Source organism: Melopsittacus undulatus, chromosome 1 (assembly GCF_012275295.1).
Source record: "Melopsittacus undulatus isolate bMelUnd1 chromosome 1, bMelUnd1.mat.Z, whole genome shotgun sequence".
NCBI lineage: Eukaryota > Metazoa > Chordata > Aves > Psittaciformes > Psittaculidae > Melopsittacus > Melopsittacus undulatus.
The window spans coordinates 84,728,187-84,800,275 of NC_047527.1; the positions used below are offsets into that span (position 1 = coordinate 84,728,187).

The following is a 72,089-nucleotide window of genomic DNA, read 5'->3' on the forward strand; positions in this document are numbered from 1 at the left end:
TCTTTGTATTTCTTCATCAAGATGATCCATACCAATTTACTTTTTGTTCATTTGTAGAGTATAGTTGACTTGAGATGAGAAGTTCTGGTTTTATTCTTTCTTTAATTCTGTTTTTATTTTTCTAACGAGCATAAAAAATGTTCAACAACTCAGACTTATGCCAGAGAGAATCCTGTTCCCAGTCGTGACATTTCTTCTTTGTCCAATGTTGTGTTTTTGAGAGAAATGAAGGTCTTTTGCAAAAACAAAGCCTAAACTGACTGACTGAGTGATGAATACTAACCACTGTTTTTGAGATGTTTACTGGCAGGCAAACAAAGCAAAGAATTGAGTCTCTCCATCAAACTTTGTATTTGTGAATTTGTATGACCAGATACATACAGATAATAGTAAAACATAGAGCTTCTTCATTTGTGGCAAATTAGTACAGTCTCAATAAATACAGAAATAAATTAATATATATGCTATGAAGAGAATTGCTTGTGTATGAAAAGCTAGCTGTGTGGTCACTGAAATACAGGGTAGAGAAACGGGCTCTTCGTTTTTCGAATATCTTCATTCCAGTTTCTCCTTCTTTTACTTTCTTTACTGTATTTGTTTTTTAACAACTCTATTGACTTCTTTCCTGACATAAGAGGCTTTTCCAGCAACAAAGGTTTTAATCTGAAAAGCTCACCATAAGACAGTAATTTCAAGAAGTTGCATTTTAGGTCCTTGTAAGGACCCTTATTCTCTTCAGAGTAGGTATCGCATTACATACTCATACTGCTTTTGAAAACCAACAACACCACTGCCAAAGCATCTACCCTTAGAGACTTCTCATGTATCGTGTAGCCTTTTTGCTATCAAATTCCATTGGAGTGCAAATAGTTCAGTCCCTGCTAGGGTTGAAGTCACTGAACTGAGTGCATTTAGGTTATGCATATATTCACTTTATTTGGAAACTGACATATATATATATTCAAAATTCTATATAGATATATATGTATATACAAAAAAAAGGATCAAAGGCATTTTTCTTCCTAAATAATTTGGGTGTCTTTTTCTCTGTTTTACTCAAATATATAAGAGTAGTTTATAAATTGGTTTAGCTGGAGTTGCCAAACTTGGCTGTATATCTGAGCAGTCTGGATGGGAAGCCTTTGCAACTGATATTGTCCTCAAGCAGCTGATCATCAGAGCATTTCCTTCCCCTACCCAATCCAGCAAAATGAGCACATCCAGCAGGCAGAGCTCTTCTACGTCTATGGTCAACGACTTGGCCAAAATACTTAATCCAAATGCTTTGCAAAACCAAGGGCCTGATAATGGAATGGAACCTCCCCAGATTCTTCATGTTGAAAGCAGTGATGTCAGCACATCTGAAAGTTTTAACATCATGGATATGAAGTTTGCCTCCCTTGAACAGAAAATAGATAAGCTGTTGATCGTGCAAGACAATGTTCTTAAGAAGCTTAACAGCGTTTCCCAAGAAATCTGTTGCATTGAAAAAGACATTGAGAGTGTAAAGGCGGAAACAACTGAACCTAAATCAAGAATGGAAAGAAACAAAAGTCTGAGAAGTAATGACATGAAGAGGCTTTGCCTTAAAATGAAAAAATCTCTTTCTGATATGAACAGGAATGCAGAGCAGCAGGTTAAAAGACTAGATGGACTGGAGCAAAGTGTTTGTGGATTACAGAAGCTTGTAGGGCCTCTGGTGGAGAAGGTTAAAACATTAGTAATTCGTAATTCAAGTGTAAAACACCATGTTCAAAAACGTAAACTTTGCAAGGCAGGTGATTATACAAAAGGACCTGGACATGGTTTTAGGATGCACATTTTCTCAGAGAAAACAGCTGATGACCTGCTCAAGAAGAAAAGTGAAAAGGTGAGCCCAGGTTTGTGTTTCATCCTGTTAGGAATCATTGCAAGCTACAGATATGTTCTCCTATATGCTTAGCTTTTTTGTTTCACTAACACATAAGAGGAAACAACCAATAACCTCTAAAAATGAAAAGTAGTGGAAAAAACTGGGGAAGTTTCACTGGAAAAGATATAGATAATCTCCTGAGTGATACTTTCTTTTTTTTTCCAATTAATTCTTTAGAGTTGTCAAACATAACTATGGATCACTGACGTGGGTAACAGAGATGGACACACAGCTCAGGAGGCTGGGGTTCTGGCCATACATTTTACTATAATCTTTTCTGGATTTATAATTATCTGGGAGAATCAAGTTGCAGCATGTTATTTGCAGTGGGGTCTAGAGCGTTGTGAAGCTGCTAAAAATCCTTTTTGGGTCAGGGCATGTACATATGAGTGTTGTTTATTTCAAAGAACATCTTAAGTGTGCTGTTCTGATCTGGTATTTCTGTGGCCATTAGTGGGGAGGGGGGGACTTCTAAATTAGGATCTGAGGTAGGGTTACTGTAACTGGAGCTGCAGCTTGTGTAAACTTCCTCAGGGGAAAAAATGCCTGTGTCACCATAACAGAAATTTCATCGTGTTCTTTACAGGTCAGATTCAAAGTCCACAAAAATCCCTTGAAAGGCTCCATTGATTATAATAGGCACGTATAAGGTAGTTTGACTATTCTTTGTTTTGTAAAGAAGCCAAATAGCATTTGAAATTTAAGGGATTTCTTCTGACAAAGTATGTTAATATTTAATTAACTTACAGTGAGCCAAAAAGGTTGTCTTTCATGTTTTCTTCCTCTTTGCTTTACCTTCGTTTCCCCGTGCCCCCAAAAAAGAAGTCACAAACAGGCTTTCCTCTTTGATTAATTTAAAGAATAATTGTTGAGTTTGTTTTTCTAAAGTTTTTGATCAGGAAAACATCATGTGAAAGTATTATTGGAAATGGCATTCCTTGAACAAAGAAGCACCCAAATTACTTAGACTGCTCAGGTCATCAAGCCAGATGCTTTTCAGCTTGATTGCTCTTAGTCAGCCCATTTCTCAGGTAGACCAGAATCATTTGAGCCATTGTAGGCAACTACAAAAACGAGACAGTGCCGAGCAGCAGCAGAGTAACATCTTGTAAAGCTCTGTCAGCTGAACTGGCCAATCTACCACTATGTAAACATATAAAATGTGCAGACTTATTTCTAGAGCATCATTAACTGAAGGGGAAAGCTGCTGCTCTGCCAAAGGAGACTGACAACAAAAGTGGTTTCTACAGGCCCTTCTTGAACATCAGATTGGACTGGTTTCAGTAAAGAGAAGTTTTCTTGGTTTGTACCATTACTTTGGTGAGAAAAATTACATACTGTAAGCATCTGAGTTTAGGGCTTCTTTTACTTTTCAAAACATCAATGAAAACACTTCCATAAAATCCCCATCATAATGAGACCCACAGGTCACCTCTGTAGTGCTGTGATCACCGCAGTTTGTGGTAGAGCTCTGTCTCAGTGAAATTTCACATTCATCTAAACTGTTTATAAACTGAATCAGTCCTGGAATGCTAATGAAACGGCAGCTCCTGGAGGCCTGAGTAGGTGCAAGGCTCTCCTTGCTAGAAATTCAACATAAGATAAAGGAGGGGACTGTGCAGGATTTGACAGTGAGTTTGTGTGAGCCAGTGGGTGTAGTGGAAGAGGCAGGTCAGAGGAGGAGGCCATGCTCCTGGCAGGCCAAAGGGGAGCCAGTATGGCAGAGATGCAGTGCCAAGTGGAGAATTCAGAGCTACAAAGGGCCTGGAAGTAGAACATGATGGAAACAGAGGCAGCCTACTTACAAGGACCCAAAGAGGAGAGGGGCGAGCAGAGTCTTTGTTTTTTTCTAACAGCAGCTCCATTTGTAATCCCTTCACTGATTCGTTTTTGTTTAGGCAGACTCTTGGTGATGTTGAGTGGACTTCATAGAAGCTTGTCTAGCATGTAGGCTTAGCAAAGGCAGCACAAGCATGTCTGGAATCACGCTGGTGATATTATTAAGTTGTTAATATTTTGTTTGTTTTATGAGATAGCATACATATGTTAGCTTGTCATTACCTTCCTCTCTGTGCGTTTGATTTATTAGTAAAGGACCATCATAAAATTACCAAGCTATCTTGTGAACAACAGCTGGCTTTAGTAAACACTTAGTCATCTTGGATTTAAATAAAAACAGACTTGAAGTCAGCCCTGCATTAAGAATAATGCAGCATGGTATGATATTCTTCAGCAGAGACTGCTGAGCTTGGCTGACAGCTTAGTAGGAGCCCATATTTACTGGTGTTCAGGGAAAAGAATGCCTCTTTTGTGTGATGGAGTAGTAACAGCATCTCTGAGCACATCAATAAAAAAACTGGTCCATGAGACACTGTGAAGTTGGTTGTGTCCCTCTGCCTGCCACATATTCAAACTGGATTTACAACAAAGTGCTGAATTGTGAGAAAAGCAGAAAGAAAAGCCAAGTAATAGAGAAATAAGGATTTCACCCTTGCAGGGTTTTACACCTGAAATGTGCCACTGATATCTGGTGGCATAGCAATGAATGAATCTATTTGATTATGCAGAAGTCATTCCTTGCTTCTGTTAACACAATCCTTGTCACTGTTTCCGGTCCCCACCTGATGACAACTTTGACCCTGCAGAAGTGCAGGCTGCCTGGCAGTAAGATCAGTGTCTCTTTTATCCTAGGTGAACTCCTCATGGCAACACTGAGGAACCCTTCAATGACTTTAAACATACATAGTCCTATTCTGTGTCCTTTCAGCCCTGAACAAGGTGATCCATTCACTACAGTTAATTTGGAAGGACAGTGCCCACTTCAGTGCATTGCTGGATATGGTCAGATGTTTTGGATGATGTGTCTATTTGCCATCTGCCCTGCCCACAAGCAAATTGCATCTCTTAGTTCTACTAAGATGTCTGACAAAAACTTGGCTGTCCCAGCCCAGTTCTGCAAAATAATCCAATAATTCTTAATTACTAATAGATAGCGCAATAGGTGGCTATGGATACATCTGGATAAGGAAGTGGATTGTGCTTGCATACTATTTAATCATTTGCCTTCCCATCCTTTCCTCTCTAGAGAGGTGCTGCTTTTTGCTTTATTAATTGTAGGATTCAGTTTTCATTTTTCCTATCTGACTCGTTTTACAGAGCTGAATTAAGTAGAGGGCAGTGGAAAAGGCAGAATAGCAGGAAGGGAAGAGGAGGAATGGGAGAGAGGTAAAGAAGGAGTGATAAGCAGCTGGGGTGTGTAAACTCTCTTCTGGCTTCAGCAGCAGTGAGACAGTTTCCCAGTCATACGCTCCACAGGGACTTTTCGTGCTCTTGTAACATATAAGGATCACTCTCCTCTGAAGCAAAATTTCTGCTTTCCTGCCTTTTACTGCCGTCCTGAAATACCTCCACTGCCTTGTACAGGAGGTTAGTTTATTTCTGTCTTGGGTTGGAGTTACAATATTGTGTAGCCTGCAGACACTTCATGCTTTGTCAGTGCTGCCAAATGTCTCCAAGCGATTTTCCACTGAGTGCAGCGTGACCCTATCACCACATGGCTGAGGGAAGTAGCATGAATTACTTGTCATGTTAAGTTATTTTCTCACTACTACCACCCAGGGAAATCAGCAGTTCTACAGTAAGGATCTTTAAAAGTTTTGAGGTTTTCCTCAAATTCACTTTTGTAAGTAGTCTGTGATAATCCTGTTGCAAAATGACTCTATAACTCCATTTTCAGTCTTATTTCTTCCACTTACAAAGAAAGGGGGTAAAATAATAATATTTCACTTATTTCCTACAAATTAAACAATTTAGAGATTCTACACTATTAACCTGCAAATACTCACCTGGAGGGTCAGAAAGTCCCTCTTTTGCCATCATAAATTTCTGTTGAACTTTCTGTAATTGCCTGCGTGTTGCTGTAATTTTGATCTCCTGCCACTTCTACAGGCTTTGCCATATGATTAGTAACTGCTAGAGGTTTGGGGCTGTTTCCCACACTAAAACTACACAGCAGTAGGAGCTGTGTTTTCTGCTTGAACCCTCTGTTCCTCCCATATAGGTATCACACTTGAACTGTAACTCACTGTCTGCTTTAGTAGGAGTCTGTAATGAAACTGCTGTTTGCCACCTGTATTTTAAGATCCATTCAGTGTCGGTTCACAACTGTTCTTCTGGTTCTTTCACTTTGCCTACAAATACTAAAGAGTCCCACATGCATTCTTCAGATTCTCTCTAGATTTACTGTGGTCTGTGTATTTTTCATATTCCAGCCAAATAGTCAGTAATTTCATTTTCTGTTTTTATCTGTCTGCAAGAGTTGCTGCTGTCCTTGGTGTTTTTTGAGGATAGGGGCTTTCTGCAGAATCTCAGCAGATGGGCTCTCTGCTGCCTGAGCAAAGCATGCAGTCAACTTCTTTGGCTGTCATTATTCCTGGGAATGATCTTTTTCCCCTCAGGACTGATGCCTTTACCTAAATATTTTCTTGGTAGAATTATTCCAGTTTTGAGTGAGCTATAATGTGTTAGAGTTATAATTCTCTCTCTGGCTTTCTCTATCTATAAAACCAGTATGTTTTCTCCAGATGACATTTTCATCACATTTTGCCCTGTTCTCAGTGTAAGGGAACTGACAGCCATAGGAGGTTTTTCATGCCCTTCCAATTCATAATGCTGTTTAATTTTGCTTTCACTTTCCCTCAGAATTTGTTGTCTTCTCTACAGTGTTCTCAGGGTAGGATCCTGCCCTGGGCACTGTTGTTATGGTTTTGCTGTCTTTGTAACTCTGAGGAACATGTGGAATCAAAGCAGGCACATCCGATTTCTAAATACCTGCACGCCACCTTGGACAGGTTATGGGTGTGACATTAATGCCTGCGTGTTTAACAATTCATTACAATTCCTCTACAAAACTAGGGAGGCCTCATGATGAAGTTGATAACTGGCAAATGCAGGAGGGCAAGACAGGGCAGGTCATCAGAGAGCAGTCCTGTAAAAAGCAGATGGTTCCTTGAAGAGGTGAGACAGTGACAGGAAGGATTTGCCCACTAGAGGCATGTAAAATCCACCTTTTGACATCAGATATCATAGCCATTTAGTCAGTTTTCAGGTGAGAACTCCAATCAGCGCCTATCAGAAGTCAGCTATGTCTGGCAGTATTAAAGGTACCATGCTTGAATGCCTCCTCTGGTAGGAGAGTGTCTTACAGTTAAATGAAGGGTCTCCAACACACTTCCTTTTGATGGCAAGAGGCTGCCCTCAGGCACAATTAATTTGGTGCCATGCTCTGGCATCACTCTGTATTTTCTGCACATGTGCATCAGTGAGGAGGAGCAGTGATGGGTGGCTGGGAAGCATCCCCAGCAGAGCCTGGAAGGAGTCCCACCACATGGTTTATGCCTATAGTTAAAAAGATCTGACATTGATTTGGCTTTCAAGATGGACTTTTTAGTTCCTTTCTCAGACTGTGATAATAGTGGAGCCCACTTCAGAGGGTGAGCCATTTAATGGCAATAAGGAAAATGTGGAGAATTGCACACAGAAAATGTTATGGTACAGGTGCATATGAGGCAAGTACACCTGTGAAGCTCATGGGCAGGCATCGCACATGTGAGTACACTGAGCAGTATAGAGAAAGGGTAGATATGAGGATGTCCAATACTGACAATAAGACAAGCAGCCAAAGTGCCCAGAGATTGTGCTTGCCTGACATTGCCCCTGATTTGTTCAGGTGAGAAACCCAAAATTGACAGTAACGGGTTGATTTGTTTTCCCAGATGCAGTGAAAGGACATGTATCAAAGCCAGGTAATGCTGAATGCTTTGGTCTTAGGAGGTGGATTGGTAGCCTCAGATTTGTTGGTCATTATTACAGGCCTCTGTGTATTCCAGAAACATTAAAATTATACCAATTGATTTGAGTTAAAAAATATCTACCTGCAAAGCTCTTCTTATGCCTGATGCTGATTCTGTTAAAAGGCACTGACTAGACCTCAAGGCAAAAGTAAAGATGTTAAAAAGCAACCTGTTAGCACAATTTGCTGTGTCTGTCTTCACCATAGCAGATGGCACACTCAAGGCCATGGGCTCCATCATAAGCCTGGTTGCATGAAAGCCTTTTTGGCTCTTCGGTGTAAGATTCCCTGTTTTGAGAAGAATAGCCTGGCAGGAGTAAGCATCCATTCAAAACATGACAGGCACTGCTTCTCCAGTGAAGCAGGTGAGAAGTTGGCAAAGTGAAATGGGGAATGGACAAGGCTTCTGGCTTCATTGATCTTCAATTTCTTACCTAGGATGGTGTTATTCTGAGGGAGTTTTCAGGATTTAGTATGTGTCTTCATGCAGAGATTGTTACCTCATTATTGATATATTTTCAAGTCAGCAGGTCACATAAAGATTCTCTTGTATTTCCTATTGGGGGAATTACAGTTCTTATCTCAGATGTTACTTTTGTGTGTGTGTATGTGTGTGTGTGTGTGTTCAAAAGATACTTGTGACTTGAATTTGCAGAACTAACTTGGTTAATGCAGAAGAATGATTTCTTTATCTAGTTCAAGAAGCTCTATAAAGATTAAGGAAGAGTCAACATCTTTGCCTGAAGATGCCAGCAGTTTGTGTAATGTAGCAAATAACAGTGACACAAAAGCAGGTGAACTGCCTGACAGTATAAAGACAGAATTCCCATGCATACATTCTGTACCATTTACAGGTTTGAATCAAAAATACATTCAGTGAATATTTTACATAGCTAGTCGGAAAAAAGGGTGTGTGTTGAGGAGGAACACAAAAGGGAAGTCAGGGGGTGGATTCCAGCTTTGAGGGATAGCACAGGAGGCACCACCATGCATGCTCTTGTCCCCAGGTCTCTGTTGTATGTGATGTATTTTCCTGTGTACCAGTGTGGAGATAACTAAGAACAATCACAGTACCATGCTCAGGTGGCAAGGCCCATGGCTAATTCCTGTCTGTTAATGAAATGAATTCATTACAAAGTGCAAGTAACTTAATCATCTGGATAAATGGATGGTGATCAGGTCTTACACAAAACCAGGATGTCCTGCCATAACAAAGCTCCTCAAAGTATCTTAAGAACATGAGAAAAAGACACCAAGTAAGGAATGAGATTTAGGTATATGCAAAGTTTTGTGTCTCGGTATCGTCTGATTGAAGTAAAGAATAATGCCTTGACGTCAAATAAAATGCGATGGGGTGATAAAAGACCTCTAACTAAAAGGCTGGGGCTGCTTTGTGAGGCCATTCATTATAAAAATTTTTGCAGTAGGAAAAAAAAGTCAAAGTTTTATTAGGTGAATAAAAAAATATGAAAGTTAGCTAGCAAAACATTCCAAGGGTAGGACTGTTGCAGTATAAAGAAGGAATTTAACTAAGTACAGGTCATTAAAAAGGAGTCAGTTGTTCATAAAAAAACATTAATTTCATGCTGCATTTGAAATGTCTAAAAATTTATTATATTTTTATATATAATTACTTATTGCTTAATTTCTGCAGGTTTCTAAACTCAATTTAAATAATTTCTGAAAGGCTTTCTTTTTTTTTCCAATTTGTCTATACTGAAGTTTCAGTCTCTGGAGAATCTCTCATTCTGTTATCATCAAGTGGGCTTTTACTCTGTCTTTATTAGTTAGGGTCTAGCAATGCTCCATATAGAAGAATATGTTTAAGTCTGGAAAATGTATTTTTGAAGACACAATACCAACTGGTGTAGGCACAGACACCTTTTTGGTTTGGTATATTTTGCCGGGTCACAATGCAACCTTTCATATTTAACCTTTTGTGGAATTAAAATGAAAACTTGATTGAAAGCTTTTGGCTTCTACAAATAGAGAAAATGACTGCAGTGCCATTAACCTTATTGTGCATACTCAAGTCATTCAAGAAAAGGGAAAAATAAAGTGGAGGCATAATTTCCATTAAGAAATACTGATTTCCATAATTTTAGAAATTACAGACTAGAAAAAGTCATATCACCAAAATTCAGGGAGAATGATACATAAATAAATAAAATCCCAATAGGGATTAAATCAAAAAGACCCTTAAGAAGGCACTGCAATCAGACCGAAGAAGAGGGGTGTTATAATGAATAGTCAGATGGGATGGATGTCCTTAACAAACCGCTACACCTTGGGGATGAGATTCTCAGAAAAGCCCTATGGCCTTGGGTGCTTGTAACCTGTGGGCTGTAATTGCAGCTGGCCCAACTGCATAGGATCAGATGCCACAGGAGCACCTGACCCTGGAAGAGCACCAGGAGGGCTTTGTGCCTCTTATGGCCTGGCTGGGAGGGACATTTTAATTTCTGTCTGCTCCAGCCAACCTGGTTCAATCCTACCCTTCTTAGGAAACAAATAATGTGCAAAACTTCACGTTTTTATTGCTGGGTCGAGGTTTGGCAAGTTGACATCACATATTGCTACAAATAGCAAAACATGAAGAAAACTGGGATGGTCATGTATAGACTACGTGTTTCCACAAATAGTCCAATGTCTAGTCCTTGTATCTATAGTTCTTATTCTAGTACACTGTTGACACTGTATTTTTTTGCAGATAGCTACATTTATTGATTCTGATGGATACCCGTAAATTTTTTATTTTATTTTTTCTTTTTTAATTTAAATTAGCATGAGCTCCTGCTGCTTGTTAAAAAGTAAGAGATCAGAAACGATGCTTTAAGAAACACTGCAGTAATTTATGTAACACTAGGGCAATTTCAGTTCTTCAGCATTGCCCAGTGTTCCCTCCCCTAGACAGACTTTCAAAAGCTGGCTTCTGTATTTCACACCTGCAAAATACAGCAATATTTAGTAGGAAGTGCTGTGTGCCTGCAATTAATTCTGAATGCAGAAGTGAAATCTGGCCGCGTTCATCAAAGAGTCTAGAGGCCGTTTCTCTCTTTCTGGTTATTTGCTCAGCTGACTCTATTTGATCTGAGCTGATGTCCTCAGTGGTACGGTGAGGCTGAAATACTTACAGGAATCTGAGTGCATTACTAATTGAGGTCACACTGCAAAATGTACAAGTCTGAGGCTTTTTTGTACTACTTTTAGTGCTTTTCACTATTAAAAAAACAGAATGAGAATTATTTGATTCCCTGTGATCTATCTGGAACCGTTACATTTATATTTAAGTTCCTTGTGAACAGGGCTCCAATTTATATTTCAAGAGTACTTACTAAGTTGTATTTAGGCCTTTTCCATTTTGTGGCTTGCAACTTTCCTGGGACCAACAGCATCCCAAATAGTTGTCAGATGCAGTTTCTTTTTCCCTCGCAGATCAAGGTTTTCCAAAAAGTCCTGCTGAAATCCTTTCATACTGCTTCATCCAGTTTTTCTCTTTTTGCTTCTTTGCTTTCTTTCCCTTGAACTATTTGTAGCTGACACACATTGCTTTAATTTCATGCTTATTTTCCATATAGCCTGATGAAATTGAAACAAAAAAAAATAATAAAAAATGCAGAAAGCTTTCCATAGCAAATGTTTAGTAATAGGACTGTTTCATGCTCAGAATACAATATGAATAAGCTGTGGGACTGCTTGCATGGTTAAAACACTCAAAATTAAGTGCTTGGTTCTGTATATTTTGTTGAAGTACGTATAAAACTGCTTCAGCTGGTAGCTCAAAGACCAAAAGCAGTCTCTCTGGAAAATATTTGGAGGTATCTGCATTTTTCACACCATGTGGATCTATTACTAATAATGATAGGGCTAGTTTCATAGTACTATGAGAGGAAGAAGGCAGGTGGAAAGGGAGCACTGAGGATTAGCAGACACCATGGTTTACTGTGGTCACCATCCTACTACAAGTTTAGGAGCAGCCAATTTAAAAACACACTGAGCAAACAGCATAGGAATATGAGTAAATAGCCATAAAAGTAACAGTAACAGCAGTTTTTATGAGGTGCTGGCTTGGTATAAAGCACCTCTAGATGTCACTGTAGCATTGTAAAATGTAGGTAAGAGAGGCCTACAAAACTGATATCCTGGTTTGTATGCTCTAGTTACTGGTAACTGTTTCAGTCAGCCTGTAAGAAATTATTGGATCATTAAAATTGATGTAACCAGACGCTGATTAACAGCAAAACTTTTTGAAATCTATCAGTAAGACTGTTACTGAACATTTTACTAGAACACTAAATAGTCCTAGCTTTGGTTTAACTAACCTGACTTTCAACAGCAAAAGCCTAGTGCAGGGCAAAAGCTCACTTCTGGATGTTTTTTGCTTTAAGTATCTGAGACTCAATCCTGATTTTTTTCTATGCTTATGCCAATACTGATGTCGATTACAGCTGAGATTGTTTCTCTTGCTTTACATTGGTACCAATCTGATCAGCTTGGTAATGATTAAAATAAAGATCATAATTTATAAAAAGAACACAAATTAGAAGACAGAGTACTTGGATTTGACAACAAATAAATCTGTCTGCAATTTCATGAGGAACAGTGCAACATGAACACTGTATACTTGGACTAACATCAATTGCCTTCTCCACAGGTCATCAAAGAAAAATCACATGTTAACGAAACGGGAACAAAAGAGAAGAAGCCACCAGATTCAACAGGTTGGAATATTTTTTTTGTTTCTGATCAGTTCTTCGTGCCTAAGGGTACAACTGCACAGAAATAGCCATTACTCTTCTGAACAGCTCCAGTGAAGTTCTTTGGGTTATGTGTGTGCCCATCAGCATGAGTGAGAATTGTTCAAGCAGTATCAACCTACTTTTCACATGCCTGTGCACACAGTGGTAAACTGCTCAAAAAATGCTTTGCCTTAGGAGTTTATCAACCTTCACTTGGCCAACAATAAATGTGAGTGAGAAAAATGTTTTCCAATGCTGTGTCTAAAAGGAAGACTTTGTGACCCATGATATCCCTGTTTTAAAGAAATAGTATATTCTTGCTTAGGAGAACTTACACTGACCTTGAAAGTGGGAGAGAAAAGCAAGTGTGCCTGTTTCAAAATGCAACAGAAGTTATGCTAAGTATGCAACCCTACTTTGTTACTGACTATCAGAGAATTACTGACAGATTCCTTTGTAATCTGTTTGCTTACAGAGGGGGCCATCCAAGAGAGTCAGTCCTGCTCTCAGGAAGAAGTTTGTAAGCTCAACAAGGAAAATGCCAAGAGGGAAAGTTCTGTTCTGCTTCGAATGGATCCTTCCAAATGTCATAATGAAGGGCCAGAGGAGAAAGGAGAAAGTTTGGCCTTTGAAAGCTATTCCAAATGTAGGAGAAGCTCTGTTCAGAAATCATTCACTGAAGAAAAGCAGCAAGAAGAAGATGTTGTTGATGCTTGTGAAAGGATACCTGGGCAGGAGATAGAGAGTGAGCCCCCAGCAGATGGGGAGAGGAAGGAGGAACATCAGGTGTCTGAAGCTGAAAAACAAGAGAAGAAGGAGAAAGAAGGGGAGAAAAATGCTGATAAGAGTGAAAAAGATGCTGAAGAACCACCACCTCCTTCCCAAAATGAAGATGAGGCAGGACAAAGCGATGATGAAGAGGTACCAGAGGGAAGGTAAGGTCTGAAGCTCAGGCTACACATTTGTAAGAGACCCATGCTTTAGAAAGTGAAGTTCAAGTTTCAAGTCAAAGTGGCTGGTTAATATAAATACTAGTGAAAATCCAGCCCAATACAAAAGAGTAAAATGAGTTTATCTCTCTGGTCTGAGCTCTAAGGTGAAATTACACTCTTAAAACAGTCTACCATACATGGTGCTAGCAGTGTGCTTTGGTTGTTTGCTTGGGAAAAAGGTTAGGAACATGGGAATTGTATTGAACTAGTCTTCATTTCTGAGGAGAATTATCCATTGTTGTATTTGTATCCTGCAGCATCATACAACCAATGAGCAAAGCAAGGTTAGATCAGGCTGTGTATCAATTGGGAATTAAGTTACTACAAAATGCAGTTACTTAAATGATAACATAAAACCATGAAACTTTGCTCAGGCAATTAAACTGATAGTTTTTTTTTACTGTAATTCTTCACTGCATTGATATATAGCCCTTCAGTTTAAGCTCTCACAAACCTATATGAACAGAGTGAAATTCCAGTGCTCTCCCATTGCTTTAAATATGAGATTGATAGCGAAATGTTAAATTTAGAAGAGCTTAGGTGAGGATTTCAGTACTGGAGAAACACTTTGCTGTCATGATTAACTTAGGGGTAATTTTTATTACTCAAAGTGAGTATTAAAACTATTCATTTCACACCATGAAGGAAAATAACGTAATGTTATTTGAATGCAATATACTGTAGACATTTTTTATCTGTGTTTCTAAATTTGCTCTGATTTAAATGTACCCTGCATAAATGTACCCTGCACTAATACCATGTTTTGTCCTTGCAGGTGTAAAGGCTGCGAAAAAGGTACAGGAAATTATAGCTGAGTCACTGAGCAGACCTTCCAGTTTGAGTATAGTGGTAGCAGTAAGCATGGATTGAATGATGAAGGCCTAATCAAAGATGACCACGAAAAGAGCAGGGTAGATGCAGAAAGTGCTGATAGCACATGTAAAACTAAAAAAAAAAAAACCAAAACTCTTATACGAATTATTCTTAAAGGCAAAGCATTTGATTCCACTGTAATGATCAGAGAGACATCTGTAGAGGAGAATGATTTCATGATTGTAATTAGTAGGGGGAAAAGTTGTGCATGGTAGCTCTGACAGGAAGCAGTTGTTCATGGGCCCTATCCTAAGCTGATGGGAAATAACATGGTTCTGTTTGCTACCATCTTAGAGGCTTCAATTCTGGCACAAACTAGTCATGACTGATGTGCTTCTGCCACAACGACTTCACCAATACTATCTGCTTTCCCTCTTCTTTTAACAATAGAGCTAAAAGTCCTAAGTTTAGGTGGGAGAAATTTTGTCATCTGTGTCAAAATTGTTTGACCCCTGGAAGTGCTGAGAACATGTATTAACGCAGAATCTGCAATGTTCTGGGTGTAGCCTGCAAAGCAGCTTGCTCGTATTGTACTATTGCAATCTGAAGTGAGAACAACTACAACCTGTAAAATAAAGAAATGCATATTTTGTGTGGAAGCCCGACCGAAGCTGTTGAACAGTCAGAGAAATTTTGCTTGTGCACCAAACTCTGAAGCAGTACTCCCCAGCATAAGGCAGAGATTTCTATTATTAGACCTCCAGCTTGAGAATTTCCTTGTATGATGATGGTGATACATGAGAGGATGGCATGAAGGATTTGAAGTTGTATGTGTGTGCATGTGCATGCATAGGACTGAAAATTAATTGCTTTGCTTTGGGAATGGGGGGAGAGCAGGAAATGAAAACACTTATTTAATGTTTGTGCTAGGCTCTTGTAGCAGGAAACAGTAGATAGCGTACTTAAAATTTAAACTCGGTCACCTGTCCCAAGCTCTGGCACATTATTAAGGATGACATTAAGGTTCAGTGTGTGTCTCTTGGAGCATCTTTAATCTGTAATAAGAATTCATACTTCAATAGACAGAAATCCCCTCTGGTGTGCAGGAAAAAAAAGTAGAGGGTCTGTCACTGGGAAAGTCTTAAAGCTTAAAACTTAGACACAGTTTCGAAGAGGCACTCTGGCCTCTTTAGAAGAGCACATCTTTGCTCAGATTTTGGTAACATTTGGGAGCTAAGCTTTCAGAGAGATATTTTCTTCTGTCACTTACATGCCCTTGCAAGGGCCCTTGGAGTTTATGTTGCTAGAGTGAAATTCTGCCTTTAGAGTAGAGGTTTTCTTGGCAATTTGTGGGTCTCAGCAATACACAAAGGCCCACACTTAAGGTTGTGCAGTTCAAACTGTGCAGAATCCCAAGTAAGTGGCAAACTTCCAGAAGCCCCAGCTTTTCACAATTCCTTGACCATGAACTAACTTCCTGACCATGTAAGTTATTAACACTGTCAAAAAAAAAATTCTAGGTACACAGCTGGTGTCCTGAAAAATGGACATTCACGGTGAATAAGGACAATCCACTGCTACATTAATGACCAAAGTGTTCCTGCCAGCTACATGCTGTCATGGGTTATATTTGTTTGTGTTTTTAATCATTTTCACTGGAGTAATGAATGGTTTTAGAATTGTTCAACAAGCCTTGCACAAAAGGGAGCCGGCATTCCAAACCAGAGAGCTCATGTTGAAACACTGGGGCTCTAGCCCTCCCAACCAGTTGAAGAAGTATTTGTCACCTTGGTCAGCCAGAGGTCACTCTCGGGGATATCAATCAAATGCAAAACAACGTGGGTATGAAACTGAAGTCACAACACCCTGCAAAAAATCCAAAGAGAAATTAGGCGTGGAGGGCTGGTCTCCAGCAGGGATTTTGACATCAGGAAGTCAGAATGGTCCAGCATGTGGAGATCCAGACAATAATACTAGAGACCTGCATTTGTGCCGAAACTCCATAGATGCTGCAATGTGTTCTTGGGAACCTGTGCCTTCTCCATGCCCTTCTTTACCTTTTTACCTGCCATCTTTTTTAACAACAGAAAATCTTCAGAGCAGCATGTGACAGTTACCATGTTCTGAGCCATATTGGACCTCCCAGGTGCTGCCTGCCAGGGTTAAACTCCCTCATGTTCACAAGCAGTAAATGTGTTTTTAAAGATTTTGATCATGCTGTGGAAAATGACAAGTTGTGTCAATCAGTAGAGGAGGGGAATTCTTCACTGTGAAAAGCAAGACCTGGAAAGTAGCCTTTTTTAGCTGGCCTAGAGCAAGTCTCTTCCTACCTGACTAGAGAATTACAGTACACAGTCAACTACTAACAATCCCTGAGGGGGGATGGAGGGGTAGTCAGAGAAAAAGCTGAATTTCTTCCAAACAAATTGCTGAGGCCATCTGTGGACATGAAATTACATTGGTTTAGTCTAACAGTCTTCATTTTGCCTCTTGCTACTGTTATGCAGAAGATGGCAACTTAATAAAAAAATCCTTGTCTTAGTAGTGTAGCTCTCCACCAACACTCTGCCTTCTGAGCCAGAGCTCTTGGATTAAGACCCTTCTTCAATAACAGAAAAAGACTTGTCTGTAAAATTTACAGGAGGTGTATTCAGTTCTTAAATGAGCTTAGCTGGGAAAAAGAGGGACTAAAATATGAGATAGACAAGTACTGCATGTGACCACTATTTTGCTATCTGTCTGTTTTTTCTTTTGTAGACAATAGTCCTACTCCACCAGCACCATTTGATCATCGGATTGTCTCAGCCAAAAGGGTGGGGATCAGCAGTTATTATAACGTCAGTGAGAACGAAATCCTGGGAGGGTAAGTCAGGTGAAACCAATCAATATGGGAAACAGGGCACAACTGTTTCCTGCCCAATGGAAGGTGAATGGAAACAACATGCCTCACTAGAACCAAAGTCATCAAAGTCTAAGCTCTAACAGTGCTTTAGAAAGGGGTGAAAATGGGAGGCTGATTTTACTGTGTGGATGAATTTTGGCTTAAGCTTTGGCAGACTTGGTTTATATTGGGTATTGTTCTAGGTCAGCCAGCTGCCCTCAGGCTTTATGACGGTGCTCCTAGGATGTTGTAATGCTTTACCTCACGTTGCAGCCAGCAGGATGTAGAGACATGTAGACTTCTTTCTCTCAGTAGGTCCCATCCCGGAAAACACATGCATGTTTTCAGATAGATCAGCAGGCTAATCTGACAGGCCATGTAGTTGCATTATCTCTCATGCTGGCATTGCTTAGGAAAGTGTGATATTGACATTTCTGATGGCAGTATGGTCTTGGGTAAAGCTTTGTTTCATCAGAAGATCACAGATTGCTCACATAAGCAAGTTGTTATCCTAGCATTATGTTGACTTCTCCAGGATTAGTCATTGCATGTTATGAGGTAAGTAAAGTGAATTATAGAAGTGGGATAATATCAGCTAGCACAATGGGTGATTTTGGTGTGCATAATTGAGCAGTAGCAAATCTAATCTACACAACAGAATAGCAATAGAGCAATTGAAATTAAGCCTAGTAGGGAGAGGATAATTTCTGATATTTATAACTTAGTTTACATTCAGGGATAACATCAGTACCACTGGCTGATATACTTTTTTTCCCTCTTTTTTTTTTCCCCCCTTAGAGGACGATTTGGTCAAGTGTACAAATGTGAAGAAAAAGCAACAGGTCTCAAGCTAGCAGCCAAAATTATAAAAGCAAAAGGTCCTAAACAGAAGGTTGGTAGAATGTGACTTTAGTCTTTTGTTCCCCAATGGATTCCACATCTTCAGTGCATGTGTTCTACACAACAGACCATGGACAAGTGGCTCACAAGCCACCACACTCATAGGAGCTGCTGGATTGCCATTGGCTTTAGTTCTGTTTCCCTCCTCCAGAACTTCTAGTAACTCATCAAAGTCCTCCTTTTGGATTTTCTCTCTTATGTTTTCCAACTTTCTTTTCAGCATTTTGTGTCAGTTTGGCTTTCTTTTTTCGCTTTCTGCTGTTAATTCTATTAGTGTTTTCCTTAATCGTGAAAACATCTGTCAGGTCTGTGACATAGTGTTATTCCCTCCCAAGCAGACTGTAGCCTTTGCTGCAAAGACTTGATGTCACTGTGAGGCATGCTGATAACAGGCACGATCTGGGTTCCTCACATCAACACAAATACAGATGAGAAGAATTCATCTGGCCTGTTTTGCAAACTGCATAGCCATCTGGGGCTTGCTTTCACAGGAAGAACATTCATAGCATCCTTCGTGTGACAGCAGTGACAATAATGGTACTCAAGGGTGAGATTTGTCTCAGCTAACTGGGGTTGACAAGGATCCCCTTCTAGTCAACAGAGTGAGACTGACACAGCAGAGAATGATTCAGCTCATCCTAAGCTGCACATCTAAAATAGTTAGGCTGAATGGAGGTAACAGTCTCTCTCCTCTGACTGCAAGGGGATATTTTGAGGTCTGTTCTGGACTTTTCCTACACAGCTTGATTTTGTATTCCTACAGCTGGTTGAACCAAGTCCTATTCTGCTTCTCTCTTTTCTGCACATCCCTGAGAACCCACCACTTGTCCATATGCTCTCTCCCTTCCTTTTCCCCCCAGATAACTTATTACTGAAGCAGTTCCCCAATTGAACTCTGAGTTCAACGTAGTAACTCCTATACCCTTGACATCTACCACTGCAGGAGTAATCGAAAGAAAAACCATGTGTTTGGTTGCCACGAGTGAAAACATGAAGATAATGTAGATGTCTGATTCAAACTATGTCCTGTTTCATGCAGCTTTCTTGGAGAAAAGCTTTCTGAAACAATACTCATGACTCTTTACAGGATGAAGTAAAGAATGAAATCAATGTCATGAACCAGCTGAATCATGTGAACCTCATCCAGCTATATGATGCCTTTGAATCTAAAAATGACATTGTACTAGTCATGGAATAGTAAGTGTGTTCTTTTCTTTCCCATTCTGTCTTTACTATTTTTACTCGAATTGTCAATTTCCTTCTTACTTTCTCCAGAAATTAGAGCTTCTTACAGGTGTAAAGAACATAAGAAAGATGTTCTCAGGAAAAACAACAACAATAAAAAAAATAGAGGGAAAATTGTTCCAAAGCAGCCATTTATCCATTTTTTCCAGTGATGTGCTACATTCCTGGTGCTATAAAACCACTGCTCCATTTGAAGATAGAGCTGTGTTATATATTTTCATTTTCAAATTTTAACTTTAGTCAGCTAAGAAAATGACCTGTCAGAATATCTCCAGTTCTGTGAAACAAACTAGATGTCTTACACTGAGGAAAAGCCAGCTGTAGTTGTGCTTAATCCTTATCCTGGGTGCAGAATGGATAAACTTGTTTTTCATGTTGGCTTAAGCTAATTAGGCACCAAATAGCTGCCTTAAAGTCAAGTTAAGCAGATGTTCTCATAAGGAAGCCAAAAAAAGGCATTACTAAAACATTGAAAGGCATGGCAGAAGGTTCAAAGTTCTGTGATTGTGGCTCTTTGGGACATTCAGATAGTCCTCTGAATTTGGTCTAAATGACTAACATATCACAAAAGGGAAATGCCTGTGTAACTGAATGGGTAACTTGGAGGCATTCTGAAATGTGATGAGAAATTGGAAGTAATTTTTTGTTGACTTTAGATAGTTTCAAATTAAAATTTTGGACCATGTCCTTCTTAAACTCTGATGGATGTAAAGACAAATTAAATAAATTTTTGACAACTATTTAAATGAAGATTCTCCAGCATATTATCTTGGTTTTCCATGTGACTTCATTAATTTTACTGGTATAAAATAATGACACAAGAGAGCATAACGTTCAAATATCCAGACATTCATGGGTATCAATGGATGGGAGACTGGACTCTCAGACCTTTAAGAAATTCAGGCCAGTATGCAGCAGAACCCAGTTCTTGAAAAGTTCAGGTCAGAGTGCAAGTTCTATATACCTGCAGTACTGAATTTGACTGTAAATTATTAAAATAGTCAGTAGCATAAATTCTATATTACTCTAACTCTGTGGAATTGGATTTGGACTGGGTTACCAATTTACTGTTTTTCTCTCATCAGTGTGGAAGGAGGAGAGTTATTTGACCGAATTATTGATGAAAACTGCAATTTGACGGAGATGGATACTATCTTGTTCATAAAACACATCTGCGAGGGAATTCAGTACATGCACCAAATGTACATTCTTCATTTGGATCTCAAGGTAGAGAATTGAGATGTATGTTTTGTGCAATGACAGCTGTGGAAATTCTTATTCTTAATGGTAAGCCATACAGCTTAGATTCCCATGGCAGAAACTACAAAGGGCCTTACTCTGCTTTCCTAGACCAATATGTATTTACTTTAACCACACTGAGATCAGTTAAATTACTACAGGAGTAAGTAAAATAGACAAGAATTGTGGTCATATGTCATCAAGCCTCATAGTGCTTGAATTTTCCACAGGCTGATTTTACAGAAAGCTAGCAGCTGACTTAAAGTATATTGCTATTTTCAATTTTGATATTTAGATCTCAAAAGAGCATGCAAATCTTATTTAATTCAACTGCACAATATCTCTGTTTCACACATAGGCTATAGGACTGCAATTATCTCAATTTTTTATCATTCAGAAACTAAGGCATGAGTGAGTGGAACTAAATTCAAGGGTCATTCAGGATCAGTAGAAGTCTTCACGTGTTTCTGAGGACTACACTATTCTGTTGTAGTCATGAAAAGGCAGCAATAGATAGCCAGCTTAAGAGAAAATACATTAAAATGTACTTGATGAAATGAAAGAAATAAATATAGTTAGTGGCTGATGTAACAAATGCAGAACATCTATGTTGTGTTAGGCAACAATTGCTACTGTAGCTGAAAGCACAGACAAGGGTGGCTGGTTGCCATATACTTGCTTAGTTATGGGAACTATTCAACTATATACACAAAAAGGCCCCTCACTTATTTTTAAAAACCAATCCACCAAAGCAAATTCTTACTTTGGTTGACTGCTAATGGTTAACTGCCCCCCCCTTAGAAAACATTTGTTGTAAAGGTATTTTTCATTAGGCTGCATATTTGAGTTGTCTCTTTCTTTCTTAACTCAAGTTTTTATCAGATAATAGGCTCATTTCTTACCTCTGTTCAGTGCAGGAATAAAATCATAGAATCATAGAATAGTTAGGATTGGAAAGGACCTCAAGATCATCTAGTTCCAACCCCCCTGCCGTGGGCAGGGACACCTCACACTAAACCATATCACCCAAGGCTTCACCCAACCTGGTCTTGACCACTGCATGTCTTTAGTTTTATGACTGCTGTAAAGCTTCCTAGTGATCCCTGAGCTTTGCAACAAAGCAAAAAGAAATAAAAAGTGCACTAGACAGTTTTCTCTTTGGTAAGATTTTTATTATGGCTGCTGGCTTTGGCTTGTAATTACTGGGTTAATATAGTACATCTTTAATGTTATTAGCGTATGTATTATTGCAGTGGTTAAGCAAATGAGCAGATGCTTGTTGGGACCTGCTTCAGTTGCTGTTCAATGACCAGACTCACTTTTTTTTTCATAAATATCCAGTTACCTAGAAAGCCATCAAGCAGAAATTTGCATGGTTCTTTGGGACACATTAAGTATGATCTTGGAGATGGCACAGTTTTAATATGAGGTCAAACTACTGACAAAAAGATACATATACAATCCAAGAAATTCTTCCCAGCAACCTCTTTTTGTGTGCTTGCCAGCTATGGCTTCTCCCTTCTGTTTTGCTTGTTCATAGATTGCTGTCAGTAACAAATGAGTTTGGGAAAGAAAGCTTGAAATTGAAAGAAAATCATCCTGACCATAATCATCCAGACCTCAGAAACTATGGACATCTGGTGTTTAAAAGTCCTATGGTGTTTAAAAGTCTTACATGTAAAATGAATTAGCAATGGTGACAAAGGTTAACTAATGTTTTAAGTGTTGAGGCCTGTTTTGTTTCAAAGAGGATTCAGTGAGCAACAAGACAGAGTAGCTATAAAACTTCTGGCAGTGAATATGAGACTGTATTTTAGGTATTTACATTTCAAAGACAATTGGCTAAATTCTGTTCTCAGTCCCTTCTGTATGAATTTGGCATAATTCTAGGAAGTTAATGGATTCCTGCCAGGGAAGTGAAGAACAACATTTGACCCTATGCAAATCCCAAGAGGGATTTAACCTGTGAATCCTACCTTTTGCCAAAATATCTGAGAAAAGCATAAAGGTGACGTGACTAGCTTAATATATCAGTGTTCAATCAATTACTGCCAGAACATTTGTGAACTCAGAAACTTAAAGCTGTAAGATAAACTTCAAAGCCCAAGAAATTATTATATATTTTTTTAATCAATGTCAGCTTATTAAGGTCTGTAAAACCACAGTGCCAGCATCCTGATACCCCACTTTGGAAGTCTGCAGGCTCCATCTCCCTCCTCCTATTTAGTTCTTTATCTGAACTGCTGCCTTATGTCAAATTGAAAAGACAAGGGGAAGAAAAAGCAGTTGCAAGGCACAGAACACACAACCCCAACTGTTGTGTGATAGCAGGGGGATACCTATGCAGAAAAATCTGAACAATGAGGGAAGCAAAAAGTGCTTATAAGATGTTTGCTGTATTTTTAGTATTTTTCTCCCTACAGTTTTTTAGAAGACCCTTTTTTGATACTTGTTTCTCATTATTTTTTGCTTTCTCTTTGCAGCCTGAGAATATCTTGTGTGTGAACAGAGCAGCAAATCAAATAAAAATTATTGATTTTGGATTGGCAAGAAGGTAAGTGCATGTGTTCTTGCTAATCGTAAGTGAATTAGGAAACAATGAAAAAAGTCTTGCATCTCTGCAATGAAATTTTATACATAATGATCTCCTACTGCTCTTTGGACAGATTTAGCATGTCTCTTTTAACCAGGGTTATCTTTTAATAAGGATTGTTTGGAGTAAAAAAGATATGTTTGAAGCCTTTTTTTTTCAGGTAGAAGGTTGAAAGAGGGCTAATTCTGACTTAAGCATGCATTTAAGTATCTTGGAGCTGCTAAAATGGACAAAATAAGGGGTACATCTTATCTGGTCTCCTGTCTCTAATATTATGAGATTCTTCAAAAAAGAGTGTAAGAGACCATAAAGGACTGTTACAACATATGCCATGCTATATCACTTTCTAGTTTAATTAGGTACCATAACTTCAGTGAAGGATTTACTGGTTAAAAATTCCATGCCTATGATATGGAGAAGTCCCAAAACGATAACAGCTGTTCTTCGGAATCCTTGAAATCTGAATTTCTTCCTTTGTTATAGTAGTTCGTGTTTGCCCTAAAGTATGATATGAAGCTTGCAAATATTTTTCATTCTATATATGGGTATATTTATTTTTAATTTGTACCTCTGTCTGTCCTTGTTTTCCTACTGAATTTCCTGTACGCTTCTGAAATCCCTCCAAGTACTAGACAACTTGCTAGATGCAACTTTAATTAGATCTGTAATTGCTGTCCTCTGTTAATGTTTCCATTTCCTAGATATCAACCCAGGGAAAAACTTCGAGTTAACTTTGGGACTCCAGAATTTCTTGCTCCTGAAGTTGTGAATTATGAGTGCGTCTCCTTTCCTACAGACATGTGGAGTTTAGGAGTCATTGCTTATATGCTGTGAGTAGAATTCAGTATTTGCTTTGTAAGCTGTTTCTAGGTTGAACTGAGTCACTAGTCCAAATTTGTTTTTATACTGGAAGATGGACAAAATTTGTACCCAAAATAGAAAATGTAGGCTTCTTTCCAAATTCTGTATTCAGTATTCTCTTCTCTTTTTTAATCACCATTAAGTTTTCTTCTTTGTTTCATTTCACATCTCTCATGACTGAACATCACACTTCCAGAATAATGTAGACTGCTTGGTAAGTTCCCAATAGGTATGTGCAAGAGTGGCCAGAAAATATGACCCACCATGAAAGACAGTAATGCTTGGTTTATCAGGGAAGAAGGGTGGTTATTTAAACAAGTAAATAGAAGAGAGAATGAGAATAGTCTGGAGACTTTTTATACAATAACATGTTGCAAGATAGGCCAGGAATGGCAGAACAGTCATAAGTGACATATGGGTGGTCATGTACAGGAAGCGGAAAAGAACATATTTCTTTTTACTTTAGCCTCAGTGGATTGTCTCCTTTTTTGGGTGATGATGATAATGAGACCCTCAACAACATCCTGTCCTGTAGCTGGGATTTTGAAGATGAGGAATTTCAAGGTGTTTCTGATCAGGCCAAAGATTTCATCTCAAAGCTTCTCATCAAGGATAAATGGTATTATAATCCCTATATCTTTGAAATGTGTGTTCCATGCCATCATGTCATGGTTTCATCACTTGTGCTGCTCTATTGCAGAACTATCATGACTTAACTATTTTTTTATGTCCACACAGAATATTACAATGCCACTTCATTCATGTTGTTCATTGTATCCATAAAATGCTCTGAATTTATCTGAATGCATTTTTGCTGTGAAGCAAAATTTACTTATTTCATGGATTAGCTGCCATCTGGCATAGTATCTTGAGATGACAGCATTACATGATGGCAGAATATATGACCTGTGGGAGATAATTGAATTGTAAGATTATGGGAAAAACTCTTAATAGAATTCTGGTTTTCCTTTAGCTGGAGATTAAGTGCAACTGCTGCCTTAAAACACCCATGGCTATCAGACCACAAACTCCACTGCAGAATCCAGGTCTCTAAATTTAAATATCCTTGTGTATTGTAGATCTGCTGTTGCCTTCTTGTGTTGCCACATCACTCTTTGCTTTAACATTTCTCTTAACTATTTTTGAATCTTCCCTGCTGCTTCATTTCTTGCCACTGTGAGGCACGTGTGTCCCTTTGCTTTATTTTTTGTTATGATTGCATGCTCATACTTGCTCATCAGTTCTTGCACATCTGATAAGAAATATAAGATCTTGCAATTACTAAGTGGATCAATTTCTTAGCAAAATGAGACCTTTTACAAAATAAGCACTGCATTACCATATGAAAAGTTTTCCAGCTGGGGATGATTCTGGTTCCTGTTTTGAAAACCCTGTCAGACTCTCCTCAAGTCCCCCATGAGTGCTGTTAGATTTCATCCTACCTCTTCCCAAGCGATACCTATCCAATAGAGCTTGGGACCTCACCCTGTATGTATCCTTTTACCTAAGCAACATCTTGCCCTTTGAGGATAGCCAGCTTAGTGGCCAACACAAAAGAAGCCGTTGTTTGTTTGCACAAACAATTCAGTTGGGCTGAGCTGGAGGATCAACAAGAGTAGTCAGTGAGTTCAGGAGAGCCACACTGTTGATGTGTTGCCTGACTTTAAGTGAGTCCACTCTGATTTGGGGGTTCATGAGGAGATAATTTTAAACAGGTGTCATTGTGTAAGCCCAGTTTAACCCAGGTGTCAGAATCTTTACAGCATTTGAAGTGCAATATTCATTTCCTCCTTTGTTGCAGACAAAGTACACCTATGTTAAATAAAATGACTGCTGTATTGCCGAGGACATCTATAGAATCATAGAATAGTTAGGGCTGGAATGGACCTTAAGATCACCTAGTTCCAACCCCACTTCCATGGGCAAGGACACCTCACACTATATCATGTCACACAAGGCTCTCTCCAACCCAGTCTTGAACACTGCCATTAACAGAGCATTCACAGCTTTCTTGGGCAACCCATTCCAGCACCTCACCACCCTCACAGTAAACAACTTCTTCCTTATATCTAATCTAAACTTCCCCTGTTTAAGTTTGAACCCATTACCCCTTGTCCTACTACTACAGTCCCTAATGAAGAGTCCCTCCCCAGCATCCTTATAGGCTCCCTTCAGATACTGGAAGGCTGCTGATATATATCAAGGTGGATTTTGAGCTGCAGCCATCATTAAGATACCATATTATTAGTTAAAAAAATAAGAGCAAAGTTTATGATGATAATAAAGCAGTAGTACCTCTACTCGATGAAGGGATGTGGGTTCTGGGCAGGATGGACTGAATAGTGCCCAGGCAGCTCTGTCCTTGCAAGATGTTCCTGTTATACAGAGTAAGGATAACAAAAAGTAGTATAAAATGGGAAATAATAACAGTCAAATAAGTTATCACAGTTTTCACTAAAATCTAGTTTTCATTGAAATCTCCCAGAACAGCTATACCCATGAGATTATTAGATCTGTGTGTATGCACAGTAAAAATCAGAGAATTAGTCACGGTTACATATCTCTTCAGGGGGTTTCATAGGGTACAATTCAAATCCTTTAATTGGGCTCCAGTGAAGCTCCAATTCCAGCCACCTGGGGAAGAAGCTATTTTTTCCAAATGCTGCAAGAACACTGGCTGCTTACCTGCTGTGCTTCTTCCCATCACCAGTTCTCTTCTCGGGGAAACCCTACCCTAATAGAAACCTTACAACTCATGTGTTCCTTTGTAGCTCCTCCCTTGATATGTCTTGCTCATATCTCTTGTGCATCTTGAAAAATAGCTTTGCTAAACTTGCTGATTTTGCAATGTTCCGACATTACCTTAAATGTGATTGATCTTCAATTAATACTGCAGCGATGGCATCTTTCTTTTTGTTTTTTTTTTTCCTCCTAGAAGGCGGCTAAAGGTGACTCTGCGTCCCAACCACCTCCGGCTCAATAACCTTTCTGAGAGAGCTGCCAAACAGAAGGTTTGTTTCAGGTCTCAGACATTTCTTCAGGTGTAAATACTGTACCCTCTGCAGAAGGGATCAGTGGGCAGCTGAAAACCTGAAAACAAAGTCACAGTCCAAACTGTATTCACCGCCACCATCCCTGCTGTTGTCTGGAAATTATTCAAAATGTAAACTGGCCCTATCATTTAAACCAAGTTACAGCAATGTACAAAAAAACTTCTTATGTATGAAGCCATATGTGCTGCAAACCCTGGCCATTTTAGAGGGAATGGTTATGCTCCCACTGGCTCTCATGAGGCAGGATTTCACCCAATAATTTTTCAGTGCTGAAAGCTTTCAGGTTTTCATGCTGTGGTTAGGAGTATGGTTTAAAAAGGGTAGAAATATGAAAAGTAATTACTTTTTAGCAGAGACACGAGCCAGACCTTCAGGGCAGCTCCACTAACTGTAGCAAAATGAAAGCAAGGTGTCCCCTTCTTTTAGAGCTGCTCCACAGTTCTGAGGACCCAATTCTAACAGGGCACTTCTCTGTCCTTTGAGCCTGTAGCAACCAAAAAATTTCTCACTCTGTCCTTTTTTTCTGGCTCCCTGTCTTTGCCCTTTCATTAACAAACACTTCATTAGTGGTTCTCAGGCTGGCTTGGTTGCCTCCCCTGGGGATTAGGGACACTCAAGACTGCTCTCATGTTCTGACTCCAGTCTTTGACCAAAGCATACTCACTTGGCCGCTTTGAAATCAGGCTGCCACAGGCGGTACAGTATCTCCATAAACCAGTACACTAATTCCCATAGCCACTTTTACCAGCTACCACAGAAGTTGGTGCTTCTGTTGAAGGACCATGGGAACCTCTCAAATGTTCTGGGGGCATCTCTGGCCAAAACTCAGTGGAGGGTCAAGATGTGAATTAGGCTGAGAACACACATACTGTAAAACCATTTCCTTTTTGTTGTGTGTCATGAGTAACAACCAGGATGTCAAAATAAAAGTAGTCCACTTTCCACCACAAGCAAGTTTTTAATGCTGCCATCATCCATCATCTGCTTTGTAGGGCAAGAGATGTACTGAGTTTTGTTTGCAACAGGGTTTGTCCAGAAACATAAAAAGTATTGTGAGAGGGTGAAATTTAAGTTCTGTTTTGTGTAGCATAGTTACACAGAAGTTATTGATCCTTCAATGAGCCATCTCAGGGACCTGAAACTGCATTTCTGTGGTACACTGGAGGTCAGTAAGGGTTACGGTGCCATTATTATATCCTGCTTGCTTTCTGAAGCCACATAAATTCCTGATATGGTATTGTCTGAGCATCAGCCTCCGTAGTGGGAACCCAGTGGGAATGAATGATTCTCTGTGATGCTCAGCATTCATCTCCAGTTCACTGGTGCTGGGACAGGTTAGGTGAAGCTTTGGTCTGTTCACCTGTGTGCTTCTCTGTAGTAGTTTTCTAAACAGGTTTTCCTGACTGTTACAGGACTAGTGCTTTTATCTGTATTTCCCATTTCAACCGCGAACTGCACAGCAAACAAATGGTGAAAATTCTCCCTCTCTAATGCAGGAAGCACCATATTACACAATTTTCTATTACAACCAAAATCAACTTTGAGATAAATTGACCATCCAACAGCAGTCAAAATTATTTTTAAATAAACTTTTTATAGCTTTGTAACATAGTAACCTACCCATGATCTAACTTGCAGGAAAACCTGGTTTTGGCTTCTCCAGTGTTATTTCCTCTGCATGTGTTTTTCTTTTTGGAGTTTATTTGAGTTTACTTAATGAGTGGATCTAAAGTCGTAGCAGTGCTTTATTTTTAAAGAATCCCTTTAGCTATTTTTATCAGGCAAGTAGTATGGTTACCACATTCAACCCAAAATAATACACTCAAGTGCCAGTTGATTTAGACCTGGCATTATAAATGCTTGCAGTGGTAACACAAATAAATGGAGAGGTTTGCAGCATGCCTTTTCATGCTGTGATCTGTGTGACAAGAGAGGCAAAAAAGCAGAGTAGCTGCGTTTCAAGAGAGACTTCCAGGACCATTTATCCACTTAACAAAGAGGCCTTGTCTTTTTAATATTGTATAAAACATCTCACAAATAGGTGGCTGCAAGAAACCTTTGTAAGCAAGAAGCTTCAGTGCTGTTTTTTTTCTTATGCACGAAGAAACCACCATGTGGTTGTCCTAGAACGTTTAACCAAATAGAAAAAGTATACTGCTGAATTAACTGGATTCATGTTTTGTTTATTTTGCAGAAAAGCTGCTGTGTGGTTACTGCTGCTAGGAGATTTGAAAATATCAGCAGTCTTGGTGCTTTACCCCACTGCCGTGACCGAGACTTCTAAACGGACCAACAGCACTTTAGCCGCAGAGCATTGCTGAGCTGCTGCTTCTCTATTCAGCTGTTGAAAGAAGGAAAGTATTTCTCCAGGATTCAGGAAGGTGTTTCTTATGGAGCACCATGTTCTTCATGTCTGGGAGCACTACATTAGCTTGAATTCATATCAAACCTTTCTTTATCTTACCTTACATCCTCATTTACTTATTGAAGGCTCCTTAAGGTTCAAATTATGAGGTTAAATTGACTGTTTCTCATGTCAGCCCAGAAGGCAGTCTGTCACTGTGTTATATCTGTATCCAAGGTTGATTTGACACTGGAGTCAAATAATTTAAAAAAAAAAGAAATTGCAGCCAATTTAAAGCTGCCTTATGTAGAGGATTTAAAGTTTGTTTTTCCTGTCACACTAAAATGAGCTAAGGATTAGCTCAACCAATGTTAAAGCTGTGTTAATGTAACACCAGTGGAAGTGAGAAATGAGGCTTTCCTTGCACATAGGCGAATTTGCTGCAGCCGTGATATGATACACTTCAGGATTTTTTAGCCTGATGAATTACTGTTCCTTTAAATACATTTTGATTAATTAAACAAGAAAGAGAACAAGGCACTATTCACTTGTACCTGTGCAGACTCTCTTCTCCAATGTGCAAGTATAATTCAGAGTTATTTTAACAGAAGGTGATTTTCTAACAGCTAATTTGTTTAATGCTAATAGGACTGATTAAGACTATTGGTAAAGAGAAGATTCAGTGCTCTGCTCATTATAACCTCTGGACACAACTCCAAATGAAAATCCTCTGTTTTTCTAAAGTTTTCTTGTTTTGCTCCCAGACTTTCTGATTATTAATTAGATAAAGAAACGTAAAGAAACGGGAGTCAAAACAGCTGAATTCTTTACTTGAGATTGTCTGCATATGGCTCATCATTAGGTGAATCTGAGTGTTAGTTGCCTAGGCTGTGAGATTAAAATAAGAAGACTTATTCCCTGCTGTATATGGCTTTCTGACTGCTTGGTTACAGAACTACATAAATGCAAAGTATAGTGAGTATTCTATTCAGTGATGCTGACGTATTGTGGTGCCTTTAGATTTTCTTTGATTAATCCAGTTCTGATCAGACTACATATTAACATAGCTATCTCTATATATTTATCTATACATTTCATATGTATTTATTTTTGAATTATGTCTATATTTTTAAAGGGGATCAACTTAAAGAAAAACCAGTATTATTAATAATCACCCAATGAATTGTTTTCCGTACCTTTGTCCTTTCTGGATAGTATTCATGTTGAAATAAAAGGGGCCCATTAATGGGACATCATGGCCATGACATTCTCTACAGTCAGTTTGATCCAGTGTTTTAAAGCCATCGTAGTAGATCTCTTAAGATTGCTCTTGTAAATGAATAGGGCTTCTTACAGCTGTGGAATCTAAGAAATACTGATGTGTTGTACTAGTGGTTGCAAATATATGAGACCCATTACTATTATCACACAATGACTCACCATGTAACTTTGATACCATGTAGAGCACTGCCACCTTCAAGTGCTTATCTGTAGTCTTAAAGCAAACTTTGACTAGCAGGAAGTTTCTTTGGGAAAAGACTAAGCAGTCTGAAAGGAAGAAAATGAGCATATGACTTTTAAATAGAAACAGGGCTGCTTATTGTTAGTCACCATTTTTGTTTGCCTGTGCAAAATAAATGGAAAAGCTACTTTTTTGTCAGGGCTGGAGTTCCCACTCCTGTTCTAACTGCCCTCAAGATACTGTAGCTTTTTGCACAGTAAACAATTCGATGATCCTATTGAAATGCAGCAAAACACTTTAGAATGACAAAATCTCATGCACTTTAGTGGCAGTATTGTAGGATTGGGTTGGGGGTTTTGTTTTTCCTGTGGTAGATTTTACATGGGTATGAACAGATTGCATGTAATTTTGAATCTTATTAACTATACTAAAATAACAGTGTGACTACAGTCTTATCTGCTTTGTTGCTCAGTTGAATTAAGAGGATTTATAATGTATGGATATATACATCCGAGTAGTAATTAAGAGCTTAGTGCTATAAATGTCAGCCCTGTGCTGACCTGAGTGTGTTGTCCTGAGTCAGGCACAAATCTTTCAGGAGCTGTAAGAGAATGTGGTCTTGTTATGCACATTCAGAGCTCATCCATAAAATGCTCTGTCAGAAATACACACACATGAATTACTAGGGAGGGTGGAAAAGCTTGGCATACACCTTGAGAGGTTAGTCCCTTTTAATAAGGCGTGAGTTGAGGAGAAGGCACCTCACTAGCCTCTTGTTTGTGCAACAGGGCGGTGTGCTAATGTACTGAAGGGATTTAACTTTCATACTAACATGGATAATGATGCTCACACTCTTGAGTCTTATCTGTAAATCATCCCACTGTTTCATCCTTGGGACAGCTACTGAGAGTAGGGGATGAAGTTGAGGTGGAGACAGTAGGAGGAGGTTGGACTGAACGAGTGTCTACAGTGACTGAAGGTGCCATTTGGTGCCCAGTGTTAAGCACAAGCATAGGCCTTCAGGTGTCCAGTGGAGGAGTTAAAAATCCCTAGCATACTTCTTGTTACTGCCCCATAGACTAGATTTGTGTCAGAGTCAAAAGGGAGGTGCATTACCAATATCATTATCATTGTAAGGATAAAAAAAATATACTGCTGTGTAATTATCACTGCTATGTATAGCAATGTGTCTGAGAAAATGTTTCCAGAGATGTTTGTTTGTATCTTTTCTGGCTATTGTAATTTTAGCTAAATAATAACTTGACACAGCTTCTTTTTAGTGGCCTTCTAATTCTGTCTCATTGCACTTTGAGCAGCATGCTGTTTTGTGTGTCTGTTGGTGTAAGTTTGCTTTTGATTCTGTTTTACTTTGTCCCATCACTGCAAGTATTCAAGGCCAGACTGGATGGGATTCTAAGCAGCCTGATCTAGTGGAAGGTGTCCCTGTCCATGGCATGGGGTTTGGAACTCAATGATCTTTAAGGTCTCTTCCAGCCCAAACCAGTCAGTGATTCTATGATTTAAATATGTTCTATAATGACTAATAGCTAGAGATTGCTATATTAAATTATTGTTTTGACACATGATTATTTATTTTCTACTAAGCAATAACAATAAATTGCCTAGGTTCTAATAAATCTATGCATCTGTGTGAGTTTGCTTATTATCATTTTGTTGTGTATCATCAGTTTAGGCAATTGCATTTGGAAACTGTGAATTACTGTGCTTGAGAGCAGATTTGGGTGTGAATGGCACTGTACTAGCTGTCATTACTCCATTTACCTGTATACCTACATGCAGTTAGAGATGGCTGCATGTATAAGAGTGATACAGAAATAACACTTCTGTAGGGATAAAGCATCCAGATGTGGTACTGGGTCTGTGTACGCCACTGTATTTTTCCTGACGTGTAAAAGTTAAAAGCCATATCATGAGAACATAGTGATTTATATCAGGTGGTGATTTGACCTCCAGGTTTCCATGCAGACTCCCTGCTGGACGGCAAAAAGGAGAGGGCTTTCTGTTTGAAAAGGCAGTTTTAGCAGTAATGTTACAAAGGGGATGTTCTGCAGGCAAAACCTGCAGGAAGTCACTGGAAGTTGCAGGCACCCTGTGACTGACAGATTTTCCCAGTCACAGATGTAACTGTACTCAGAAAAGCATGTCAGGCACTGAAAGACAGGTGTCACATGGTGCTCATAAGGATTAGGATGCTGTTATTCCCATTTCTATAGATGCAGCAGAGAGATTCAGCTACAGGAAACCTCAGAGAATTTTGCCCAAGGTATGCTACATTAGTCTAACTTTAGCATCTGGATTAGAAGCAAATTTATTTGCCTCAGGGCTGGACACCTGTGGCTTTTCAACTCTTTTTACATATTGAATATACAGGATGCTCTGAAATGGGTAAAAACCTTTACTGCTGAAAGATGTCCATCATGTCCATGTTTGTGAGCACCTGCAGCCAGTTGCTTCCCTGAGTACCCTGACAGCATAAGCAGTTGGCAGCCTGTGGTAATCCACTCTTCAGACTACAACAGAAGCTGCTTCTTAATTTCTTTTTCATATTCCTTCTAATGTCAAGAGCTGAATAAAATTAAAGCCTAAGCTAAATTCTGCTATAACTTGATTCCAAGCAGAAATAATAGTGTATGTATCTCCACAGAGTTAAATAACTGAAGTGCTTGGTTTAGCTTTTGTGATGCGAGTAGTACAAAAGCTCGGCTTAATCCACTGTCCCTGTCAAAAAATTCTACTTTCCTGACAAGTAAAAATAAAAAGAACCTGATTTTTTTTAACAGCTAAGGAATCTCCATCAACATACAGTTTTTCTGCAGTGGTTAAACTGTTGCAGTAGGAGTCAGGATATCTTAGCATCTTCAATTTAATGCTGATCTTGCAAATCACTGACAGCTTCTTTCAGCTGGAGTTGTGAGAAAAGTAGGTGTTTGTCAGCTCTTCTCTGCTGATGATGACTTGAAAGCATCCCATCCCTTCCTTTGGTACCACCTGTAAGCAGGGAAATTCCTAGCTTGTGAACTCTGAATATGTGCTAACAATTGAAGTTTTGCTTACTGTCAAACCTAGAGTAGTGGTGAATGAATGAGTGCCAATGCTCTAAACTCCTTCCAGTAGGATGCTGCATCTTCACCTACTAGTTATGTCATCACCGATAGATACTTGTCCTTGTGTCTGGTATGAATCAAACTAAACACTGCATTAATCCATTTAGGAACGTTAGACTATTTCACCTTCCATGAAGGCTTGGTAGCTGAATAATTAACCTACCTGTTTCAAATCTTAGAGGAAGACTAGTAGAGATAATGCTTTGTAAATATGTTGTTCAGCTTTGTGCTTAAAGTGATCACATTTTGGTGTGGCAGAACTAACGTTTGGGTACCCCACAGCAACTTCTCTTAAATTTAGATGAAAGACATGTGAGGACAGAATTATGAAGCACATAAATATTCACGTTCCATATCACTTTGGCTTGTGTATCTGGTTTTGTAGATTAACTCATGTATCTCTGGTATGAATTCTTTTTGTGAAAAACGTGAAGCAACCTTGTAAAAAGATGACTGAGGAATAAATGCTGATTTTGTTTACTCCAGGGCTTTTGTTTTCTGTATTTAATGTGCCTGTCATTTATAGTATGAATTATAAATAGTATCATTTTCAGTAAGTAATAGAAAGAAACATGGCCTTTTCTCCAGCTGCTGTCTCCAGATACATGAAGATAAAAGAAGAGTAATTTCCACTGAAACAAATATACTGAAGTCAAAGGTTTGCTCAGACTCACAGCTTGTGCTCACCTGTTGTAAGAAAGTGGCTTGCTCTGCAGTTAACTAGGACTTGAGGTACTCTCAGCTGCAATTGTGCTGCAAGTCCTTAGGCCAGATCACTTAGGAGGAAAGAAGAGGTTACTGAAATTTCTGGTGCTCAGTCACTCAAGGAGCCTGATGTCACTCTTCCTAAATTGTCACACTTGGAACATTGGCTTGTTACTCAGTATTGCTGTCTGGGGAATGTACTTTAACCTTACCCCATCTAGGAGTTCATACTAATAAAACAGCCTGAAATCAGAAGGAATGTTTCCTGCAGAGTTTTAAATCAACCTTAAATTGGGCTGGCTAGTGAAAAAATGAAGAGCAAAGGAAAAAACTGTGAAAAAAGTTACAGGGTGAGAAAGCAGGAAAGAATCTGACTGGCACTGGCCTCTATTTAGTAAGTAGCACTTCTTTCTGTGTGATTATCCACAACTCTGGTTGCAGCACTTGAGACATTCACCATGCTTGAGTAGCTTCTTAAACTGGAAGGCACCCATTTATATCAGCCTGTATTTGACAAGCCTGAGCTTTGTAGGTGTAAGATCTAAGTACACAGGAAGACACCTCCCTGATTAAGCCATAAGTTGTATTGACCAAAGAGTTGCACTCACCCCCCAGGCAGCCCTGTGCTCCTGGCCAACATAGAGCAAAGCCATTGCAATCCAGCTGGGAGGAAGTTAAGAGGCCAGAGAACAATTTTACAGCAGCCAAGCACAGGGCATACATCTGCTGCTTCTTTGCACCCTCTCAAGACAGCCGCAAGACCACCAGTCATTTCAACAGCATTGTGCCAGTTAGTTGATGCAAAGCCCCTTCCTTGGTGTCCTTCCTACACAAGTAGGCAAGAGACTTGCCTTCCAAATTAGAGGGCTGTATCACCTTCACACAAAGGCTTTGTTTCTTCTTTCTTCTGAAAAATGCCTTCTAGTGGGGTGCCTAATATGATCAGTGTTGATAGCGACAGTGTTCTGCTGGGAACATTGTGGTACTGTGACCGCATCTTAAGCCTGTAATCGGGCTCCAGTCCAAGTCTGTACAGGGCCCTAAGGAGTTCTGTAGGTATTCAAAAATCTGTTCGGCTAAAACCCCAGAGTGAATTCTTACACGTAACCAGGTCTTACACATTTGCTCTGCTCTTGAAGCCAGTCGCAGTGTTCTAGTTTTCAGTACTTCTGACCCTAGCGTAAGAGTTTTTGTCCTGAAAATATTAGCCTTTGTGCTTTATAGCTGGTGGGGAAAACTTTGCCATAGTACCTCAGCCCTCTCAACAGCTCCTGCTAAACGCATGCCACCGGTGAAAACAAAATAAATGGGGATAAAATAACACTCAGCTCCCTGTATGTGTCTGTAAAGCAACTCCACACTTTAGAATGTGCTCGCTAAGTTCATGTGGTTAAAAATATGTTGACTACAAGAAAAAATTCCAACAAGGGACATTCATAATTCTCCATTAATTAATAGTCAAGCCTTTTTCTCCCCCAATTATTTCAAACACCTGCTCACAGTAAATTTCCTTTGCGATTTTTTAATGTTACTTTAATATTACCCAGAACTTGGAAACGTACCCTCAGCTCCTCTGATTTTTAATTATTTTCAAATTAATTTTAATTTTCTGAATATTTTCAGTGCTGCCCATTTGTTCAATAAAACTGAATTTCAATTTTAATTTTTTTTCTTAAAGGCCTCCTAAAGTTACCAGAAGCTGCTTTAATGGGCTGTTTTAATGAAAGCTTTTGGAAAGGGGCTGGAGATTTCCAAATTCCTTTCTTGAAGCCTCCTCATCCAAAAAAAAAGGGTGAAAAAGAAAAAATCACTTCATTAGGGGTGACTTACGCCCCCTGCGTACAGCAGTGTTGCACTCGGGAGCTAAGCCATCTTGTACTCAGAGTACTGGTTGGTGTGGCATAAGGGGGAAAGGGGCCAGACCCCCCTTGGATCTGGGTGAATTCAGGGAGAAGGAGGCTATCTGGCCACAGGTAGAAACACACTCTTGCAGCTCCAGGCTATGCCATTTGAAGGCCTGCTGTAAAGCTTGCAGAAAGTGAGGAGCACCTTTACCCTCTTTGGACCGTGTCCTAAATCAATGAATGCCTTGGCAGGGAGTGCAGTGTGTGGGGGTCTGCCCCCACTGCTGGTGATGGGGCTAGCTGCAGAGGGAAGCAGTACTGGAGGGTTTGCTCCATGAGTCATGCTTTTCAGGCTCTACTGTGTGCAGGAGCAGGGCCATCACCCCCAGCAGTGCTGCTCCCGGGCTCAGGTGGCCGCATTCACCATCAAGCTCACAGCTTGCACCCATCAGCAGTGGGTGAACAACGAATGTAGAATCACAGAATGGTTTGGGTTGAAAGGGATCTTAAAGCTCATTCAGTTCCAGCTCCCTGCCATGGGCAGGGAACACTTCCTCTAGACCAGGTTGCTCAAAGCCCCGTCCAACCTGGCCTTGAACACTGCCAGGGATGGGGCAGCCACAGCTTCTCTGGGCAGCCTGTACCAGTGCCTCACCACCCTCAAAGCCTTCTTTAGTGAAATCACAGCTTCACTGCTGCCACCAACAAATCAGATGTGAAACTGTCTCTAGGGCACAGCATACTGTTGTCTGTTGTGGACACAGGTCTGTGCCCATGGCAGACATAAGAAAAAGGAAAAGAAAGGGAAAATCACCTTTTTCCAGAGCTGCCTACTCCTCAGTGGCTAATTTAAATGCACATCCTCTCTCTGCTTTAGGTGTCCAGTCACTGTTTCATAAACTGTTCTCTTTGGCTACCTCCATAACACATGTAGGTGTGATGTCTGACCACTGAAAACTGGTCACTGAAAACAAGCGACCTTCAAGGTGACCTCAGTCCTCCAGAAACATGAGTACTCTTGCAAACAGGGTACCAAAACACCCTGCTCTGGACCTTCAGTGGATGAACCCCATATCAGGCTGTGTGATCTCAGGCCTCAGAGAGGATTAGGTGACAAAGCCCTGCCTCATTAAAATGTGGTGGTCTCAGTGTGGCAACTGAGCATCCCTGCTGCAGTGCCGTGTTGCCTGCCACTTGGTACTCCTTTGCTTTGTCACATGATTAATAATGGGTTTCTGATTTCTCATTGACAAAGCTCACTTCATGGGTAACACCTGAGCAAGCCAAACCACCAGAGTGCTGAAAGGAGCTGTTTAACTGGCACTGACAATTGCTAAGTTTCTTCATTTCGGTTTTAGCTTTAAATTTTGCTATGGTTCACTTGTACAAACTTGTACAAATACCCATTGTGAGGAGTTCTCATATACTCTCTTCTTAATCTCTGCAGATGTCTGTGTTTTGGTGGCTGGAAGAAGCTTTCTAATTGTAGTTATTTTTTTTTGGGAAGAGAGAGGGTGGAAGTGCTGTCTAAGAGTTATTCAGAGGGCCTGAAATGTTAGACTTAGCCCTACCGCCATTAGTATGTAGAGAATAAGGCAAAGTTTAAAAGCAAATGTTGCATTACAATTGTACACTTAGCTTCAGCAGTACTTGGCCGTGCCCAGTGCTCCCTAATTGCTCTCCTCCGGATATGTCACTGTTCAGCAGGTAAGCAAATGTGGGCAGCCAGTTTGACTTCTGTGCCATAGCAGCACGTTGGGTGCTGGCCTCAGGATGGGTGCCCTCCTCAGCTGGGGCCACAATTTGCATTCATTCATTCAGTCAGTCAGTCAGTCAGTCAGTCAATACCAGTGGGGCAGACCTGACAGCAATGGGAAGGTGATGCCCCCATTCTGAGAAGCATCTCAAGAGACGGTGTGTGGGTCAGGTGCCAGCTCCCTTTGCACCTCCTCCCCAGGGCCATGGAGCCCCAGTTCTGCTGGTAAGCGGCAGAGCCTGGCAGCTGTGTACAGCTGATGTGAGAAGAGGCTGATACCTTGCTGCAAACGGCCAGTGTGGCCACGAGAGGTCAGCATTGTCATTTCTCACTTAGTAAAATGGTCGCTTCCATCTCTGTTGAGGAGCCGCTTTGGAAAGCCAAGTTACATAGAGAGCTGCCAGTATCAGGTGGGATATGTAGTGCTGTGGCACTCCCAAAAGCCGGTTAGAGACCACCTTGCCAGCCCATGCATGTGGAGACAAGTGGCCTTTAAAATATCTCTGGCTAATATAACACTGCTAATTTCCAGGCACAAACTGCATTAAAACCAGCTTTTAACCTCTCCCATCCCAAGCCTGTTCTTAGCACACCAAGTAGAAGGACTCAGAGAAAGGCCTGTAGTATGATATCAGAAAAGGATCAGAGAGCTTATGCAATGTGGGACTGGCCAAGGTGAATGTGGGGAAATGGAGCTGGGAGTGCTTCTTACTGCTGTTTTATGCCATTCTCACTTTAGCAATAGCACTACTTTAGGACCTCTGCAGAGCACAGAAAACAAATGTGATTTGGGATTTGCATCTGGATCTGCTGGCATGCATAGAAGAAACTTGCACACTCCTGTTGTAAATAGAAATCTCCACACCATATGGTTTGTGTGTTGAGAAAAAGATTGTGTAAGAATCGTCAAGTGAGATCATGAGTACTCTTCTACTCTCTTGAATGGGGTGTGAGAGCACTGGGTGACTGCTAGGGTTGGTCCTTTGTGTACTAAAATACCTATTCTGTCTTTGCTTTGTGCACAGAAGTCCTCTTGGTGTCCTGAGGGAAAGCACAAGAATGGAGGTCTGAAGTTCTATGTGTCTTCTCTATTCATATGGGATCTGAATGATTATTCATTAAATAGAACCAGAAATTATATGGTCAAAGGAGACTTCTGTGATGGCCTTGCCTCATCTGCAGTGGTTTAGATGGTGTAAAACTTCATCCAATTAATTTTATTTTGAACTATAGCACATTAAAAAAAAAATCTTACCTCATGTCTGACGTTGTTCACCTTCGAGCCATTGGCTCTTGCTTTACATTTGCCAGGCTGAACAAACCTCTACCAGCAAAATCTCCTCACATAAGTACTTCTAAGCTGTCTGTCCAACCCCCCTCCCTACTTTCTTTTTATTATAAACAGGGTAGCTCTTTGATTTCTTTCATCACAGGAGGTCTGAATCAATCTCATGAGTCTCTTTGTATGGATATGTTGGATTTTTGTGGCCATTCTTATTAATGTAGGTAGGCACTGTAATACACCACAGCACAACAGTAGCTGTCATGTGTAACGGGAACATGGGGTCCTTCCTGTTCATTTCCCAGTTACCTCTTTCCATGCTCTTGATCTCTTTTAGTCCCACTGGTCACTGAATTTCAGCTATGACCTGCAGGTTCCCAGTGCCTGGCTTTCCCTGCTGGCCAGAACAGAAGTTCCCAGTCAATAAGCAGGCCCTGTGCTCCTTTGGCATCTGGTTAACAGTGTTGATAATGCAGGTGGCAGTCACTGGACTCCAGAAATTATGTCAGTTTGCCCTGTGTGGCTTTGCTTTCTCTTGCTTTCTATCAGCAGAGAACCCTGTGTGACAACAGTATCTCAAGTCAGCCCAAAGGTTTCACCCCAGCCACCAATGGCTGGAGCTGCATATTTGTTCAATCAAAGCTTAAATTCCGAAGAAACCAGTAGGGTTAACAGAGGAGACTTGTTATGGAAATATGGTATAAATTAGGGAAGGGCATGTTTGTGAGGGCCAAGGAAAGGAAGGTGTCCACAGGTAGTAAGGGAGCAATGTAGAAACAATCCAATTTTAAGAAAAGTCTGAAAACTGTGTCTTTGTAAGTACATGATGGTGAATGGGGATAGGAGTGAGGAACTCCAGCAGTATCATATTTGAGGGTTTAGCAGAATGTTTTAAAGTAAGGCCTAAAAGACAAAATTAATCTACTATCACTCATTTTGGTCTTCCAGGCCATAGCTAAGAGTCCCTTGCCTGCACAGTTTACAATAGAAGCAGACAAGCAGGCCAAAGCAGCAAGGAGAGCAGAGGTGCTAAGTGGCTTTATCGGAGTTCACTCTTGTTCCAGGCTTGGTCACAATCTCCTCTCAAATCGTGACTAAACAAGCTATGTCCGCAGCTGCTGGCCACCACAAACACTTGCCACCCTGGTGTGCTGCTTCACTGCTAATGTGAGTCTTCCCCAGCCTTTCCCAAGTAAAACTGAGCTCGGGCAGTCAATCACTGCTAACCCCACACATGCTGACAGAGAGCAACTAATAAACACTCAAAAAGTAACGCTGGCGGCAGCTCTGGCAGATGGAAGATAATGAACAGCCAGGGATGGGGTGAAGCTCCTCATGTCCGCAGCTAGCTCGGCCACAGGCCAGTGGACCAGTCAACACGTTCCATGGAAGAGCTTCAACTTGAGTCTCTGGTGCTTATTCCAGCTGCAACTCATGCTGCCTGCACAAATCCCTGGCAGAGACAGGGAATGGGGCTTGCTCCCTAGAAAAAAGTGAGTGTGAAGCCCCAGCAACCCAGCAGTCAGTGGTCAATCCATTAGAGGATAAAATGGGTAAAAGAGGGCAAAAGGCTGCAGAAAGTAATTTGCTACAAATGTGCAAAACCAGATAGCAGAAAGTGGAAGACACAAATAATCCCATTCACACTGCTTCTTGTCATGGTGATCATCACTGAAGTTACGGTAATGTTACTGGTGATTTTGCTAGACAGGGGCAGGGCCTTTGGTTGTGCTCTTTTGTGGGGAAGGATCCCACCCCAGGACTATGAGACACCAGCCATTGGCCTCATTCTCCTGTGAATCCCAAACCTGTGTTCGTGTGCTCCCATTTAAATAACAAAAAAGGTTCCACACTGAATAGCATGTGCTTACACCAGCTTTCTTATAAATGCTGGGATGTGATAAGTATCTAACTGGCCAAGGCATGAGGGATGAGCAATCTCAAAAGGCAGTTAAGGTGAGACAAGCTGTGTCTTCTCTCTTTGACTCCACCTGAACCAAGAGAAAAAGAATCTGAGAGGGCTGGCCAAACAGATGGAGGGAGTCCTCACTCTCAGTTTTTTGAGCAAACTCATGCATGGTAGCACAGTCAGCATAAAGGCAGCATTGTCAATTTTGAGCATCAAAGCATCACGCCTTCCAAAATCCTGAGAGTGGCTTAAAGATCCTGAGACTTCTTAAAAACAACAAATGTCAATTTCCTTTTATTTTCCTTTGGGGTTTGGAGCCTTTTGGGGAGAATTTACTTCCTCTGTTGCAAAAGTAAAGGTTTACCTTTTACTCTGAATGAATGCACGGAGCCTTATGGACTCCCTTGATTCTAGCTTCTGGGTCTTTAAGGGAAACACCAAAAGTCATTAAGATGTGCAATTAAATCACAACCGTGGCTAACACAGCAAATATAAATGCAAACCCTGCCCTGGAGAACAAAGACCCATTCATTCTGCATAAATTGGTCTTGAGGCTTGATTGCTGCTTCTTTTTTTTTCCCTTCCTTTCCCCCCTGTCCTTATTTCTTCAGAAGGAGGGGGAACTTTCTTGGCTTATGCCACACCCTGGATAGTCAGGAAAGCCCGTGCTCAGCTGCCTGAGTCCATCTTGCCTCCTGTCTGCCAACCCTCTAGAAAAGTGAGGTTACAGGCAAACATCGGCAAAGAAAGAGCCTTGATAACTGAGGTAAAGTGGCCATTATGCAACTATGAATGATATGGGTAAAAAAATAGGAGCCGGAAATGTTGAAAGGCAGCTGAGGTTACATTCCTCATTGGAAGCAAGAGGTGAAGGAAGATCAGTTGGCGGCATGTGCTCTTGCTCCATACATTGAGAGGGATTTGCCAGTAAAGGTTATTAATGATCTGAGAGTGAATTGCAAGTCCACAAGGGAAATCTGAATTGAAAATGGAAAAGACAGAAAGCTAGGTAGGGGGATTTGTATAGGGTTAAAGTGTCAACATTTAGGGATGGATGGATCGCTGGAGCTCAGACTAGGAGCAACGAAAAAATCCCCATCCTCTCAACAAAGAAACCAAAGAAAACAGCAAAAAAACACCAGTGTCTCACTTTATCCCAAAGTTAAGGCTCTGCCAACCTGACCTTTCTTGCTTGGTCACGTTTGTGCAACAGTACTGGCCCAGAGGTGAAAAGCGGTAGTCTACAGAAGGGAGCAGATTGCCTCTGCCAACCTTCAAAAAACCGGTTTTCTCCATTTTCCCCACACCCCACTTTTTTTAACTGTCAAAAGCGCCTCTGTCTGTGCTATTCAGTGAGATTTACCCGACAGAATCTCTGTTACCAGATGAAGGGCATTCAGAAGCTAATCCATCTAAACGGATTGTTGGCCAGGAAAATGGAAAGGCCTATGGTGCAATATATGGGGATTCGATTTTTGGAGACCACAGTTTGTATTGGATTCCTGTTTTATAATCCTATCTCTGTTCCTGTCAAGAATACATTACAAGATGTGAAAAACATCTCCTATGTTTTTCACTCAGCAAAAGACCTTTTTAAGCATGAGGACCACACATTTGAAATTTTAAGTAAACTCTGTGCTAGTGCTGCGATTTACAGGATAGGCTGGGGCTTTGATTTTTGTTGTTATTTTCTTGTTTCTTCTTAGGAGTCAATTTAGTTCCAGGTATTTCCATGACTATTTATGCCTGTTAATCCCTAGAAACTGGCTGAGAGCCCTGGAGTTGTCTTCCTCATTCTGAAATGAGTCATGGCCCACTTGGGCCCTGTAGCTTGCTAATGAAAGAAGTGGCAAGGCATGAACCAGGTGAGGGGTCGGGAGGGATGACAGGGACCTCTGTGCTCTCCCCTCACACTGCCCCAGCACAGAGCAGGTCACAGAAGAACCTCTCCTGAAGAGGTAATTAAGTCCTGATCCAAAGAACAACATAAAACTGGCACAACATTCCTTTCTCTTTGGATCCACACGATTTCTTCAGTCAAATACAGATTTTAGCAGTGAGATGTGATTTTTGGCTGCTCATTAGGCTTTAATTATTTTCAGTTTAATCCAATTTTTCAGCCTATTAGCCAAACTTGTTACTTTGCATGGCCAAACTAGAACTTGGTCCTTGTTTCATTGGAGAAAGAGATTCTGTGTAAGTTCCCCAGGATGTCTTGGTTTCAGATATCTGAGAAGTGCAGAACCACCAAAACTATTCACCCCCCCTGATTTCACTCTCTCTTCTTCCACTTCTAAATGTAAGATATGCTGAAGTGTGTGAAAAACATTTGCATGCATTTCCCACACTTTCCCAAAGCCCAGACACTATTCCAGGGGAACATGTGAGCTAACTTTTTCCCAAAGCCATCCAGCCTCCACTAAATAACATAAAAGAAGGAGTCAGGCTACTTCAGGATCTCACAACGTGGCATTACGATTGTTGATTTCCATATTTGCCAGAAACTGGTAAAAGCTTCCTTCATGTTACGTCTCTGTTGATACTTCCTTTTAAATCCTTAGTTGTCTCCAAGAAGCATTGTCTCATGATTTTTTCCTGCTTTACTAATTGCCTTATGGAGCTGGTGATAATGTTCTGTATCATCAAGATTTGCAGATCGTTTAAAACAAAACTAAAAAGTTGACACAAGCAGTAAAAGTGTTCTGTTCTATATATTTTTTTAGCATTTAAGCAAATAGGTTGATTAGATAAAGCACTTAAACAAGGTAGGATTGAACAAGCCCATTACCTGGTTCTTGCAAGAAAGATGTAAGATATTAAGAAGTCAAATCTACGAGGAAGGCTCCCAACTTTCATCACTTAGCTCAGTGAATAGTCAATTAAATCTCCATGGACTAAAGAGACTGCCCTGCTTGCTTCTCTTTTTATGGCACAAAGTTAGCAGCCATACATTTTCCAGGACACCCAGCAAGACTGGCTCATTTCTGGAGCATTTCCTCCATCACGACATGAGAAAGAACAGAATATTTGTGAAGGGTGAGTTTCAAGAAAAGGGGACTATATTTATTAGCTGGCAACTGTAGCAGAAGGCCAGAGGAGTGAGCAGGGAAAGGAGGTGGATGTATGCTCTGAGGAAAATCCCCTTTCCAGTATTGCGGTGGATATCTCTGACACTGCTCTTGTTGTTGTTGTTTAATCTGACTTTTAAGGAAGAATTGTATTTTCACTAGTCTAGAAACTGCCAGATGCTAGTTAAAATATACCCTGGGTCAACAGAGAGCAAAGCACAGTTGCACACAGGCTTTTAGGCACCTCATTTGAAATGAAGTATCTGGCTTCCAGGCACTACAACCCAGGCATGGGAGCTGGGGATGGGCTGCTGTTTCTCACCCCAGGGACCAGAAATCTACTGCCAAAAAGAGGAGCCATGCTGCTGAACTTCACAGCGGACAAGGAGACACAGGGCACAGCTGGAGGAAGGCCAAGTGGGTAAACCCTGGAAAACCTTCACCTGAGTAAGAGGTTTATAGGCAAGATCTCTCCCAAGGCACCTTGTGTGGAAGGAGCTGTCACATCCAGCCAGGGCTGGCTCTTGACTTTTGGTGATGCTGACTGAGTCACTGCTGGCAAATGGTGTCCCAAGGAAGTCACTGAGACTGCCTCGTGTGAGTAATTGCTCACTGGCACAGACCTCCCAGCCTGTCTGTCCTGTGCTCTTGGCAATGGTGCTTAGAGTGAAAACAAATAAATAAAACCAAAAACCCTCCCTCAAGCCCCCAGCTAGTGCTTTCCAAAGTGTTCAGAGCTTTTAACAAAATATTTGGAACCTATTTTCAGAAAAAGTTCCAAAGGTTTCCCAAAGCCCAGATTTGTCTAGACTCTCCCATCCTCGGTGCAGGGAAACAGGGTGAATGGATAGGGTGTGATATGGATTTTTTTGAAAGTTTGTTTGGATTTCAGGAAGTGAACAAGATAAGCCAAATGGCCCTTTCCTGCTTTTGCTCTTTTAATATTATTTTTCCCCTCAGTAAGTCCTGACAAGAAATGCTTAAACTAAAGAAACTCAGATGAGTTTGCTGAGTTCCCCTTGCCTCACCTCTCTGCTAAAAAAACACCCACACCTGTGGTTGGGAGATAGCACAAAATCAGTCTTTACAATCTGAGTCCCTGGGCACATCTGAAAACTGTTTCCTTTGTCATTTCTGCAACACAGAAAACTGTTTTCCTTCTTTTTCCATCTCATTCAAAACTTGAGGAGAGACAGTGGGAAGTAATCCGCTGGGGACTTTGGGATGCACCAGAGACATGGAGGATCTGAAAAGGGGAAGAAAAGAAATAATCCTCATCACATTAACAGCTGCAGGTGCTAATGTATGAAGGAGCCCTTTGACATCATATCAGTCTTGCTACGAGAAAAACCTGAGCAAAGACAAATGGGAGAAACAGGTCTCTAGCCCAGCCACCCCATTCTCCATAATGGCCAGAAATAATTTCTCCTCCATACAGGTTCTTTCCTCAGCACACTCATTTTCTTGGCATAAGGTCTGGTGAAGGAAGCTTCAGGATGCCTCCATTTTTGCATAGTTTAATGTATCTGTGGATGTTCAGCTTGCCCATAGGTGCCTGACTTAACACAGCCCTTCACGAACTAAGCCAGACAGATGTGCCACTGAATTTTAGATGTAAGAAATCTGGATGTGATACTGATGAACCTACATCCACACACTAGTTTATGTGAATGTCCCCTTCTAACACAGCACATTTATAAAAACCCAGAAAGTCAGGTGTCCCAGCATAAATTAATTCTCTTTCCTCACTGCCAAACTCCAGCACTACTATGGCACTCTCCTTTGTCCCAGCTCTATTGCCTTGCTCCTGTACAAAATACAAACATTTGCAGAAAGCACAGTTTTAGTATGGGATTGCAGAAAAATCTCTGCAATTCTGAATATTATTGTAACTTTGAGGCTGGGGAAAAACATTCTGCTTCTCCTTTGGAACATACTGACCTTCCTCCCCTCTTGTTTATTTGTATGATCTGAACTAATTTCTTATTTGAAATCTAAACCACCTAAAAGCATTTCCTAGAACTATTTTTTTAAAGCAGCTTGCTAAACTGATTCTAGAAGTTGGTTAATGATTGTTCGGTATATGAGGGTCACCTACCATAGTAGAGACTTTTCCACCAGCAGATGTTACCATAGCATAACAGGAACATGGGGAAGGACCACAACAGGCAGGATATTAACACAACTAAAGGAATGTAAAGGGTTAATGCACCAGATAGACAGCTTTTGAAAAGATATGTGATAAATGCTCAGAACACTTTGAAATCTGTAGCAGCCGTGTGAGCAGCACAACGTGTAGGGTCTGTAATGACAAGACAAAGTTTCTTTTTGCAATATCAGAAAATCTGTATAATATTAAAGAGTTTCTCAAATATATGTATATGTATTTTTCACAGGCCACTGAACCATTTCCAGATAGTTGGTGGTCCTTCCTTTGAAGATAAATCCTTGTTGTGAAAAATATAAGTACTGCAAGAAACCTTAACAAAGCACACATAGCGGTATAAACGTCTGCCCTTCCAAGGGGTTTCATCTCAACTTTGAACATTTCTAAACTGATATAAGAACAGTTTATTTTCCACATTTCTCAGCCTTTTTGATGAGGCTGTGACAGTGAATTGTGCCAGTTTGATGTTACGTAGGTTCCAAAAAGACTCAGCTTCTCTGTAGTTTCCTGAGTATTTTTCTATGTTCATCCCTATCAGCCTAACTCTTTCCTTCTAATTTACCCCTAATTCAGGAGTTTTACCAGCTCCGAATCTCTTAATCTCTAAAATAGAACAAATTTTGTGCCTATAGTGTGCCATAAATTCAAGAAATGATAATATGACATAATTCCAAGACTTCCAGGTAAAATTCATGCTAGCCACAGTGCAGGTAATGCCAGACATGTTGCAGGTTATGTATGTATGTTTGCATGGCTATGTGTTTGTATGGTGCTGATACCTCTTTGCTAGGAGGCCTCCCATGACAGAAATACTGTCAGATCATTAAGCTGTGACCTCCCCAGCAGTCCAGTTCTTTGCAGACTCGAACTGCATTCCTATAAAGTGTTTCTGAACAAAGCATTTTCAAAAACCAGTATGTATGTTTCATCACTCATTCTGCTGCAGCTGCTGTTTTTGCCTTTTCCCTCATTTCGTTTCTCTCAACTATTCATTTGTCTCCCTTGTGGGAAAAGAGATGAGACAATTATGTAGGGAAACTAAGTAGCCTCACTTTTAGGATATCTGGAACAGAGACGTCATTTGCACAGGCTGAGGTGGTCTAAAGAAAGAGATTTCCAAGGAAATTTTCAACTAAGAGTCAAACGAAAGAGTTCATTATCATGTATTTTAGTCTTCCCAATTGCTAGTAACATAGGCTTGGCTCAGAATTTAGAAAAAGTGCATAAATGCATGCATGGGACACCACAGAAACATCTTCCTTCTACATTTACATATCTCATTACAAGTGCCCAGAGCTGACCGGTACCTCTTGCAGATGTATGACTTCTCTAAAGATCTGATTGCTCTAACTGTACCTAAAACAGCTGAGGGGCCAAGGATGCTCTTTTTGGTGTGGGTGGCTACACAAAACTCAAGCCCGTCTGGCAGGCAGTTCAACTGCAAGTCTCAATCTGTCATGCCTAATTTCACCATTTATGGCTTCAATACATTATGTTTGGAGAGGAAGTATCAGCAACATGCCATACATTAATTGGAAGGCTGAATTCCTTAATAGATTAAATAGTCTTCATGTCTGATAAGTGATTGCATTTCTGGTACATGAATGGTGCTGTGAAGCACATAATGTTAATAGCTGGGAAAGAATACAGCATGAGAAAGTCCCTTTCCAGACTCACTTCCTCAGGATGTCGTTTGGATTTAGAAATATCTGTGGGTTGCAAAGCTTCCACCCACATTTCTAACTTCAGTCCTTCCTGGATGCTTGAGCTCCCTTAGGACCAGCATATCATGGTATACCAAAAACTATTATATATAGCTTTGCCCTCTAGATCAGCAGTGCCCTCTGGAAGAACCCTTTGCTTTACTGGCAGTGGCAAATACACACATTATCCAAAGTTGCAAGATCAGCAGAAACGAGGTGCTTTTCTCTCTGACAGCAGCTGTAGTTGTCTGGTCTAAAATACCTCAGATTAAAATGACTGTTTACCACAAAATATCCCCATCCTGCCAAAGGAGCTTGCCCAAAACATGCCCTTTCTTTCCTCACCTTCTAATCTTGGCAGCTTGTGAATGCTTATTTTCCCAGTCTATCACATAAGAAGCTCTTAAGAAATGTTCCTACCTCAGTCATGTCTGCTAAATCTGTTAGAAAAGGTTAAAATGCAAGGGGACAAAACTACAAAAAAAACCTATTTATTGAGGGAACAGGGCAAATCCTGTTTCTACAGCACAGAAGCAATAGAGAGCAGTCTACAGCCAAAGTCAGAGCCAATGCTGCTTTTAGATCAGAGATAACTACCAAAGTATTTAGCAGAAAAAGAAAATGTTATATTTTATGGCAAGTTTTCTGCCTGAAAACTGTTACTTAATGAGCTGGGGTGACAGGAAAAGAAAAGGCACGTTTCTAAGAATTTTAACAGCACAATTATACTCTGAAATGCAAGACATGCCTTTGTACTCTGAAAACTTATATAAATACAGAATTAAAAGTATTGATTAACAAATAGACAGCTCGTTTGCTCTAGCCTCACTATTGGGCCTAAAAAAGAAAGTCAGACTTTGCTCTTGCTGGCTTCTGAGACATTATTAATAATATAGATTATGAAAATCAAATTCTGTACTCTTTTCTGTCACATCCTGCAGTTCCACATAGAATTGAAAGAGCAGTTTGGTCTTTTTTCCTAAACTTAGGAATTCTGTTGGTAATGAGAGTCCATGTGGAGGTTCATGATGTCTCAGAAATATAACCAGGAATAGAGAGTAGTCACAAAATATTGATGAGACATTAGATGTCCAAGCAGTTTTACACGCTGTTACTGCTCATCCCCAGTATAAATTCCCAGGACTATGACTGTATTGTCTTGGCAACCCTGTGCATTATAGTGCTGTTTTACATAAATATTTGACAATGTACACTCTTCAAGTATCATGTGCATGTATGAAGGCAGGGTCAAAGAGCTAATTCCTTTTTTCCCTCCCACACCTTGCTGCAGTGGAATGCACTTCCATCTAGAGGGTACAAGTAGAGTCACTGATACAACTGTGTCTTGTGATTCTATGAACTGGTCCTGAAGGTCATTCTCAGCATTTGCCTGATTCCTTTTTTCACTGACTGCAGTTTCTGGAGCCATGTTCCAGGAAGTCTTGCCTAAAAGCCAGGAAGGTTGGGTAAGTAGATGAGGGGTAAAAAATGCAGTCTCAGTTCTCTTGCTGAGGCAGTCTTCTTGCTCTGAAGGTTATATGTTAAATTAGAAGAAAATAAAGGATTCTGGTGTTAAAACTCACAGATGGTGGTTATTCCAGAAAAGCCATGAGGCTCTCTTTTTCACTGTGAGCTAACTAGTTTACCAAAGGCAGTGATAACACAAAACGTGAAAGCTCTTTAGGAGGAACTTTACATGTAAAGTTCAAGCCTTTAGGTTTCAGCCTGATGAAGTTCACCCCCAGTTAGCTTTTCTCTCATGGGATTTTGGTTGTCACTTTGCATTAATCTGTGAAATGATGTCATACAGATAAGCAACAGTCTGAACTTCAAGCATTAAGGAGGTTGAAACATATTGCCCACCATGGTCCAGAAATAAAAGTGGGATTGTCCTCTTTAATATCACTTGAGCATTCTCTGTCATCACAACAAACCGATCAATAGGAAAATGGCCATCTGCAGAAGGATTATACTTTTAAAAGAGTGTTTGTATATACATATAAATACTCTTCACTACCTCACAAACCCCCTTGAACTACAGGGTTTACCTCATAATCAAGAAAGATTTTATCTGTATTTATATCTGCCCCTCACCAGGAGGTGCTAGATGTTCACACAAAATGTATATATGTAGATGGGACACAATGTACCTCTGCATAGGCATGCCCAGCAGACCCAGGCTGTGGTAACAGTGATTTTGCCCTTATACGTCCAAAAGAGGAAAATTTGTAGAGGATTAGAAATGTGCATGGCTCCACTTTTCTACTTCATCGTTCCTGTCCTATAAGAGGATATTGCAGAAATTGTTTCTGCCTCTCTTACCCCAGCACATCCAAAGGATCCTCAAAAAGATTTCCTTGCTGTAGCATCCAGGATACTGACATCTGTGTTTCATGCATTTTTGGAAAACCATGTGTTTGAGGTTTGCTGCTCTGACCCTATCTACCTAAGCCAGGTCTTCCTTACAGCTGGTAAAGGTGGCAGCACTTGCTTGCTGGGTAGCCAGTGACTTACTTTTTGGGTAGTCAATGGCTGGTAGGTGCATTTGTCTGTAAGATGCTAGGACATTAGTTACAGGGCTTTTATGGACAACTTTAACACTCAAAGTTGTGAGGAGTCTCCCAGCCATGGCCTTGGGGCACAGATGGGATCACTGAGAAATACTCTGGGATGTGTCAGATCTTTAACTTGATTCTTGTTTTCGTTTGAGGGGATCTGAATGCACATCTTCTGCTTCCAGTGAAGGGGTATGTGAGCCATGACCAGGGTGTATATTGTATTTTGGGCCTGGCCTTTCCCACCACTGAAACTGTTTCACTGTTGGTAATAACTCTTCACCAGACTGGAGAAGGTGAGGTCTAGAGGTCAGGGCATTTATGTGGGAATACAGAGATCTGCGTCATTCATCCCAAGGGGAGGCTCTGTGTGTGGCCTGTGACATTATCACTCACTTTCTCTCTGGCACACTGGCTATTTATGCAGGTTCAAATTACTGCAGACAGAGGAAAGATCTAAACCAGGGTCTCTCCGATCCTCGGTGAGTGCTTAAACCTTTCATCCCTTGGGAGAAGCTGGTGAGGGGGACCACCTTCTCTGGCTGTGTTTTCTGTTGGCACTAATCCTGTTGGAGTGTCCAAGATCAACTTCACAAGTGAAATGGGAAAGGGACAAGGCTTTTTGTGAATCATGGCGAACCTCAGGTGTGGAGGACTTGCTTTGAGACCCAGAATGGTAAATGACAGAGGTAAATAATGCTGAGACTATCTGAAGTCTAAAGCTCAGCCACTTGAGCTTTAGGTGGCCAGAAGATGCCAGTGTAAACACGTGACAAGGGACTTCACAGACCTCTAGAATTAGGGGATAGCTGAGCAAGGGCTTCAGGTGCTCTTGGGTTATTTAAACCTCTGGAGCCTTTTGAAATTGAGACCAGTGTGTTTTTCTCAGGCACAGCCTTCAGAAATTGAGTTCCAGGTTTCCACCAGGGGCCTTATCATGAAAAGTTAAATATTCAGCACCAGATACAAATCCAGTCATACCCAAAATGAGCCCATCCTTGTCTCCAGTCCCATGAACGCTCCGTTGGTGCTTGGTGTGCATTTGGAGAAGAAGTGTTACTGGCTACAAAACCCACCTTCACTGGAGCGAGGGAAGTTTCTGGTCATCTCTACTGCAAGTGGAAAGAGAGCCTCCAGGCAATCTCATACCACAATGAACCTAAATCCCTGGATTAACTTCCTCTGGCCCTGGCTTCAGTAGAATCATTACGTAAGTATGATAGCTATATATTATAGGTCAGACAAAGAGCTCATAAGACAGCATAGCAGGGAGTAGAGCTAGAAATGGTTTTCCCTTTTGCTTGAAAAAGAGAGACATATTGACTGAGGTCTGCTAGAAACAAATGTACATACTGAGACTCGTGCTCTCCTGCAGAGTTCGGTGCTGGCCAAGTCATCTCTGCTGTAGTCTGGCAAGGAGCAGTGCAAGTGAAGAGACTAAAAGGCAGTGATTATTTAGCATCAGTGGGTTTGTGAGTCTCCATAGCAGAGGGCTAACATGCAATATGCCAACAAATCATGGCATTATGCTGACTTTGCCACTTTGGATTCAGTGAATCTCAGTTGCAGAAGTTATGTAAGAACAGCTATAATCTGAGCTCTGCTGTTACTATCTATAGAAAACGAAATTTGACAGGGAAGCCCTGAGTATCCCAGGCATGGAAATATTGTTCCTTCTGAGCCAAAGGTCTTCATGGTTTTACTCAGAAGCGGACTGTGAAACCGACAGCAAGACAGGTGAGCAGTTACTCACCAAATTCATCCCAGTGTGACTAAGCATCTGCCTAAGTGCTCACAAGCATGTACAAAGGTTATGAAAACTAGCGTGCAGCATTTGCTCTGTTCTCATGTATGGAAATTCTCATTAAAGGCACAGGGAGATTTTTGCCAAAGTAAAGACTGAATTAATACCCAAACATTTAGTCATTACAGCCTGTTTCTTATTTACACTAATGCTCCTTTGCACACTTGTGATACCTCAAAAAGCCTGGGACCCAACTTGCACAGCGTATGGGCCATCTAAACTGGCAGCATAAGGTAAAATCTCACTAAGTCACAACATAAATGGGGATTTGTCTCTTTGCAGTTTCTGTTGATAGATTACATTTGAAAGACTGCATAAAGCATATTCCTTCAAGAAAAACAAACAAACAAACAAAAAGAAATCAATAAAAAAATCCCACCAAAAAATGAATCCCAAATAATTTTAAGGGCATTGAAGCTTTCCCAAAATATCCAAATATTAGTTAGCTCAGAAATTCAAAATTAAGATTCTGCTTGAAAGACAGAGAAAAAATTGAAAGCAGGAATGCATAAGGGCTAAATCCTGTGGGGACATAAGTGAGTTCTGCCTGGAAATCTGTGGTGATGCAAAAGCAGACAAACCCTACTCAACCACCAGCTGCCACAGTGTTTTCATTAAAGGCTCCCTGGGGAAACTGGGAGAGTACATAAGTGAGGGATTTAGACAGAGTTACCGAATCCCCAACCTCACTGCTGTCAGGGGACAAGACAACTGTGAACTCTTGCAGGACCAGCCCACCCATTTGGCTTCCTCTGTCCCTGTGACACCCTTGAAGCAATCCCTGAGATAGCAGGCACCTGCTCTGATGGGGGCTGAGGTGAGGGTTTGTGGTCTCTTTCATAGCATAACATGGATGGAGAAGCAAATCCCTGCAGGACACAGCCTACCAGCAAGTTGGGAGTAGCAAAGAAAAAGCCTGAAGGCAGAAGGTAGCACAGACACAAGGCAGCAAGCGAGCAAGAGCTACAGATGGGGCAAGCTATGCAAGGCAAGGGCTGAAACTCAGGGACGAGGCGGCAGTGACGTGGATAAGAACCGGCAGATGGAAAGGGTTGGCTCTGCGGACCCTACCTCCAGGCTGTGCTCTGGGGCCCATCTGGATATTGTTAGGCCCCCTGCCCACCCACCCACCATGCCTGGAACGTGCGAGTACCTTATCTTGCATTTCTTGTAATGCAGAACACCAACTTCTTTTTATGGTTCTTGGCACAGTTTATGACCTTTTTACAACTCCTTCCCTGTCAGGATATAGGCCATAAAGATATTTTAAATGGCTTCTCTTGGTGGTGATCTATTAGTTGGAATAATGGCTCCATATGCAAAATATGAACCCATAACCACTGTAAGCTAGCCCTGTGCCTTCACATCATTCAAATCCTGTTTTGAGAGCCACTCATGCTTTGAAGCTACAAGAAAACAGCCAGCAAATAATTAAGTATAAGGACTATTGAGCATAATTTATGTAACCTTTCCCATTTTCAAACTGCAATTACCTTTGTAGGGACTGAATGAATAGTGGGTTTTCAGTTAAGTTGCTGAGCAGGGGTATCAGAGGAAAAAACATTTGCTTTAAACCAAAGAAAGATTTTTCAGATTTTCTTGAAATGTAAAAGACAAGAATTATTTATTTTCTGTTTCAAATTACTTAATCCTTGTAAAATGCTTTAGAAGGGGTAGATTGCCTGTGAAGTGAAAAATGTCATTTCACAGTGAAAAGTCATGGTGTCACTCCTGCCTTCAGAAAAGTCTGGCTTTCTAAAACTGACTGCATTACAAGACTATGAGGAAAAACTCCTTTAACAATTTATAACTTTGCATATGAACATTATTTTTTTGCTCCATATTTGCAAAAAAGCTTTGTCCGGAAATCCATTTTTTAATCAATTTAATGTTCAAAATAAGAAAGACCAAAAATAGAAGATCATCTTTGCTGCTGATTTAACAGCACTCTGACATCTATCCCTCCTTACTATCTTTCTACCATGCACCATCCACTACTTGCATCCGTTGGATTGCAAGCCTTTGGGGTTGTGCTGGTTATGTTAGACAGAAGCACAGTTATCACTCTGTGGATATTCCTGCCACCAACGCCTGAGCAGAGAATTGTTTTCCCTCTACATACAGGCATAGAGGTATTAGGAAAAAAATTTCACTATGAGGTTGCTGAGGCCCTGGCAGAGGTTGCCCAGAGAAGCTGTGACTGCCCCATCCCTGGCAGTGTTCAAGGCCAGGTTGGATGGGGGTTGGAGCAACTTGGTCTAGTGGAAGGTGTCCCTGCTCATGGCAGGAGGTTCTAACTGGGTGAGCTTCAAGGTTTCTTCCAACCCAAACTATTCTATGATTCCATGCAGCACTCTGATTCAAGAGGTTGCACCCATGTTCTAGAGAGGAAAAGTTTGTCCATGGTATGTATGGAGTGTGGGGATGACTTAAACAGCAGCAAAACTTCATCCATTCATTTAGGTAACTTAATTAAGGTGCAGTGAACATAAACTTGGTTCTTTCCTGAATTCCTACAGGTCTCTGCACTGCCAAAGGAAGAAAAGTGCCCAAACTTGGAGCACTTCCCACATCCCAGGATACAAGTGGTATCCCTAATCTCTCTCATTCATCACACTTCTTCACTGTTTAATGTGTTGTGCACTACACCAGCTAACCAGAAAAACAAAACACAAATCCAGCATGAAAGACTAAAGCTATCAAAAGCCTGTAGAATAACCAGGGCAGAAAATGGCTGTTTCTTCAACTTTTTGTGGGCCTTCTCTGGCAGTTCGTAGCAATGCCACTTTTGAGTTGGAGGGATTTCTGCTCCTAATTGTTTGTGCTGCTCATTCAACTGTTACACAAAACATCACTACCTACATGTTCAGTAGCAGTATGTTTTCGTGATTGCAAATTGGTATATATATGTATGTGTATATGTGTATATATACTTGTATATATGTATGTGTGTGTTTAAAAATCAATACAAGAGCATTGCTGTGTGTTATCTGCCTCAAAATTCAGTGAGAAATGCTGGTTACTTAGTATCAGACACTGATGTTATGGGAGAAGCTTGTCAAAAAACCTTATGCACTTCACTGACTTTACTGAGAAAACAAGTTATTACATCGTGGGGTGACAGACTGACTGCAAGCAGTTGTTTGTGTGAGAAGGTGTTTCTGATATATCAGACTGAACTATAAACTCATACCCAGTACATGTATTTTAAGAACATTAGCACCAGCTTTCACCTAGTTGCCTCTGAAGTCTGTGTCCATAAGCATAGCTCCAAACCTGTCATTACAGCTCTTTCTTCATGTGTTGAGGAGCATAGAGATGGTAAGTCATCTTGTTAGTGATGATTGTCCTAAGGTGTGCTGCATTCAGTACTTCAGCAGCAGAGGAGTCTTCAGGAGCTGCCTCATGGGTGTGCATGTCTGCCTGAAGGAGCAGGTGGGTGTGCATGTGGAAGGACCAGCAGCATACAACGTACAGCAACACAGGCACCAACACACCACAACATGCAGCAGCTATAAAGTACTGATGTCCTTCTGTGCACCAAGGTGTCATGGTCATGCATCAGATTTGAGCAGGACAGTGATGAATGCCAAGGCCACCTGTGGCACAGCTGTTATAGCCAAAAACTTAGACAGTAATTATGAATATCTCCTGTAAGCTGGTGAAATAATTTTTATCACTTAATTTTCAAACATGAAGGCAATTCCCATCCACAGGATTTCAGGTGATGTTAATGGCAGTCACTCGCCTTGATTGTACCTGCACTGCACCTTGGTTTGGCTAGCAATTTGTTGGAAATTCTCTCAGCTTTCTCCACCTGCTTACCTGAGAGATAAGGAGGAACTGACCAGAAGGGCAGGAGTTTAAAAACCAAGACTGTCTATTATATCACATCAGCTCTCCATCACCTGCTCAGCCTTCCCATACAGCATGCAGGACCCCGTGGGTGTCTAATGTCATTGTAGCCAGTTTCTCCCATGAGCCATCCCGATTCCCCTCAGGGAAACACTTGTGAGGCTGAAATTTAGAAAGTGGTTCTCTGCAGCTAAAAACTGAGTGGTTTTACCCTAACCGTAAAACATCTCAGATCGTTGGGATTAGCTCTTTTCTGCTTTCCCGTGTGCCTTCAATTAGCCGCATGAAAGCGAACCCGCGGCTTTAGGACTGAAAATAGCTGGAGCAAAGTGACGCAGGCTTCGCCTGAGATGAAAGGGCGGCTTCCAGAAGCCTAATTAAAAGCAACTGAGAAACCAGTACTTGATACAGCCTCTACTCACCTGAAAAAATAAACGGAGAGCTGCAGCCAGGCTTTGGCGCGGCGTTGTGGGAAAGCGGCTGGAGGGTTTCGCCCGGGTCACGGGAAGGCCCAGCTCTGCCGGAGCACAAAATCTCTCTGTTTCTGCCTGCCCTGAGTCAGGGGGAGGTCAGCCAGCCAGCCGAACCCACCACCGCACTGCCGGTCCTTCGCCCTACCTTTGGTGGAGGGATGGTGATAGCCGCCACCACAGCAGTCCCCATCACCCCTCTCCCTCCTCTGCATCCTGGGAGTAAAGGAGCTTCAGGCAGGTTTTCCCAATTTTCCTGCAGGTTCAGGGTCATAAGCAACCCTATTGCCCCTGTAAAATAGGGTATAGATATAACAGTCCTTCAGAAAACAGACAGGCAAGCCGCCAAGTTACTGAAAACCCCCATTTCTCTTTTAAACTTCACTGTCATCAGAGTCATCCCTGTGAAGCCTTGCTTTGACCCTATGAGATGCCACTGGTTTCAACAATTCTATTTTTCAGATTAAACTAATATTTTCCATCAAATGTCGCTCTTATAGCTCACCCGTGGATGGGGATAGTGTGAAAATTCCTGCAGAAAGGTTTAGCCACGGCTTAAAAGTACATGCTGTGGCCATGGGCCACATCCTTGGTGTTTGGTTTGTGTCCTGAATTTGGTGAAGGACTCTGAATACAAAAAATAAAACTCCAAAGAATGTGAGAAAGCTTCACAATACTGATTTGACAAACTAAAACAAGCCAGGTTTAGTTCCCAAAATAAAAATATTTCAAGATATAATTTATTTAAATTAATTTTTAACAAGGCGATCCAGGAAATTAGATGACTTGAATAAAATATTTGGTTCACAATTTTTTATCTCAATAGGGTGCAAAAAATATTGTTTGCAGAACAAGATTAAAATGGTGGAAGAAGTATTGTAGCTTTTACCTATAACCTGAAAAATGAAATAACTTTATGGTTACTTGCTAATTAGGATTGCTATATCTGCAGTGATGTAGGTATGAACCAACAAGATATACCTTAATGTAAAGAAGCGGGCAACTGCTTGTAATATGCGGATATCATCCTACAGTAATGGGACAGCATAATTTGAATAGATTTTAAATTTCAGAAGGTAAAACTGGAAAGAGCAGAAAAGAAAGGAGCAAGACGAAACAATATGTTGTCACATTTATTTGCCATGGACTTTCCTCATGGTTAGATTGAACATTTGGGCTTGGTCAGAAATAATTAATGGTTTTCATTAATTTTCATCCTAAAGGAAAAAAGTGTCCAGCTGATCCCCACAGCACACTTCTGTGCATTTCGTAGGTAGCCTGAATTAGGAGCTGAGAAGCTGTCAGGAAGCCCCACTAGAAGCAGCGGTATGCAGCAAAGAAAAACACAGTGCTCATAACTTCAACCTGATTTAGAATCTGATAAAAAGTGGATGGAAGTCACCCAGAAGTTGTAGCTTGGACCCCTGAGCAGAGACCACAGTACCCTGAAAGGGATCGTCAAGCGTGGCATAGAGGTTTCTTAAATTATATAGCAAGGTGAGGCATAAACCCTTTTTTCTCTTATAACAGTAGAGATCGAATAGCTTGGACAAAATTAAAGCTTAAGCGGGCAATCAGAGGTTTTTGCAGTAGGGATTTTTTGTAGTGTTCCCTGAAACTGCTTCTTAAACTATAAATTCATGAAAAGGGACCTTTTTGATCAATGTATTGTTGTGCATGCCCAGTGAGAACAGATGTTTGTGTGAGCTGTGATGATAGTGCATTTTCTGCTATTCTGATGGAGCTGTGAATTCAAAATGGAGAGAAACAGGAAATGTTTTAAAACCACACAAATCCAGAAAAACAACAGAACCCCAAACCAAGCAAAACCCAGAAAAAAAAGCGTTGAGGGGTTTGAAAAACACTTCAGGAAAAGGGATGAGGGTGGAACCAGCAAACACTGAAAACTGAGTATTAAAGTCATAGGTACATATAAGACTAGGGTGATTGAAGTGACTGGAGATTACAGGTAATTAATTCACACCAAAGGTAACACAGTCATATGGAGGCAAAGCTTGATAGAAAGCACTTGTGTATTTTATGAGGCTCTGTAAGGAACTCTTTTCCTTAGGAATCTTTGGAGTAACATATTCTCCTTTCTTGAGTTTGCTGAAGTGTGAAACATTATCCTGAAAGCTGTTTATTTATGAGCCCTCCGCAAGGCACATGGAATTCTCAAGGACAAAATCTCTCCATTTCTTGTAAAAATATTTGAAAAGCATTTCAGAGGCCTCACTGCAGCTCTGAATCCTTCACTACTGACTCAGCGGCCATATGTATGGGACAGAACCATCTCAGGGGCTCCTTTGAAGGGCTGCACTGGAGATGAATTTCTTGCCTCCTATATTCTGTGCAGCACTCAACACGAAATGGGCTCAGGCTATGCAGTGAAGTGTGAAAGCAGCCGAGAGCATTAGACTTTCAGTTTTAAATGTTCATGGGTATAATTTCTAGAATTACACTTAGAAATAAAGTACAACTGGCCCTAAGCAGGATCAGGCAAGATTGACAAACATAATTATGAAGGAATAATCTTACAGATTTTTCTTGAGGCAATTACTTTCTTTTCTTAGTTTAAAAAAAAAAATCTATTAACTACTGAAGGGATTCATTGTGAATTATCCAACTTTTGTGGAAAACGTCTCTAGAAAGTAGTAATTTCAGTTTGTAAAATGTGAAATAAGGTTTTAAAATGTAGTTTAAATGCCTTTATTTCTAAAATATTAGGGCATCAAAATGGCCAAATTTATTACATTCCTTAGTGAGAATTTTTAAAATGCTTTTTACTCTTGACATCAAGAAAAAACCTGCTTTGCCATTTATCTACTGTTCTTTACATCAGTGTGTGAGGTACAAATGAGGGATTGTGTATGAGAGATGTGAGGTGTGAAAAGGAACTTTTGTGTAGGGTGAGGAGAGGGAAATTGCATATATGATAAGACACATGTTTAAGAGATAAAGTTTCTTAGATGAAATTGCTAATAATTCTGTAGTAGTAGTCTTAATGTTTTAAAAATATGTGTAAAGACTCAGGTAAGGCAGAAAATACATCATCTACATTTTCATAATCGCATTACTAAAAAAAAGTATAATTGCCCAGCAAACTTAAATCTAGTTCACAAATTTGGTGACCAATATATGTGCCTTATAACGTAGCTGTCACTTCAGTGTTTTATAGTCCTTTGATAGCAGTACTAGTGGAAACACATCACTTGATTTCAACTCTCAGGTGCTAGTTTTCTTAATGTAATTGCCATTCTTAAACAGGTTTTAGCAGATTTTTTGACACGCTAATCCTTCACCAGCTTTTCTAAAGCTTTTTTTTTATTTGCTTATGAAGTGCCACTTTATGTTTTGAAAAATAAAAATGAGTATTGAAACAAAAGGCCCCATTCAATGTTCCTAACATACTTGTGAGACAAAGTTCACACTGGCCTCAGCTGCAGTCAACAGATTTGTCTGTGCAAAGCACAAGAAATGGGGTCTGAATAGGATCCAGAAAAGTAACTTATAACTGTATAAATCCCTGAAAACTCCAGTCTTTCTGTGAAGAAGCTCTGCTGCTCTCTTTGCTTGCTCCTTCAGACTGGTGCCCTACTCCCCTGGTTTTCAGAATCGTTAAAAACCATCAATCGCAGCAGGGATTAGCACTAGGTCTGGGTGATCAGCAGCATCTCCAGACTGGAATTGTGCAAATCCCAGTAAAATTATTAATTTCAAATGACTATAACCAAGCTTGTCTGGAGGAGTAGAATTTATGCAAGGATGACCAGTTACCCATGGGATTTCTCTGTGCTGGTGAGGCCAGGACCTCTCTGTTGGCTGCTGTGCAGAGTCTTGCTGGGGAGCTGGCAGTGCTAAGGATGGTGGAAAGAGAGGGAGGAAGAGTTCAGTGTGAGGGGAACAGGAGACAGAACCTAAAGAGGGGAGAGGTAAAACTAAATAATCTAAGTCAGCTAAACAATGTTATTCTTCTTCATTTGGAAGCCTTTGGTGTGACAGGGAATGAGCTGTGAGATCTGCCTTTCCACCCAGCCCTTCACAGCCCTACCACCTTCACAGGTGAAGCCAGGAAAGACAGGAATGTGCTACCGTGCCCTGGTCTACCCACTTTACTATTAAAAAGGGTCTCAGGGTGCCATGTTTCCAAACATAATAAAAAATACCTTCACCGTTTCTTTTTTCCTCACAGCTTGATCTGTGTAGAAGAAGCCTGGTGGCAGCTCTTGATTACATATTGGGATGTCAAGATTAACCTGTATTTTTCTTAGCTTAGTCTTGATTCTGTGAATCAGGATCCAAGCATTTAAAGATCAATTTTTTCAACTCACTTCTTGCTTCCTTCCTCCCCAGTGTCTTCTCCACTAAGGTAAAACAGGAGAGAAATTCACTCCTCCCAGGAGGCAAATTATTCATTACACACCTCAGCATGGGGGAAAAAAATGAAGTTAAAATTTAATTTTAATGTCGCTAAATTAAGCCACTAAATTATCTTCTTAAAATGAGCCTAGTAATCCAAGAGGGAAAATGTTTCTCTCTCTAGGCTTAATTGAGAAAACAATTAGATCTAGACAAAGCCAGACAAAGCCAGCTCTTGCCAGATGACACAGTCCAGAGCACACTGAAAGAAACCAAATCCTCAAAAGCAGAAATGAGGAAAGATCGTTATAAAAGGTGTCTTTTCCAGGTTTCCCTGGCATTTCTCTTGGAGCTTTTGCAACCACCATGTGGAGCTTCATGAAAGATGGAAGAAACCGATGCTGCCTGTATTTGCAGGCTGGGAAGTCTTGAGGACACACTTGATTTGCTCAAGGCAGAGCCCTGGGACAGATGTGTGTGTCCCCTGTGCTCCCTGTTGTGCTCATAAATACATTGGCTTCACCAGATGAGGAGCTGGGCAGAGCAGGGAGGTGATCCTGTGTGGCAGAGGCTCCTAAAAATCAGTTTGAGGTCCCTGTTCTTCCGCTGGGGCCAGGATTGGGCTTTGGTCCTGGGATGTGGATGCCTTTCGAGGCGACCCAAGATCTGAAAGCATCAAGTGAGCACCAGAGTGGGGAAATTAGTTGTCAGCCTTTTCTTTCCTTTTGTTTTTTTGCTAAACCCCTTCAATTATTCACGCTTCCTGTATGCTTGCCTGGTGTTAGCCAGCGGAGGAGCTCCCCAGGCCAGTCTGGGAGCAGGGAGTGTTGTTCCAGCTGGGCCTGGCGGCCCCAGGCAGCCGGTCCCTGCAACAAAACAGCGATTGTTTGGGGGCCCTGGGGGCCCCGGGGAGCCTCTGTACCCCCCAGGCAGGGGGTCGGTGGGGCAGGGCAGGGAGCTCCTGCAGCCCAGTCTAATGCTGGTGCCTTCGGTCACACCATGCAACCATCCTGCCTGCGCTCACTTCTGGTCATCCTTGTTTTTGATTTTTAACCTCATCTGACAAACCTTCTGTTTGAAAACTGCTTTACTTCTGTTTTTAATACAATGAAATGTAAGAGCTGTCTCCTTATCTGCTCACTTTGAACAGGTTTAGGTACATCAACAGTGAGTGCAGCTCTAGCAGGAATTTACTTCCCCTCTCTCTTCTCCCATGACAGGATGGAAGCAGCACTTGCATCTTTTCATAAGGCTTTTGTCTGATAACCTGGCAGCACAAAATATTTTGATCATTGTCCTTCTTTCCATCTCATCTCAAACATTTTTTTTGTCAGCATGATGATGTGACTCCCCTCTAATCCCCTAAAAACCAGCTGTAACTGAGCAACTACATGGCAGTCACTAGTTTGTTGATGGATATGTGTATGCACTTGTGTGTTGGTGAAGAAGGCAGAATTTAGAGGGGACAGGGAGAGAATTAAATACCACACATGCCTCACAGCAACAAGAGACTTCTATCCATGCATACTCAAGAACTTTGGAGAATATAAGTCACTTAAATTTCAATGAAATAGCAAAAGTTTATTTACTTGCGAAGCAGATCACAAGTAGTCCATGCAAAACTTATGTTTATTGTTTATGTTCACTGGTTAAGAAATTCTTCTTTCTTCCTGAGCTGAAGTGGTCTGCAGGGAACAAAGGCATGTCTTTCAAACTATGCGAAGCCTTGTGCATTTTGCAAAGAAAGGTAGTTCTTCCAAATACCACTTCATACTTTCTCATTGCTGCCAAGTTATTCTATTCCACTGCTTCTCTTCCTACTCCCCCAAAGTGATTGTCTTGTACACCTCTTGTGGAAGCTGGTTAGTGGGTATCTGGATGGAACTGGTTTGGATTCAAATTCTTCCAGACTTTCATAGGACTTTGGTTTTCAACCTTAACCCCCACAGATGCCATGCCTTTGAGCATACTCAGGCCATAACAGGCACTGATTTAAAGGGGTTCTTTATTGTACTATGTACCTTATGGACCATTTTCGCTGTTGGTCTGTCTACACTTATTTTTTCTAGCATTTTGAAATTGCAAAAATGACAGTAGAAATTGTTCAGTGACATAAAAAAGAATCAGCAAAAGTGAATACAGGAATGATGAGAACAGCTGTGCATTGCTACATGGTATTTTAAGGTAAACCCTCACACATCTCACTTTGTTTTCCAATACCTCCCTAGAAATTGCAGCAAGACAGGGGTCTGGTCATGGGAAAATGAACCATCCCCACAGATAGGATGTGGAATATGTGCAGGGACTATTTTCTTCTCAACTGCAGCAGCCATGCTAGCCATTCATGAATCAAAGATCCAAGGCTAAATAATGAGACTTTCAGGTGTGGCTTACAGGGTAAATAAGGTATTCCTTTACAGTTTCTCTGAATAATAGATGTCCCTGAGTGTGCAAAAAAATCTCTTACCCAATACCCAGTACTAGATAACTCCAGGTAAGCTGGGAATTCTCATAGAGAAAGCCTATGGCTTTGGTTGGTGCTTTCAGAACATGGGGAGTGCAAAGGAAAGGATAAGAAAGCAAAAAATACATGCATATATATTTTTTAAGTCAAAGCAACAAGAAGAATGTATTAAAGTATGGGTAGGGTTTAAGAACTGAATAAAATTTGTGCATCCATTGCACATCTTTCCCATGCTTTTCACAAAGAACATAGGTGAGGTTGGGATGCTCTGGTTACACTCCCACCTGTGCAGCTCAGGTGGTTGTAGATCAGGCTATTTCCTCTCCTGCAAAATGGAGATAAATAGCTGAGTATTTCACCCAAACATAGTCTGATTTACTTTGTTCATATGGATACATCAGGTAAATTCTTGGCTAGTCTGCACAGTTGTTTCATAGAGCTCTGTCATAATAGCTATTTCTGAGCATGCTCCTGCATAACCAAGAGAACAAGGTCACTGTTTAGCTGTGCAGCATATCCAAGTCAGTAGAAGAAAACAAACATTTGTGAAAATCAACTGGTTTTGAGGAAAGAGTGATCTACAATATAATAAATGTCTCTAGAAGTGACAGGGTATTTCCTACTGCAATCAGTAAAGAAGATACATACTGAATCACTGTCTTTGTAAGGATTATTCATGGGCTGGCTGACAAAAGGAAATAGAAAACTAAACCGAAAGATCCTAAAATTCCTAAGACCACAAGACTGCACCAAGAATACACATGCTTAAAGAAACAAAATACATTTTGAAACCCATTTCTTTCTAATTTTTCTTTGCTTTCGTAACTTAAAGTTTGTTTACTTTGCAACAGAGTGCCTTCTGTTGTAATATTGTTCTCTTAGAAATACTAAGTTATCCATTGCCCTTTTGCTACAAAAATAGATATATGGTAAACAAAGGTTGATTATATTCTGACTTTCTGGATATCTAGTATTTTACAAGTGGGTCTTTTCTTCCAAAAGTTCACTTCTTATTTATTTCACACCTTCTAAATATTGTAAATCACTTGAATACTAATCCTATTTTAAAATGTAATTATGTTTGTGGTTAACATTAAAGATCTATTTAAAAAACTGGTGGAAAGTAAAATCTCTGTGGATTTCTAGGGAAATAAAATTAAATTAAATTTTCTAAGCACTTCCTGGAATTAATTATTTAAAAACCATCAGTATAATGCTACTGACTGCATATATCCCTCTACAGATACTGACTGCATATACCCCTCTACAGAATAAGTAAATGTGTTTGTCTTTCTGCTTTTATCCTGTGTCTTGCATTTCCAGCATCTTTCTTACATACTGAATTAAACCAGACATTTTTTCTTTATCTATTTTTTATTTTATTAAACAAAAAATAGGCAAAATAGAAAATATATATTTATAGTTCAAAATTTGCAGAATTTCACAGAAGTGTTGTGTGTTGTGTAAAAAACAGAAGACAAACAGCACAAGATTTTGTTGAGAGAAAACCTAGAAACCAGGATCTCTAAAAAAAAAAAAGACTTATTCTAATCAGTTTTGTTCAACTCCTTAATTTTTAAAGTATGTTTCTTCTGATGGTTTGACATTCTTGCTGCTTTTATGTGCTTTCTGTGCCTGTGATATATTTTAAACAGTTTAAATCAATTTTTTTTTTCCTTGGTACTTGAAATATTTTGCTTTTATTGTTAGACTGTGGCTGTTGGAAAATATTTGGTGGAAAGAAAGATGAGAAAGGTAAAGAGGAAAAGCATACATCATTGTAAAATAGCTTACTGAAAATACAATGTGGCACTGAGATTTTGGTTTTTAAATGAATTCTACCTTCTTATATTTTAGCTGAAAGAATTGAAAGAAGCTAGGAAAAAATTGTTCTGAACTGCTGTGAGCATTAGTGTGGGTTTTGAGAGAGGGCAGGTGACAAACTGGTTGGTGGAGTTGTGTCAGCCGCAACACAAAACCAAATGAGCCACCCCCTGTTACTCTGCCCTTGTGATCCCCAGCTCCTGCAGGGGCAGGGGCATCAACCTGCTTACAGGGCTTTACCCTTTCCTTCTCTCCTCAGTCTGCCCACTGTGAGCAACATTTTTGCTGCTGTTCTTCAGCCAGTGACGTTTTGTCCCTGTGACTTGAAGGCAAAAATCCCCAAACTTGATGGCTTTCCCTTCGATCGGTCTCCTCCCTGAAGATCACACATAGGGGCCAAGAAACACTGCAAAAGTTAATCTGATGGTGACTTGTGGTGAGCTGACTTTGCTGCCCCTGCATGAACTTTGTCAGCTTAGACAGGGCTATGCTATGTGCACAGCCACCTAAACAGAGTTGGTGTGGGTGGAGGGAAGCATCCCACTGGTAGAAATTAAGCATGTTTTCTTTTTTGATTGTTCCCATTCTTTTCTATGATTCGCTGCCCAGAGAAACACCGCAAGAATGAGGAGAATTTCTGTAGCTCGGGTGCAAATGCAAGGCAGGATGTCAGAAATGGACGAAAGATAAGAAAGAAGTTGCATTCACTTACAGTTTGGAAAAGTCAGACTGTCAGTCTGAGGAACAACTAGGTGGAGGTATTCAGGTCAGCAAGTGTGGAAATCAGCAATCAATATTGTACCAACCAGTCACAAAGGCTGCTGTTGTGACTCTTGCCATTATGGTGACAAGTGCCTTACTCCTATTTATAGAAAATGCAAGTCATTAAATGCTATAAGAGCAGACTGGTGTGAACAGGGATGCAAGAACCAAGTCCTAAACAGGTATGATGTAGTCATCCACATCTTGCTAATGTGTCCCAGACCTGGGTGACACCCAACAAAGTAAATGAAGGTGAGTGGAGGACCATGACTTACATAATGTCATGGGCTCAGTCAGCCTGACAACAGGCTCAAAGTGACAGCTTCAACAACACAAATAGACATATAGCTAAGAGCAGTTTCAGCGTTTTCTTAAAGGAAAGCTACAGCCTGATGAGGTGGGAAAGAAGCTGCAAACTCCATCTGTGTATTTGTCTGATGTAGCTGGGTTGGTGACCTTCCTGGTGGTATCAGAACAGTCACAGAAATGTATTTCCTCAGTGCTCTCCAAATGCCAGCAGATGTATCTCATCATGTTGAATTTATGAAGCTGGGGATCCCACAAAGATGGCAGAGTCTCCATCTAGTAGAAAGCTGCTATAGGAAAACTCATACAGCCATGAAGACGATGAGAAGAGGTCTCTCAGATGTTCTCTAGCACCTGAGGGAGCGAGAATTGGCTGAAGAAGACACCCAAATAGTCTGTGATTTTCAGTGTTCACCAACCTACCTAATAAAATGACACAAAAATCATCCTGAAAAATGATTGGTCTCAGTGTGCAGAAATACTTTGTCTCTAGCATTCTATTTATGGCCAGTGGCTTTCTCAGCATCCTTCACATCTCTTCCCTTGTTCAAAGCTCAACCATGCAATTGGTTGCATATGCCATTTATATGCTATGCAGTGATGCTTTCTCCAGGGGAACACCCACAGTAGGAAGGTATGATATTCTATTACATAACGCTAAATAAAAGGGACCATGATAAATTATGAGAACACTTTTCAAAAGTGAATTCCTTTCGGACCTTGTATTACACAGATGAAGCATGCAAATGGGGTACCTTTTCTGAGAATCCCAAAGACTACATGAATTAGCATGTTAAATACTGGCTGTTAAATATTGGCTATTAAACATAGGAGGAAATAGGCATCACATGGCCTTTTGCACTTTCTTGGTCTTTCATGTCAGAAAGCAACCAGTTTCTTGTACTGGAGGTTTAGGAGAGGGAACTGGTACAGCCAGTCAACTTTTTTTGAAAGAAGATGTTAACATATAAAGCATTCTAAGGGAAATTCAGTAATTTTTTCCTCAAGAATGACACCCTTCTCTGAAAGAAGCTATACAGATGTTTTATATTTTTATAGCATTTTAGTGTTGGAAAATATGGAGAAATACTTACGAAAAATGCCAACAGTATCATTCTTTTTATTCCTTCAGTCAGATCTAGGTTAGGGAGCTGCTTTAACACAATTTTAAAATACCTCTGTGAAGATTATTATTTTATATAAAGGGGCTTGTTTTATTCATTTTGTTACGGTAAGACTATCTACATTTAGATGGCATGACAAATATGTATCACAGATGTAATCTCTTAATCTCCATGGCAGGTGAAGCTTTTTATAAAATGAGACAGAAGCCACTGCGAGATAAAATGCACAATAAAACAGAGTATAACACAGCGAAAAGAACAGACATGAAAAATAGATAATAGATCAAAGACGAAATGCCCAATGTCCTGAAGGTTCCTCAGGCAGACCATAGACAAATGGCTGGGTGAAGAGTTACAGAGTATGCCTGTATGGTATTTTCTGTCCAGTAGGTTCCCAGAGCGTCTTGCATGAGGAAGAGACACCACTGGAATGTCACAAGTTTACAGATAATAAAATGTGTTGCCAGAATGGAGTTAATTAGAGATGTCGCTGGTCTTTAGGGCCAGAAGCCTCATAAATTCTTTCATCTCTAAGTTTGCCCAAGAATCTTTCCCATAAGCCATGAAAGACACCAGCTGTGAGGACATGATAACTGTATTGGGAAATGGTGTCAGAATTGTGTTGTTTCAAACTTTACAGCATCACAGGAGCTAATCACTCAGGTCCTGTTCTGCCACTGGAAGTGACTATGTGGGGGCAGGAACACTTGGGTTGTTCAGGAAACCTGAGTTGAGACTGAAGTCGAGAAACCCTCGGTGAGACTGAAGCAGTCCTCACTGGAGAGCCAGGTGGGGCTGTCTAAAAGTGAGGGCATGTCTGGTGTTGGTAAAAAGAGAGCTGGAAAGTACGAGATAGTGAAGGACAAAAATAGTCCCATCCACCTCTTCACCTCAGGCAGAGACTTAAATCACTTTTCAAAGGAGAACGATAGAGTTGAACAGCTCTTTGCAGCCAGGTCTCCTTGCCAGCCCAAGATGCCCAGACGTGGAGAACCAGCAGCAACCTCTCTGCAACTAATTTACAGGGGCACAGGAAGATCTGTGACAGGCAGGGTTGAGAAGAGTTCACTTCCCCGCTTTCTTTCTCTCTTTTTAATTCTCCTTTTTTTTCTTTTTACATCAGAACACATGCGGAGAAATATCTGATTGCACTAATAGCTTTATTACTTTTAGCATGTACTCACTTAGCCAAACAGGTGAAACTGATTTGTGCCAGGTTTTTACGAGCCCAAGGGCCAACCTAGCAAAACGGGAGTTTTGTGTGACAGGGCCCAGCTTCTTCTGGTTCTCATCCCAGTTTGAAATTTGTGAGAAAATTCAATTTGAGCAAAGCACCCTTTTCAACTCTGAGACAAGCTCGCGGCCACCTGAATCAAAACCAGATGTACTTATCAGGCCTAAAGATAACAAATAGCGGCTTGAGATCCTGTCAGCAGAGGACCACCAGAGCAAGGGCTACAAAACTCGCTTGCTTCATGAAATTCTAGCACAATGCATATTAATGCTCACCAGATCTGGAGTCAAGCCTCCTCAGCCTCTCTTTTTTTGCCTCCCTTTAATAAATTCTGAAGAACATCGCTGCATTGTAAACTGGTTATTTGAGACTGTTTAAGTAAAACCAAAAGCCCCCACATCCCTCTAATTCCTCCTCCTTCCCCCCTTCCCTTTCCTTCTTCCTCCAGTCTGACAAAAGCAGGTCTTTTCAAGTATGCCCATAGCAGGAGATGGTTTGTTTTGGCAAGGGAGCAGGTGCCTTCCCCAGCTCAGAGATCTGGAGAGTCAGCAGTGACCCTGAGGTCTTGGGTGGCCAGCTTCACGCTTACACTTCCCTGTGTCAGCCGATACACCTACCACCCACACACTGAAAGCTTCCAGCAAGCTCAAAAATGCTTAAAAAGGGAACTGACCTTTCTCTCCTCTCTTCCCTCCTCCTCCTCCTCCTCCCTCCCCATCCCTCTCCTCCTGTCCCCTTGGAGCAGCCCGGGAACGTTATGAATGTCAGGCCCCACTTCTTATAAACAGCAAGGTAGGGGATCTCTGGGGTTGAATACTGGGGTTGTGTAACCCTAGCTTCTTGCAGATTATTAAAATATGACCATGTAAACAAATGATGCTTTAAATCCCCGGAATATTCTGCCCCACTCTTATCTAAAGAGAAAGAGAAGACGGGAGGATTATGTGGATATTTTTCAGGGTAATTTTATTTGGTGCTTCTAAACCCAGGGTGTCTGTTTCAGCACTAAGTGGACCAGTCTTCTGTTACCTTTTAATTATTCTTCCCTATTTCCATCTTCCAAACAAAATCATTTTCCCACATGGTGTTATAATAAGCTTCAGTAGCCTCCACTATGCAAAACCAGGCTTGAAAATTGCATAGCAAGGTTTCTTCTATTTTTTAAACCTGTTTTGTTCACTGAAAATTGCCAGATCGCTACCTTTGTTCTTCTTGTTTTGCCTCTGAGAACAACAGGGAAAACAAGAAGCCTGCTCTGCAGTCCTGCAGGATAACACTGCTATTCTGTTATGAAGTGGAAACCTAATCTTTCTCCTGGGTTTTGCTTCTGGCACTCAGATCCAGTGGGTCTGATTTTCAGCTATAGTAATAATCCGAAGACCGACAAGATCTCAGAAAGTGTGGAAATGCCCACGCTACATATCATCCACATCCCACAGAGACCCAGCCTGAAGGATCTCAGAGAGCATGTGTTAGCTTGGGGGACAGGCAACACGTTAAGGCAGGGAGATGACATAGCTAAAATGCACCACCAAAATGAAGTGTAAAGTATACGATCTTAATCAGTCCTTGGGCTGCTCTACTGACATGTAAGCAGGCCCTGGAAAAGCTCTAGCTGCCTGCATTGAAGGATTTCCAGCCCGTGCTGAGATGAATGCATATTAATTGATAAGTACATTGACTTAAGCTGTTAATTTAACAGAACTAAGGAAAATCTCACTTTGTCTTTCCAGCATTTAATAATACAGCCATAAAATATGCCAATCATACAAACACCATTTCATTATTGCTTCTGGCCTGCATGACCCTGAACTGAAATGAATGTCTATGGCACTGTAAATTTTTGTTTTAAACATGCACATGAAACCCCTTGCCTAGAAAAGGCTCCAAAGATGTAATTCTCAAGTTCAACTTACTTAACAATGATAAACTGATAGCTATGGTGCATCCCAGGCCCAGAATTTGCTCTCAGGCACCTCTGTTGAAACCTTATTGCTGTCAAGCAGCCATCCAGGGGAAAGAGAGGCAGGTTTTGACTCAGTAAGGAGCTCTGAAATGGCTTTTTTTTTGAGAAAGCCACCAAAGGCCCAATGTAAGAAGAAAGTTAAGGTTCCTTTTAGGTCTGTTCAAGGAAAATTACACAAGCAGTATGAGACTAAGCTTGATTCAGCAGTTTCTTTACGAGTTACTTGGCTTTCCAGTTAACACTACCAATGTGGTCACTGGAGCAGAGAGAACAGAGTTCCCATGATTATAATCAGGCCAAAGAAGCCACTTCCTCTCCTAAGTGCTAATCAGCATTTTCCTTTTGCCTTCCTAAGCAGTTGCAAAGGGAATATTGCCTACTCTATGGAGGCCAAAAGAATTGGGCAACCAAAACACAGCTTTACTAGAACTGCACATCCCCTTGCCCTGGCCGTAGAGGGCTGAATACAACACTCAGCATAACTTTCTGAAATGGGCCACCAACCCTCAAGCTCCCACCCAACTTCTGCTTTCTTTCTCCTACCACTCACCCTAATCAAATCATGCCCTCCTTCCGGCTGCCTCTTGGCAGGGGGTCAAGTTTCCAGAGGCTTTTGGGTCATCTGTCATGTCAAGGCTTTTCCATTGTGTTTATATTGCCTGGTTGGTTTTTGTTCCCCGATGCTCCATGTGGGTTTCAAGTCAATGGTAGCCACTTTTGGTTTTGTTGAAGATTTTAAAGCTTGACATGCCATTGCCCCCTCCCTCAAGCTCCTTTAATCCTTACCTGCACCTCAATATAATTCAGATATATTTCAACAGTCTGCTGAATCATAAATCCACCTGCACCCTGAACTGGAAAGGTTCAAAATGCAGTTGGATTTACATTTTCTAGCTCAAGTCTATGTCTAATAAAACCCTAT

General features: G+C 40.7%; 1 protein-coding gene across 1 annotated transcript; it reads left to right on the forward strand.

Annotated features, from left to right (window-relative positions):
- Positions 1 to 1,210: 1,210 nt before the first annotated feature.
- On the forward strand, positions 1,211 to 29,363 carry MYLK4 (myosin light chain kinase family member 4). The gene is made up of 14 exons (XM_031049755.2): positions 1,211 to 1,870; positions 12,418 to 12,484; positions 12,978 to 13,437; positions 14,270 to 14,289; positions 17,065 to 17,170; positions 17,987 to 18,080; positions 19,176 to 19,285; positions 20,419 to 20,560; positions 23,056 to 23,126; positions 23,867 to 23,995; positions 24,493 to 24,645; positions 25,000 to 25,101; positions 26,962 to 27,037; positions 29,274 to 29,363. Exons 1-14 carry the CDS (start codon positions 1,211 to 1,213, stop codon positions 29,361 to 29,363), a joined length of 2,280 nt encoding a protein of 759 aa, XP_030905615.2.
- Positions 29,364 to 72,089: the final 42,726 nt, after the last annotated feature.

Coding starts and splice junctions, on each gene's coding strand:
- MYLK4 (XM_031049755.2), top strand. CDS start 1,211: ATGAGCACATCCAGCAGGCAGAGCTCTTCTACGTCTATGGTCAACGAC. Junction 13,438..14,269: donor GAAGAGGTACCAGAGGGAAG/GTAAGGTCTGAA, acceptor TTGTCCTTGCAG/GTGTAAAGGCTGCGAAAAAG. Junction 14,290..17,064: donor GTGTAAAGGCTGCGAAAAAG/GTACAGGAAATT, acceptor TTTCTTTTGTAG/ACAATAGTCCTACTCCACCA.